General features: G+C 50.3%; 1 long non-coding RNA gene across 2 annotated transcripts; it reads left to right on the top strand.

The window, feature by feature from the left end:
- The first annotated feature begins 36721 nt into the window (after positions 1 to 36721).
- On the top strand, positions 36722 to 65739 carry LOC114109667 (uncharacterized). 2 transcript variants are annotated; one of them, XR_006057229.2, is made up of 3 exons: positions 36722 to 36804; positions 56672 to 56770; positions 60270 to 65739. It is a non-coding gene; the product is annotated as an uncharacterized LOC114109667 (long non-coding RNA). The 2 variants fall into 2 exon arrangements; XR_006057230.2 differs by lacking the exons at positions 56672 to 56770; positions 60270 to 65739 and adding exons at positions 43562 to 43651; positions 49986 to 50583.
- The last annotated feature ends 5440 nt before the right edge of the window (positions 65740 to 71179 follow it).

Genomic DNA, 71179 nt, shown 5'->3' with positions numbered 1-71179 from the left:
CATTTTCAGTGTTCTTCAATTTTTTGTGTAATTTGTATTTCCATCTGGTATTCTTTTCTTCTGCCTGAAGGACTTCTTTTAGCAAATCTTGCAGTGTGGTCCTGTAGGGCGTGAATTCTTCATTTTCATTAGCTTTCAAAAGATACTTTCACTGGGTATTGAATTCTAGATTGACATTTAACTTCTTTCAGTATTTTGAAGATGCTGCTTCAAGTCTTGCTTGTCTTGTTTTTGACTTTTATCTGGTTGCTTTTAAACTTTTCTCTTTACCTTTGGTTTTGAGTAAATTTATTATGATTTGACTTATTTATTTGTGTTTCTTGTGCTTGGGGTTTGTTGACCTTCTTGAGTCTGTGGATTAGTATTTTAAATCATATTTTTAACATTTTAAGCCAGTATTTTTTTCAGATTTTTTTGGTCTCTCTCTATCCTGTCCTCTGGGGACTCCAATCATAGGTATAATAGGCAGCATGAAGTTGTCCTACAGCTCACTGATGCTTTTTTCATTTTTTAAATTATGATTTTGCTGAGTGTTTTGTTATAGGCTGTTTCTATCACTGTGTCTTAAAAAAATTTACTAATCTTCTCTAATGTCTATTCTGTATTAATCCTATCCATTGTATTTGTTAATTCTAACATTTGCTGCCAATTCTGGTTGGTTTTCATTGATTTTTTTCTCCTCATTATGGGTTATATTTTCCTGCTTCTTTGTACATCAGGTAATTTTTATTAGACACTAGGCATTAGGAATTTTAATTTACTGTGTTTTGGATATTTCTGTATTCCTATAAATATTCCTGAGCTTTGTTCTGGGTTTCAGTTAAGTTACTTGGAAAAAGTTCAATCCTGTCAGGTCTTAGTTTAAAGATTTGTCAGATAGAGCCATTGCAGTGTTTAATCTAGGGCTAAATATTCCCCACCTTTGAGGCAAGATCCTTCTGTGTACACCATATAATTTACATGAAATTATATTATGGGGTTTTCCTGTTCAGCTAGCTAGACCAGACACTACTCTTCGTTCTTTGAGAATATCTGGCAGTGTTTCTTTTTATCCTTTAGGAGGCTTTGGGCAGTGCTTTTGGTTTGATTGTGTCAACCTCCAACCTCTCCCTGGAAAATTCATATGTTGAAATTCTAGCCCCCAGAGGCGGTGGCATTAGTGGGTGGGGCATTTGGGAGGTGCCTAAGTCCTGAGGATGGAACTCTCCTGAAGGAAATTACTGTCATATAAGAGAGGTTCTAGAGAGCTTCCTAGCATCTCCCACCATGTGAGGATACAGTGAGAAGTCTGAGACCTGAAGAGGGCTCCCACCAGACCATCCTGGTGCCCAGCTCTCAGACTTCCAGTCTCCAGAACTATAGGAAATAAGCTGCTGTTACTTGCAAGCTTCCCAGTCTTTGGTATTTTGCTACAACCGTCTGACTAGACTAAGGTGGTTTCCTCACATGTCCGGGCTGATGAGCATTCTGTTGAATATTTGAGGGGGACTCTCATCAATTGTTCTTTCTCTGGCAGTCTGTCCCATGAACTCTGGCAACCTTGATCTCCTCAAACTCTAAATTTCCCAAATCAGGAAGTCCACTTGGCTCTGCCTGGCTTCAGCGTTCCTGTGCTGTGGCCTGGAAACTCTCTGCAGACACCAAACTGGTGGAATTGCAGAACTCGTCTCATTTGTTTCCCAGCTCTCTGGGATCATTATTCTTCATGGTTTGATGCCTGGTATCTTGAAGACCATTGTTTCCTGTAGCATTTTGCTCAGATATCTTTGCTGTTGCTTTAGGTGGGAAAGTAAAGTCAGTCCCCGTTTCTCCATCTTTGGAAGGGCATTTAATTTTTTCTTTTTTCTTTTCATTTCTGCTTTTACTGCATTGTGGTCAGAGATTTCTGTTTGTAACATTCCTACTATGGAACCTGCTCATGTTTCTTTTGTGATATAAAATATGACCAATTTCACTGTTTCCTGTCTGCTTGAGAAGAAAGGATATTTTTTATTAAAGGGTGCAGTGTTTAATGCATATTTATGATATCTAATTTATGATTCATGATAAAGTCTTCTCCATTCATAGTTATTTTTTGTTCATGTGCCCCTCTCATCCTGGTGGTATGTAAAGCTCTCTTATCAGTATTATTTCTATTTCTCCTTATATTGTTCTAATTTCTATTTTACAAAAAGATGGTTTTTTTTTTTTTTTTGGTAATCTTGGGCTTCCCTTGTAGCTCAGCTGATAAAGAATCCGCCTGCAATGCAGGAGACCTGAGTTTGATCCCTGGGTTTGGAAGATCCCTTGGAGAAATGAAAGGCTACCCACTCCAGTTTTCTGGCCTAGAGAATTCCATGGACCATGGGTCACAAAGAGTTGGATAGGACTGAGCAACTTTCACTTCACTTTTGGTAATCTGGTACATAGTCTGTATTTTATTGTATTTCAGATTGTGACTTTTTACTGTAAAATATTTTTCTTTGTCTTGTTTGATGTTTTTGGCCTAAATTCTGCATTACCTAGTATTAGGCTTGCTATCCTTGATTTGGAATTGTTCTATTTAGCTGGCATAAGCTTTCCCATCCTCTTTCATTGTTTTAGCCTTTGAATCACTTTGTTTTAAATGTTTCCCCTATATATGGAAGACTCCAAAGTTTTCCTTTGTAAGATATTTTGAAAATCTATTTCTTTTACTAAACAAGTTAATTTTCTTTACATTTTTTGATATGACTAATATATTGGGTGTAAATTCTTTACATTTTATATTATAATTAATCTATGATTATGTTATGTTTGCTTTTTTTCTTTCTCTGTATGCCTTATTTGTTCTTGAAAAAATTGCTTTGACATTTATAAAAGTGTACATTTTGCTTTGATAGTTACCTTTGCATTGACATCTTTAAAAATATCCTTAAAATTAAATTAAGATAAACGCTTACTTAACCTTTTACATCTGGATGTTGTTGTTCAGTTGCTAAATTGTGTCTTGACTCTTTGTGACTCCCTGAACTGAAGCATACCAGGTTTCTCTGTCCTTCACCATCTCCCGGAGTTTTCTCAAACTCATGTTCATTGAGTCAGTGGCGCCATCCAACCACCTCATCCTCTGTTGTCCCCTTCTCCCCTTGCCTTCAATCTTTCCCAGCATCAGAGTCTTTTCCAATGAGTCTGCTCTTCGCATCAGGAGGCCAAAGTATTGGAGCTTCAGCTTCAGCATCCGTCCTTTAGGACTGATTAGCTTAATCTCCTTGCTGTCCAAGGGACTCTCAAGAGTCTTCTCCAGCACCACAATTCGAAAACATCAATTCTCAGTGCTCAGCCTTCTTTTGGAGAAGGAAATGACAACCCACTCCAGTACTCTTGCCTAGAGAATCCCGAGGATGGAGGAGCCTGGTGGGCTGCTGTCTATGGGGTTGCACAGAGTCGGACATGACTGAGATGACTTAGCAGCAGCAGCAACCTTCTTTATGGTCCAGCTCTCACATTCATACATGACTACTGGAAAAATCATAGCTTTGACTCTACAGACCTTTGTCAGCAAAGTGATGTCTCTGCTTTTTAATGTACTGTCTAGGTTTGTCATAGCTTTTCATCCAAGGAGCAAGTGTCTTTTAATTTTGTGGCTGCAATCACTATCCATGGTGATTTTGGAGCCCAAGAAAAGAAAACCTGTCACTGTTTTCAAATTTTCTCTATCTATTTGCCATGAAGCTATGTGACCAGATGCCATGATCTTCGTTTTTTGAATGTTGAGTTTTAAGCCAACTTTTTCACTCTATCCAGATATGGATAGTCAGTATTTTTCACTATTATCTGGATAGTCAATTCAAAATGGTATCATTTGATTTCTAACTATTCCATATGCAACAATGATTTTACCCTACTTTCCTCTGCCTTCCTTCTTAGCTCAAATTTTAAGTTGCATTTTTCTACTTTATCAGAACATATGACATTTACAAAGTATTTTCCACCTTTGTTCATAATCCTTGTATAAATTTTAGATCGACATGCTTTAAATACACTTTGAATATACTACATCCTCCATCATTCTTTTGCCAGAAATGTTCCCCAGTTATCTCTTGGTTAGATAGATTTCATCCTCTAACGGGTCATCCAAGAAGGACTTATGTGCACAGATTCTTTCACTCTTTGCATATATAATTTACTTTTCTATAGCCTTGATAATTGAATGCTGATTTTGTTGTGCATAAAGTCCTTGGCTCACAATCTATTTCCTTTCTTTGTTACTTCAGAATAATGTTCCATTCTTGCCTTGCTTTGCAAGTAGCTCTTAGATATACTGATGCCAATCTAACATTTTCATACTCTTGTAGGTATTATGGGTATTGTGCCTGGAGTCCTTGGGTATGGTTTCTTTGTTTTTAAAATCTAATCATTTTTTAGGCTGTGTTTCTGAGTTGATCATTCTCAGTCAATTTTCCCAGGCATATGGTTGACTTAAACAAATATAGGCTTTCTTTTATTTGTATAAAGGATTCTTGAGTTTTGTTTTAAAAACATTGGCTCTTTTCTATTATTCCCTCCAACTTTCAGGGTCAGCAGTGTTCTTAAACATGAGAGAAGGGGTGGATATAGCAGAAAAGTGGAGGGACTGGATTTAGATAGGGACACGAATGGTCCATTTATGTTATGGGAAGGAAAACAGAAGGTGTGGACATGGATGTTGACAGTTGGCACCTAAAGAAGTGCTCTTCTTTTCTTTTTTGGCCATGTTCCCCAATGTGTGGGATCTTAGTTCTTTCCCCAGGGATGGAATCCAGGCTCTTGGCAGTGAAAGCATGGAGTTCTGATCTGCAGGCCACCAGGAAACTCCAGGAGGTTCTCTTATAATGGCTTTGGCATTCTCAGTGGTGAGAAGCAAGATCTAAGCTAATTTTTTAACTCCCTCACCTGAAAAAGGGTAGGGGAAGAGTGCATTTGCCAAATTTAAATTTGTGTCCTGAGTGGAAAGTCATTTACCAAAATCTGTGAGTGAATGATGTTCTAGAAGGAGCTCAGAGAACAATCAGCCCCCTGGCCCTTCTACCTCGGCAGAACAAGCAAAGCTACTTCCTTCGGGGATTTGTTCACATCCGGAGGGACTAAAATGGCATTGATGGGGGATTCGAACCAAGGGAGAGGTCAAACAGTCTAGAGGACTGTCCGTGGGAGGTGGGGGAGCCCTGTCCTGTATTGCTTTAGGAGCAGTGAGAGAAAGCACGAACTTCGAGTGAGTATAAGAAAGAACTTCAAGGACCAGGTGAGGCTGTTGTATAAAGTGGTGAATTCTCTTTCCCCGGGAGGGGGATGTGCATTAAGTAATTGAGTATCATGATATCAGAGATGCTGGGTTGGAGATTCCTGGGTCAGCAGAGGGATGATTAGACGGTCTCCATTGTAACTCCAAGTTGACCGTTCATTTTCTCTCTCTATCTGAATGCTCACTGTAAACAGCTCTTGTCCACTCTTATCTTCAACATATTTTCAGAACTTCTTAACTTTTTAACTTCTTCCATCTGAATTGCCTTGGACCAGTCCATGTTTTCTCCCTCCTGAATTATTTTATAACCTTCTAGATGATTCCTCTGCTTCCCTCTTGGCCCCCCACTCTCCTGCTGCTGCTGCTGCTGCTGCTAAGTTGCTTCAGTTGTGTCCGACTCTGCGCGACTCCAGAGATGGCAGCCCACCAGGCTCCACCGTCCCTGGGATTCTCCAGGCAAGAACACTGGAGTGGGTTGCCATTTCCTTCTCCTACCTCAATCTATTCTCAAAATAGAATAGTCAGTTGATCTTCTTAAATTATGTCACGCAGTGTCACTCCTCTGTGTCAAACTCCCTGCTCCCTAAAGTCCTTACAGTGACCTGCATGATCACATGTGATCTGTTTCCCCTCCCCCCCGCCCCACCAACCTCTGACCTCATCCTCAAGAGCGCCCCCGCCCCCTTGCCTTGTGTTCCCCACTTACCCAGGTCCCTTGGCTGTTCCTCAGACCTGCCAGCCTTGCTCTCTCTGCCTTCAAAAGACCCTGGCAATTTCTTCTTCCTGAAATACTTCTGCCTCAGATACTTAGAGAGCTCACTTTTTTCTTCTTTCTCCTTAGATTTCATTACCTATTCACAGAGGCACTGCCTGTGCACCCTTTATAAAAAATTACTTCCATCCTATTACTTTTTTTTTTTTTAACTGTTCACGGTAGTACTTATCTCCTATGATAAGTATGATACATTTAATTATTTGTTTATTCTCTGACTGCCTTGCCTGACAATGGCTTTGTCTGTTTCTTCACTGCTGAATTCTCGGTGTCTAGAAGGGGCCCTGCACAGAACCGGTGCCCGAGAAATATTTGTGAGAGGGATGAATAAGCGAATGGTTGTGATAGGGAGGCAGGACAATGTGGCAGTCAGCCAGGACTTGTCTCCTTCCTCCTGGAGGGAGGAGAAGGACCAGGGGTTTAATCACTTGATGGGGCTTTGAAAGCTTACTGTGATCCGGTTTCAGGAGAGATGCAGTGAACACATGGCAGCTCCTGTCTCTCACCGACTCCAACACCTGGGCAGAGTGTACCATACAGTCTCTGGAAAGTAAGTCTCTGAACATTAAGTACCAGCAATGGCTTGGGAGGTGGGCAGAACCGTATTCCAGGAACCACCGAACTAGGAACTAGGGATGAGTTGAGCCTGTTTGTTCCTTGGGCCTCCCCTGAGCAGAGCTCAGCACAGCCTGGAGCCTAGAAGTGAGCGCTTAGTACAAAGAGAGGGATGCAAGAGACCCCCTGCTCCCGGTTAGAGCAGTGCAAGCGGGGACTCCTACAGCTCAGAACATGGGGAGGGACTCCTGGCTTTTCCTTTCTTTTTCCTGCACCCTCTTGTCCCAGGCTCCAGGGAGTCTGTGGCCGGAGTGGGCGTGGCAGCTAATGTGTGTGTAACAGACAGGCAGGGGCCAGGCCTCTGAGGCAGGGAACCTTCCTTGCTCTGGCCTCCGGGTGTGCTTCCTTCTTGCTTTGGAGGCTGCACCCCCGTGTTGGGCACCTTAGGGCTCCTGACACCTACCACTCTTACCTGTCAGGTTTTAACCTGGATCAGTGGGCATGGGGGTTCACATGCTCTCGGGGACACAGCAGCTGTCACATCTGGGACAAGTTAAGAAGCCAGTAAATGAATATTCTGTAGCTGGGCTCTACCCTTCATCCCATTCAGGTCTTGACCTCCAAAGAGCCCAAACTCCTTATCCCTGGGTCAGCTGTGACTCCTGGGTATGGGGAGTGGGGCTGAGCTGGAGATCAGGGAAAGGGGAGCAGAGAGGAGTTCCAAGATCTGGTCTTCTGGAATATTCCAAAGGACACTTGGATGGGCCAAGCCAAGGCATCTGTGATGAAAGGTGGAAGCCCAGGACATGGGGCCACTGCTAGCCTTCCTTGGTTCTGAGGTTCCATGAAAAGGAAGGTTCTTAGCAATGCAGAAAGGGTTTTCTGAGTAGGGAGGGGGAAAGCTTGTGTTTCTTTATGCATGTGCTCTGCCAGTTAATCTTCACTAAGCCTGTGATGTAGGGTAGGACACCCATGTTCTAGATGAGCAAACTGAGGCACAACATGGTTTAACAAACCACTATGTCCAAGGTCACAGTCCTGGTAAGTGATGGTCAGAGGAAGCCCTCAATAAACACAGTTGCCTGTGTTGGAATTGACAGGGAACCCAGAAAACTCCTTAATTCCTAAAGTCCTAACACCTGGGTGGTGAACTTTAAGAAGGCAGAGGCCAGCAGTGCACGGAACGCTGGAGGTCAGAACAATTCACGTTCAGTGACTTGTTCAGTGGGCTTCCCAGGTAGTGCTATTGGTAAAGAACCTGCCTGGCAGTGCAGGAGATGTAAGAGACATGGGTTTGATCCCTGGGTCAGGAAGATCCCCTGGAGGAGGGCATGGCAACCCACTGCAGTATTCTTGCCTGGAGAATCTCACAGACAGAGGAACCTGGTGGGCTATGGTCCCTAGGGTCTCAAAGAGTCAAGACACAACTGAAGCAACTTAGCACACATGCACGACTTGCTAAGTACAAGTCCCTCTGCCCCTCACGATGAGAATGAAAACACAGGCACAGGCCCCCAGGGTCCTCACAGTTCTCCCTGAGGAACCATCTCCAGTTGACAGGACAGGTGCGCTTTTCAGGGATCCCTGCACCCCGTCCCCCCATCCCCTTGTGTCTGAGGAATGGCTGGCCTGGGCAAGGATAGACTGGTCAGAGGACTGCATGGTGCAAGGTGGCACTCAACTGGGATTTGTGGCACTGTTTGAGGGCCCCAGACCCGCACGCCTCACTTATCAGAGAAAGTGACTGAGGCCTTCGAAGGGGAAGAGATTTGCTTTGAGTCTAACCTGGTGTCAGTTAAGACTGGCTGTTGTTTCTAGGGAAGAGGAGCCCTGAGGAAGCAATAAGAAAAGGGCAGATGGGCACGGTGGGTGGGGTGGTGGCCCACTCCCCGAGACCCACTGGCCTAATATCATCTGACAGGCCCCAGAGAGCTCCTGATACACTCCAGAGCACACGTCACTGGTGCAGGGCCCCGATTCTCCATTGATCACACCCCCAGGTAACGTCAGCATCACCTCCACATTCATCTGTCACCTGGGGGTCACTCTGTCACCTAGTCATTCTCAGCACAATCGCCAAGCAACCACGTGGGTGAAAACACTGCCCACATCTCACCCCCAGCATTGCCTGGTACCCGGTGCTGGTGGGGAGCCCCTTCTTTTGTGTTAACAGACCTCCTCCACAAAATGTAATGGCATTGCTTCGAGTGGTTGAGGTTCTCCGGAGAGAGTTAGGGGGAAGGCTGCCCCCTCCATCCTGTCTGATCTCAGACCTGCCTTCTCAAGACCCCTTGCCTGGCCTGGCTATATTTAGAAGCTCAGCCCGGTATCTAGAGTGACTGGACCACCCCAGCCCCTGTCCCTTCCGAGGACTCTGGAGCAGCAGATTCCTCCCCGCTTTTAATCAAGTCTTACATGTCTCCAGGCAACCGACACAAAAGGCCTGGGCCAGGTGGTAGAGATGCTTGGGCTTCAAGACGGAGGTTCTCTTTTCTGTTCTGCATCCTTCCAGGCTGGGTGGTTATGGATCTGTCTGCAGACGCGTTCTGTCTCTTAGCATGGGCTGCCAGAAGCTGGTCCTACCACTTCTGGCTGATGCTACACGGCAGAGCACTGTCTCACACACACGGCCGTCTGTGGGCTGCTCCTGGTGCAGAGGCCTCCCTGTGCACGCTCTAGTCCACAGCAGTGTGTGCCCAAGAGGGCCAGGCCGAGCCCATCTGGGCGCAGGGCACACTGCAGTGAAGTAGAGGGCAAGATTGCTGTGCCCATGGACTTTACATCTTAGTGGCAGAAACAGTACCCCAAGAGCTGAGACCATGTCAGGTAGTGGGGCGTGCTGAAGGAGATAAAGCAGATGGGTCTGCAGTGAGCGAAGGGTGCACGGAGTGGCCGTGGCGGCTACTTCAGATCGCGCCAGGCTCAGCCTGTCCCAGGAGACGTGGAAGTCTGAAGGTCAAGCATTTTGGGTGGAGGGAAGACCAGACAGAAGCCCTACGTGAGAACTGACATGGTGTTTGTAGCTAGAGAACAGTAGCAGAGCTGGGTGAGAAGGGATGGTAAGATCTGAGGCCAGAGATGTCAGCAGGGTTCAAGGAGTCAGACCTTATTCTCTGCAGTCACATCCCCTGGGCCCCATTCCCCACTGGGCCGCTTACCAGCTGTGTGACTTTGAGCAAGTTATTTAACAACTCTGGGTTTGAAGGAGCAGTAAGGATAGAACAACAAAGGTCCATCTAGTCAAAGCTATGGTTTTTCCAGTAGTCATGTATGGATGTGAGAGTTGGACTGTAAAGAAAGCTGAGCACCGAAGAATTGATGCTTTTGAGCTGTGGTGTTGGAGTCCCTTGGCCTGCAAGGAAATTGAGCCAGTCCATCCTAAAGGAAATCAGTCCTGAATATTCATTGGAAGGACTGATGCTGAAGCTGAAACTCCACTACTTTGGCCACCTGCTGCAAAGAACTGACTCATTTGAAAAGACCCTGATGCTGGGAAAAATTGAAAGAAGGGGAAGAGGATGAGATGGTTGGATGGCATCACCGACTCAATGGACATGAATTTGAGTAAACTGCAGGAGTTGGTGATGGACAGGGAGGCCTGGTAGTCCATAGGGTAGCAAAGAGTCAGACACGATAGAGTGACTGAATTGAACTGAAAGATAGAACCTCCTTCTGAGTTGTTGCGATAGTAAGTTAATATATGTAAAGGCCTTAGAACGCCACCTGGCACGTAATAGGGGCTATTTGCAAATGCGTCACCTATTCTTTTTTAATAAGTGCTTGCTCTTATAATAAGCCTTAATGTTATTACACAAACAAGCTTAGATTTTAAGAAGTGTGTATGTTTATCTGCTGGTGCAAGTCCTGGGCTGGAAATTAGGAGAGAATTTCATCTTACTCCTTGTTCCATCTTCAAGTCAGTGGGCAATATCAATAACCTCAGATATGCAGATGACATCACCCTTATGGCAGAAAGTGAAGAGGAACTAAAAAGCCTCTTGATGAAAGTGAAAGTGGAGAGCGAAAAAGTTGGCTTGAAGCTCAACATTCAGAAAAGAAGATCATGGCATCTGGTCCCATCATTTCATGGGAAATAGATGGGGAAATAGTGGAAACAGTGTCAAGACTTTATTTTTCTTGGCTCCAAAATCACTGCAGATGGTGTTTGCAGCCATGAAGTTAAAAGATGCTTACTCCTTGGAAGAAAAGTTATGACCAACCTAGATAGCATATTGAAAAGCAGAGATGTTACTTTGCCAACAAAGGTCCATCTAGTCAAGGCTATGGTTTTTCCAGTGGTCATGTATGGATGTGAGAGTTGGACTGTGAAGAAAGCTGAGCGCCAAAGAATTGATGCTTTTGAACTGTGGTGCTGGAGAAGACTCTTGAGAGTCCCTTGGTCTGCAGGAGATCCAACCTGTCCATTCTGAAGGAGATCAGCCCTGGGATTTCTTTGGAGGGAATGATGCTGAAACTGAAACTCCAGTACTTTGGCCACCTCATGCGAAGAGTTGACTCATTGGAAAAGACTCTGATGCTGGGAGGGATTGGGGGCAGGAGGAGAAGGGGACGACAGAGGATGATATGGCTGGATGGCATCACTGACTTAATGGACGTGAGTCTGAGTGAACTCCAGGAGTTGGTGATGGACAGGGAGGCCTGGCATGCTGCAGTTCATGGGGTTGCAAAGAGTCGGACACGACTGAGTGACTGAACTGAACTGAACTAAGGGTTACCAGGACAGTCAGCTAAGGACCCCAGCTAAGGAGCTGACATGGGAGTTGGTTCTGAAGGGTTAGACCTTAACAAGAAGATAAGATTGTTTCCCAGGGAATAAATTTTAATTCCATCAAAGGACTGTCATTTACTCGTAGTTTAGTTGTGAAGTCATGTCTGACTCTGCGACCCCGTGGACTGTAGCCTGCTGGGCTCCTCTGACCATGGAATTCTCCAGGCAAAATTACTGGAGTGGGTAGCCATTTCCTTTTCCAGGGGATCTTCCCGACATAGGGATCGAACCCAAGTCTCCTACATTGCAGGTGGATTCTTTACCAGCTGAGTCACAGGCTTGCTCACCCTCAAAAGACACATCCATCACCTGGAGAAAAGGGAGGAGGCAGGCAGAGAAGTGAGGGGCAGGCTTGGGCCTCAAGGAAAGCAGATAGAAAGGCTACTTCCCAGCAGCCTTCTTTATCATTCTTGGCCTCACCATGCACGGTGAAGGTGGCTGGGGTAAGGCATGAAAGACCCAAGATCAAGTGGGCTCTGGGCTTGTGACAGGCCACTGCCCCATTTTTTCTTTTTCTTTTTTCTTTCATTTTTGTTTGGCTGCACTGCAGCTATATGCAGAATCTTAGTTCCCAGACCACGGATTGAATCTATGGCCCTTGCAGAGGAAGCACAGAGTCCTAAACACTGAATGTCCAGGGAAGCCCCTGCCTCATTTTGTTTGCCTGTCAAATGAGGGAGTTGGTTGATATGGTTAATACGCTCTTTTCTAGCTGCTCCCATCAAAACATTCATGGGAGTCTGAACCACTGGGGTGCTCAGCGGTATAAGAAGAGCATGCAGAGGTGGGGGACCTCTTTGAAGATGAGCCCTGGGTTGGGGTTTGGTTCCCTCTTTACCAGCTGGAGATGGAGCAGGAACTGGCGTATAGGGCCAGCTAGGAGCCCAGCCTGTGACCAGACCTCTCAGGTGTACAGCCAGTCATCAGAAATGCCTCCTCCCACAATCAGATGACCAGAGGCCCTGACAAGTCCTGCTTATTTACAGACACACATCCACACCCCTTCAGTGCACAGGCTTCTGAAAATGTCCAGGTAAGTCACATTTTTTTGTAAATCAAATGCTATTCAATGCGGTTTGGTTGCTTACTGTTTAAAGCAACCCTGTTGCAAATCCTCTCGTGAAGTAAATAGCTCTCCCTCCATAAATATCAGTGTTCATATTCAGGCTTTCAAAGTGTGGGAGCCCCATCTGTTCAAGTGAGTGTGTGTGTGTGTGCGTGTCCCCATGTGTGTCTTCGTGTATGTGTGCATCAGCATTCACTCTGGTGCATAAAAGAAGCCATGAATACAAATTGTTTCCTTTTCTTCCTGGCTTTGTTGCGATATGTTGCTGGAAAAAGACACACTGTTCTTAGCAAAGGGTAGTCCCCCGAGCAGCTCAGATCTCTATTTGAGCATTAGGCCTATCCTCCGTGGTGTCCGACTACAGCTCCCTAGGGGCATATCCCGAGGGAGCCCACCTCCGGGCGAGGCAGAGAGGGAAATTAATCATTTGGGAAAAATGAAAAAGTCGCCTCCGCCTGACAGGGGACAGGAAAGGAGAGGCAGATGTGGGAGAAGGAGGTGACTGGGAATCCTCCCGGAATTCGTCCACTAGATTGCATTCTACAATCAATTATTCATTCGAGGGCATCCAGGGAGCCCACTACCGTTTGCTTCCTGTTTGCAGGACCAGGGCAGTAGTCCTAACGGTTGTGTATTTCTATGCCCAGAAGAGCGGCCTGCCTTCCCCTGGTAAATTCAGGCCCCCTCCCTGGGTACCACCCCTTGTCTCACCACCCCCATGCTGATGAACTCCGTGTGGGGAAAGGTCCCTCTCATCACCCCCCAGCCTTCCACACACTAGGCAGGGGCCAGCTGAGGAGACGCTGGAAAGACTCATCGTTTATTTATGGTCCCTGGCCTCGTCCTGAAATAATTAGGGTTGGATATTTTCATATCATGCAGTTAATTGCCATCTGCACTGCTTAACAAGTCAGGGCACCGGGCAGCAATCTGGGGGCCCAGGAGGACATGGATGGACGGAGTCATGGTGTTGGCTGCCCCAGCTTGGGGACAGGGAGGGACAGAGGGAGCAGGCTATGGCTTGTGGGAGGTGCCAGGGCTCAGGTTCCTAGAAAGGGGTTAAGAATCTGCTTCTCCTCTGGGAGAAGGAAAGGGAGATGACACCCTGGCAGAAAGCTAGGTTCTCATCACAACAGCACCCCAGGATCCCCCAAGAACTGCCTTAAGAACATGCAGGTTTCAGGTCAGAGGCCCTGTGTTCCAGCCCTTCAGGTTCCCCAGGAGTGGGGTCTTCACTGGCATCCCTGAGTATGTGTGATTTGCTGAGAGAGTGCTCTCAGGAGAAGCTGTGAGGGAGTGAGGGGAACAGGAGGAGCAGAATCTGGGCCAAGAAGTCACTTCAGGTGAAGCTAAGCCAAAGCCTGACCACGGGGAGCTCTGGACCTGAATGACATGCAGAGCTGTCCCACCTTAAGACGAGACGCTGGCTTTCCATCCCTGCCCAGTGTCATCAGCCAAGGGCCATTCCCAGGAGAGGGGCATGTGGCAGAGGCCTGAACCTCCTAGCTGTCATCTCCCAGGGAAGAGGCTCCTGATGTCTACGGACAGTCCTCTGGACAAGGGCACAGTGTGAGTTATTAGCAGCCAACACCGCAGCAGCATGGGGCGGGTGCCTGGCGGGTGGAGATCTGGGTAGGGCACCAGAGACATTGGAACCCTCTTCTACGCTGAGACTTGAACCAGCCACTCTGAGGCCCAGGTCCCTCCCACGTGAAGAGGAGTAAACACTCCTCTGCTGTCTTGTAGAGCAGAAGTGTAGCTAACTGATGGAGTGCATGGAAGGCATCCTTTAGCTGTGATGTGCTCTATAAATGGCTGCTGGTGTTACTGCATTAACCCCATGTGGTTTAGGGAAGAGGACTCAAATTTAACTTGGTGTGTGGCTGGAGTGCACAGACCAACACTTGGCTCAATTCAGAGGCTTCTCTCATCCCCCTCTCCCCTGGCCTGGGCTCCCTCTGTCAAGCAAACCTCCTTTGGGGAAGGTATTATCCTTGGGGATAATTTACAGAGTGGAGAGGGTTAACTTCTGGTTCTCATTCATAGGTTCACAGATGCGTGTAAGGACCATTTTCAGACTTTCTTAGACCAGAGCAAGACAGCAGCATGAGGGCCAAGCAGACAGGCCCAAGGTTCCCCCGAAGTGACTGCAGGGTGACCTTTTCCCACTCCCAATCATTTGGAAGCAGACTGATGTGGAGGCTAGAGAGGGCTGAGCACTCGGGAGATGAGTTCAGGGAAGCGCTCCCCCTGCCCCGCTGAACCCCCTTCTTCCCTTCTCCTTATCCTGGGTCACAGGAAAAAGGGGGCCACCCACCAAAGGAGGCTCCTGTGGGACGAGCGAGTCTGCCTCTGTCAGGATGCAGCCGAGAAGGATGGGCAGTCACTGGGGGAGGCAGGGAAGGGGCGCTGGGGGACAGCCCGCCATTGTGACAGGTCTTGGGGGTCAGGGAGCTCCTGGGAGTCCAGTCAGGCCTGTGGGGTGAGGGTAGGGGGAGACTGGTCAGCAGAGCCCTCTGATGAGCCTGGGGCTGAGTGTGGCCTGCAGACAGCAAGCATGAACAGCATCAGGGTCAGAAAGGCTGACCTGCTGTCTGTCGGGCCTTCAGGAGAGAGAGAACAGTAACATTTTGGCATCCTTCCCAGCCCAGGAGGGCGACTATGTGCCTCGGCCCCTCCATCACCTCCCGCCCCTGCACTGGGCCCTGGTCCCTGGGGTGTCCTGTCTTGGTGCCCCTTTGTGGGGTCAGGTATTACCCGGCCACAGCCCCACCTGGCCTCGTAGGTGTGCCCCATCTCTCAAGGGTGGAGAGGATTGAAAAATCCAGAAAATGCCTGGGCTCGGGGAAAATGCATGTTGGTTACCATTAGTGGGAATGGGGGATTCTTTGGGGGGAAACATCCTGACTCTACCTTAACCAGGGCATCAGCATAGTGTGTGTGTGTGTGTGTGTGTGTGTGTGCACATGCGCTCCTGTGTGTGAATGCACACGCATGTGCTGGGGCCTAGGACACGCTCCCCCGTCCGGGAATAGATGTCTGCATGGAGCAGACAGGTCCAGACTCGGCAAGGACGAGTGACTGAAGAAGTCTCTGGCTTTGCTGCTGCTCTCCCCGCACAAGGCTGGGCTCCATGCACTGAGGTGGGGAGGAGAGGTGGGTCAGGCTGAGCCCCTGCCTCAGACTAGCAGATGAAATTTGCTCAGAGGAATAATGTGGGGGGTCAGGCCTAGGGGATGGGAGAAGGGAAGCTGTGCAAAATCCATGAGAGTTGTTGGGGAAGGCAGCCTGGAGGAGGTGGGATTTGAAAGAAGCGCAGAACTTGAGAGAGAAGGAAAGGAAAGGGAACAAACAGAGAGGGCAGTGGTGCCAGCTAAGTGCGGGGGCAGGAAGGAGAGGGGGAGCCCTGCTGGAGGAAAATCTTCCCAGAATCGTTGTTAATCATCAGTGCTAACGCTAACCGTGTACCTGCTGTGTTCCAGACACCATTCTCAGAGCTTTACATATTAGCTCATTTAATCTTCACAATTATCCTGTGAAGTAGAGAGATTTTTCCCATCTTAGGGAGGAAGAAACTGAGGCTCAGAGAGGCCAAGTAATGGAGACAAGGACACGTGGGGCTTCCCAGATGGCTCAGTGGTAAAGAGTCCACCTGTCAACGCAGGAGACATGGGTTCAATCCCTGGGTTGGGAAGATCCCCTGGACTAGGAATTGGCAACCCCCTCCAATATTCTTGCCTATAAAACCCCATAGACAGAGGAGCCTGGAGGGCTACACAGTCCATTAGGTCACAAAGAGTCGGATAAAACTGAGTATCCACGCACACACGACGACACTCCGCCAGTGAGTGGCAGCATCAGGATTTAAACTCAAGTGGCCTTGGTCTGGAGCCCCTCCTCCTAATTAATAAGTTTTTCTATACAATCTGGCACATACTTAGTGCTTACAATGTGCCAGGCACCATCTTGAGCCTTCTAGTCATGTTGTTGTTGAGCCCATCTTACAGATGAGAAAACTAAGACTCAGAAAGTTTCACATGCAGTCACTCAGGGTCACAGAGATCAGTGGAGTCTGCACTGAACCCTAGGCTGTCTGAGTCCATAGTGAGCCCACCATCCCTCTGCAAGGAGCTGGTGGGGAGGTGGTGTGGGTGAAAGCCTTGGACATGGCACTCGAGTGTGTAGGCTTGTCCCCCCGCCCCCAGCACACCAGGAGGGTGCACACAGCTGGGGCATTTGTCGAGGGGCCACTTGTTAGGAGTGGGTGGGAGATACAGCCTAATAACCCACACTTACTATGGGCATGGGAAGCCCTTTCTGGAAGCTCCACTCACTTGGTGGGTGGCACAAATTTTCTGGCTGGGCAAGTGAGCCCCTTCTGTCCCCTCAACTCAGGTCGCAATCACTGAGAGCCTTCCGAGGCTGGAGAGGGGTCAGGACCTGCCTCCTCCATGGCTCCTGGGGCCTAGTTTGCAGACAGATGCCAGGTAGCGGGGCCCGGCAGGCAGGTTAAAAATATCCCTGAGTGACAGTGAGGCCTTCAGTCTGACACTGATGTGGATTAAGCTGGAGGTGCAGCCTCAAGGTCATGGGCACGGCTATGGCATCCACTGCTCTGGGAGGGTCTCGTTGAGACTGGAGCCAAGGAGGCAACGGCGGGGAAGCAGAGACCTGAGCGCCCAGCTTTGGCCCAGCTCAGGCTCTCCTCCTGTGCGGACCGCATCCTTCACTCCTGCTCTTGCCTGCTTAGAGTTTTTCTCTAAGCCTCCCCCACTGCGTGCTTCCTCTGCCCTCCCTCCAGCCTGCTCTCAGCAGGTTCTCTTAGCCCAGTCTGGGCCAGGGGCCCTCAAACCACAAGGCCTTGGTTAAGGGATCAGGTTGTCAGGTGAGGGGATGAGCTATCAGGTGAGGGATAGGTTATCAAGTAAGGGGTTGGTGGGGGGATGGGTTGTAATGGGGGATGAGTTGTTGAGGGGATGTATTGTCAGGTGAGGGGGTGGATTATCAGGTGGGGGATGGGTTGGTGGGGGGATGAGTTGGTGGGGAGGTGTATTGTCAGGAGACGGGGATGGGTTATCAGCTAGAGGCAGTTCTGGCTTTCTGCCCACCTTCATCTCCAGCTGCACTGCTTCCCTAGCACCTTTCGTCCCCCAACCCTTTTTGAGTGTAGTTGGCCAGTGACTCTGTGTTGACCCAGCAAAGCTGTGCCCAGCTTCCCCAGGGCCAAGTCCACTCTGCTCATAAAAACAGTATTTAGAAACCTCGGGGTCTCACCACCAGTCAGGACGTAAAGGACGTAAATTTATTGAGAATGAGGCTCCGAGCAGCCACCTGATGTGTGCACAGCGGAAGCCCAGGCACTCTGAACTCTGACTCCAGCCCGGTGCCCTCTGGTACAGCCTGCCTTTGGATTTGGTTCCATATCAAAGGAGCTCCGAGGGACCTAGGTTGGGGTTAAGCGGACCTGGGCGTTGGAGGGGGGAGTGGATGGGGCTGGTGTCTGTGATAAGCATGTGATGTCCTGGAGAAGAAGCTGCAGGTGTTAGGAAAACCAGCATCAGAGGCCCTCGGAGTGGCCAGGAGGGACTGCCAGCTGGACTCACCTACCCAGCTGATGCGGATGCAGGGGAAAGAAAGATGGTGGCAATTCCAGCTAGAGCCTTTCAAAAACAACCCAGTACCGCCCTCATTCAGAGGCCAAGGGCCCTTCCCTCCTCCAGAGGGTTGAAAGGAACAGGAAAGCAAATCCAGACCACAGCTCACCGTGAGTCTGAGGACTGAGCCTGATCAGGCTGTGGAGACAGTCCCAGTACATCCCGGGGAGGAAATAGTGCCCAGTGAGCAGCCCCCTTCAAGAAGGGCGGCTGGAGAAGTGCGTGCACTGTCAGGAGCGTTTCCTGGGAACTTGCCCAGGCTGTGCTGGCCCTGCAGGACTCGCCTCCACCATCTCGCTGCTCCAGGGAGCTCAGAAGCAGGTCGGCTCAGAAGGAGGAGGCACTGCAGGGCTTTGGGTGGCTCAGAGGTGAGGAGCCAAGCCCCCGCCTGGCGTACCTGTGCCCAGAGGGGGAAGTGCCTGCGAGACTCACACCTGAGCACACCATTTCCCCGCGCCCAGCTGCAGCCTCCCCAGGGCCAGGCAGGCGAGGGATTCACGTGGCCGTGCAGGGCTCTGCTCCACTTCTGGCCTGGCTTGATAAGTGCTGGCGGGGCTTTTCCTTCCTTCCTTCCAGTTGAAGCTGGTTGCTGTCATGCACTCTGTTATCATCGGCTGACATTTAGGCCCCAGAGCTTTCTAAAGGCCGAAAGGACAAGGTAGGCGCCAGCTTGGGCTGTGAGGCGGTGGCCACTGAGGACATGGGCCTTTCCAGCAGCATGTGGGGCATTAGCCACTCTAGGGCTTCCTTCGAGAGAACGGGGAAGAGGCTTTCTTCACCGCTTGTGGAGACTTAGAGCTGCCCTGGTTTGGTCTGAAGGCAGAGGGGGGACGTGCTCCTCCCCGATTCATGCTCCATCCTCAACTCAGCCTGAATTCCACCACCGCAGCCACTTGTAAATCATGGGTGGCAAATCAGAGACTCATAGCCAGGTGCTTGGTTTGGTCAACATAGCATTTCGTGACTGTGAATTTGAATGCTGTGCTCTCTCCTTCTCTCTGGTTCCTATCACTCCCTGTTGTCCTACTTACTGCTCTAACCATGAACTTTACTTGCCCGCTACCTTGTGAATAATGCCATCTCCAAACTTCTTGTAAATGTAGGTGGCCCTGGGAAAGGTAGAACCTATTCATTCCTTGTGAGAATTCATTTTTCACAGTCATCTTCCAATAACCAGTTGACTAGGACCCTTGGGGGTCGGCAGTGAGCTGGGGTCATGTTGGAGCCTGGGACACTGGCCTGGACTAGAGCAGGTGGCAGAAGGGACAGGTGGGAGGTTCTTGAGCAAGTCTTCATGGGATGACTTCCAGCCACCATTTTTTAAGCACCCACCATGAGCCAGGGAAGGTGCTGAGTGCTTCAGAGACGTCATTTAAGCCAATTGTCCCCACATCACAGATGGGAAAAGTGAGATTCAGAAAGGAGGAGTCACAGTGGGTGGGAGGCCACCGGGGGTCTTGCTAGCTCTACTCGGCACTGTGTGCCGCCTCCCTTTCACTGATTCATCAAAGCTGGGTTCATGGAATGTGTCCCCCTCCCTAGGATCCAGGCCAGATACAGTCCAGGGCCCCGGCCAGTTCCCAGGCTGATGAGAGAGGCAGATGAACAAGTGGGCGTCTTCTAACTCTCAGCGGTGGGTGCCACAGGACTCCTGTACCACCGCCACCAACAAGACAACCTGCAGCCTTTCCCAGGGGCTCAGGGGCATCTGCCTGTCCCAGGGCTGTGCAGGTGGTAACTCCTCAATAGCACGACCAAGTAGGTACTGTCACCATCTCTTTTTTAGATAGTCAACTACCTGGGTCTCAGAGAGCTTACGTAATTTACACAGCAAGTACAGGCCAGGTTTCTTTCATGACATCACCTAACAGAAGTAGGAGCAGAAGCACAGAAGACTGGACAGCCGCCCAGAGCCCACCGGCTGCTCCCGACAGGCCCACTCATGCGAGACACTTAACAGAGACCTGGGGCAGGCAAGTGACCGGCCCAAGGTCACTCAGCACGCAGATCGTGGAGCTGGGTTTTCACCCCTGGTGTTCCGTCTCCGAGATTTTGTTCATCCCATTGTCTGCACTGGCTGGGAAGAACTCCATGGTGACAGGGAGGAGATGATGAGAAACGCCTCCTTAGAAATTCTCCGCTTCCAGGTGGAGGCTGCCATAATTCAGTTTATGAAGTGCTGGGCCTGCTGACCTTGGTCTGTTTGTTGCAGGGGCTTCCGCCAGCAGACTCTGTCCCCCGTTTGAGGTGTGCAGCCTGCCTCTGACTGAGCCGTCTGAGCTGCTCAGTCCCCAGGAGTGATTCCGTCTCATGGGTGAGAGCCTCCTACATCTGTACCTGTCGGGAGACAAATCCAGATGCACACTTCCTGTCTGGTTGGAGATGCATTGGACCCGATGAGGCCTGGGAACCTGCCTGCTGCTCCCGGATCCCTAAAGCTGAAACCACTAAGATAAAAGGAAGTGGGGAGTAATTCATGCCGGGAAGTTGCCTGCTGACGCATTGTGAAGGGTCTAGGGTAGACACGTGAAACAGTGGGCAGAGGACAGCTCCTACCACCTGCGTGATGGCTGGCAGGGTGAGAGTCTGCCTGGTGCAGGGCAAGGGGTCCCGTGCCCACCAAGCCCTGGTCCCTATCCAGCACAAGTGTCTTCCACCTCTGGAGCGTCCAGCGGGGAGTGCTCTTCTTTTACGGCCCTGCTCCATGCTGGGCGGGGAGGGAACACAGGCAGCTGGCGGACAGAAGTGGCCTGACAGCAGGTCGCCAGTGTGATGTGTGCACAGCCAGGCTGCCCTGCTCCGTGCCTGCTGGCCCGGTTCCCTGGGTAACTTTTTTTTTTTTTTTTACCAGTAAACACACCTAGGTGAGGGGCACCCCTGCAGCTCCCATCCATCCGCCCTTCTCCAGCTCGACTGGATAGCTCCCAGGCACGTGACCTACAGGTGGGAAGACATCAGGGGTACACTTCACCTGCTTCCCAGCAGGACTCTGCTGGATTCGGCTGCCTCGTCCTTTCTGGTTCCTCCAGCCCTGTCTAATCACAGGTGCTTTAGCAGTACCTTCCCACGGCTTCCATGACAACTGATGATGGGCTATGTCCATCCTGTCTCCGGGGCTGGACCTTGCTGAGTGCTAGAAGCATGTCTGCTGTACCCCTTTGGCTTTCCACACATGGAGTGCTGGAATAAATGTGGGGTATTAATTCAGTGAGTGGTCCCTCCGCTCAAGGCTCCTCCCCCTCTACTGCTGTACTTAGCCACCCCTCAGAGCCTCTAGGGGACTTTCCCCGTCATCCGCAGATCTTGTCCTGTTTGAAAATTTCCCCGTCTGGGAGTCCTGCTCTTGCAGTGAGAAACCAGGCTTTCCTCCCAGCCCCCATGACAGCTGAGGCACAGGGGTAGACCAGGACTCTGCCAAAGGGACTCCCTGGCAGGAGGCTTGGGCTTGAGACAGGTGTGCACGCGCGGGTGCCAGGCAGGGTCTGTTTCCTGGTCAGAGCCATGGTGGAGGCGTCTGGCTTCAGGGGGCCAGTGGTGGAGGTCCAGGACCCTGCACCCCAGCAGTGGGAGCCATGACACATTTGCCTAACCGAACAGCCATGGGGTCTTGGTGGGAGAAGAGCCGACGTGTGGGTTGGGCATCATTCCTGACGTCAGAGTCTGGCTCCCACAAAGGTCTGATGTCTTCTTCTGATTAAACTACCCAGAGTTGAGTTGCAAACACCCCGACTGACACTGCACTCCCTGGAGTAGGTCTGGAGTCTTGTCGATTGTGTGTGTGTTTTGTGTGTGTGTGTTTTGTGGGTGGGTGTCCACACGGGCATGCACAGCAGTGAGTGACATACAACTCCTGCCCGTAGGCTTACAAATTAAATTTATTTCCTCATTTGTGGCTGCTCTGGGTCTTCCTTGCTGTCCGCAGGCTTTTCTCTAGTGGCGGCGAGTGGGGGCCCCTCTCTAGTCGCAGCGCGCGTTTCTAATCGCGGTGGCTTTTCTTGTTGTGGAGCACGGGCTCCAGGGCACACTGGCTTCAGTAACTGTGGTGCACTGGCTTAGTGGCCCCTCAGCCTGTGGGATCTTCCTGGACCAGGGATCAAACCCGAGTCCCCTGTATTGGCAGGTGGATTTTCAACCACTGGACCCCCAGGGAGGTCCTAAACTTACAAACTAAGAAGTAGTGCTGGTGATGACGGTGAAGCTGTGTTGATGGGAAGGGGGCACAGTCTGAGCAGGAGGAGGCGGGTGACTGTGACCATGACTCAGCGGGACTCTGCAGGGCATCCTGGAGGACTGCCCCTCCGGAACCCCCAGAAATGCACGGGAGGAGGGGCGAGCGGGAAGGAGATGCCTCAGCGTCGGCACCCGCAGCAGCAGATGGGGCCTGAGGCTGCCCCCTTGAGCAGGACGCGGGCCCCCGCAGAAAACTCCTTTCCAGCTCCCAGGTCTGGACCCTGTGGCGGCTGCAGGGGTCCCTGCCACCCGCAGAGCTGCTGCCCCAAGTGCTCAGCCAGGCCTCTGTCCTCATCCGCGAGCCCAGCGGGCATGTGGGGCCCAGGACTCGGGGAACTTGGCTGCCGTTGCCCTCAGCATGCTCAACTCTGCGTGCCCTTGGCGGCCTCTCAGCGAAGCGCCATCATTGCCCATCGGGGGCTTTCATTGCCCACCCTGCTCTGAAAAGCAGCCTGGGGAGGCCCCGCCCTGCTCCTCCCCTCCTCACCTCACTGTCTGCCTGTGCCCCCTTACCTGCCTCCCTTGCAGGTCGCTCACAGCCCCCTTACTCCCTCCCAGCCCCCTTACTCCTTCCCCTTTCTTCCCTCTCCCCCTCCCCCTTCCCCCACCAGGCCACCTACTTTCTCTGCACCCTGGCCCCCAGCCCCGCCTCCCCTTTCCCGCCAGCCATTCTTTCCCAGGACCCCTGCTGGCCTCACTTCCCACCCGCCTCCCCTGTCTTCTAGCTCAGAAACTCCAGGCAGACAGGCACAGCAGGTGGTATTGGCGTCCCCTCTCCTTGCTGGAGATGCGTCACAGTTCTCAGGGGACAAATCAAATTCTCCCACGTGCTGGAAAAGCCAGCTGCCAAATGGACAGTTCAAGGGAAGGAGGAGAGGGCAACAGTGGACTCCAGGAAACCCACTCTCTCCTCCCAGACAGGGAGCAGGGGTTTCAGTGTGGAGGCCGGACGCACACGGGGAGAGGCGCCCGCTCTTGGCTCAGCATGTGTCTGCGGCCCTCTCTCTCTTCCTGTCTCTCCGTTCTCTGCTCCCGTCTCTGTCTCTGAGTCTCTCTTGGTCTCTTGCATCTCTGGCTCTGTGCAGTGCAGAGGGTGAGTTGGAGTAACTCCTCACCATTAACCACTGCTTCTGTGTGGGAAGACGTTATCTTAATTGAGTCTCAGCTTGTTCACAGCCACTCTGCTGCTATAAATAATGGATGTCCAAATGGACTGTAAACCAGAAGGACTCAACGATGCTGCATGATGGGATCGCCACCAGGCTCTGCCTTCTGCGAGGAGCTCAACCTCCCTCTACTACGACCATACATTATTAAATGTATGGTCCAAGCCTGCCACAGTCAAACACCCAGAGATTCCCAACGAGGAGTTGTGTTACTCTATGGACCGAGGTGGAACTGTGGAGAAGGGTTGGAAAACTGCCCCCCATCCGATTGTTCCCAGGTGAGGGCAACGAGTGTCCTGCAGAGAGAGATGGGTGGCGTGGGTCTTCAGCCCGTCCTGTTTATGACATCATCACTGACACTGACACTGACCCCCCGTCTGTCTCCTGTGGGCACCGGCAGATGGTCTTTTTGCCTGTGACTTTAATCCTGGGGTGTGAATCCTGTGACCGTCTGCTCACCAGGTCCCTGATGACTGCATCCTTCTCTGTGTCAGAGCAGGCTGCTGTTAGAAAGTCCAAAGCTATTTGCCACACTTGCCACACTTGTGCTATTTGCAGAGCCTCCCTATGTTTGTAGAGCCTGCCAACAATTGCAGGATGAGGGCTATTTGCAGACCGATGCTGTTGGCTTACTTCTGCCCCCGGGATTCACAGTCAGTGCCTCCGCTCCCACACAGAGGATCTCCCTCATCCCCAGATCCCAGCTCCAACTGTACGTCCCCTCTCTGACAGCTCTGCCTGCCCCTGCAGTCTTCAACTCTGACCCATGGACAACTCACGCCAAAGGTATTCCCCCACCCACTCTTCCTCTAGGTCACAGCTATGCTCAGAAACTCCTCTGATAATGGTCTTCAAAACAAACTTCAGACCTTGAGATTTCTAGGGTGGAGGAGTTGAGGGTACCCTGGGAGAGGCCACTGTGTTGTTCAGCAGTGCCTGGTGGGTGCTTATTCGCAGTGCCCGGGGGCTGGCTTTTAAAGCTCAGGGCAAACACAAGGTATTAATGAATCTCAGTGTCTGCTTTCTTCTAACACATTCTTGTTGGTTTTGTTTTGGATGCCTGTGGGGTGGATGATGGGAAGCAAGCTGTGGTTGTTTAGTGGTTTTTAACTTTAATAGCTTTGGTAATGTAGCTAAAGCCTGTTCAACTTATGTTGCTATTGGTACCCAAACGCTTCAGGCAAATCATGCCCTGGTCTTCGGGTTATCTCCTGGAAGCACACTGGTCACTGGGATATTTGAGGTCCTCGGAGGCTCAGAGGATGGCCCCTCTGTGCCCAGAGTTGGAGAGATCACTTTGTTCAGTTATGGCTGAGCTGAGCCTCCTGATGGGATAACCTTCACTTGGTTCCTCTCAATGCCCATGGGTTCACTGGTCACAGACAGATCCTGAAATTGCCACCACGCTGATGAATGATGCCACTAATAACAGCACCCATACAAGCTGTGCAGGGACAGCATTATCACAAACACGACTGCACTGGATGCCCAGTGAACAGGAGAGAACCATGAACTTCAGGACGTGCGGTGACTTCTCCAAAGGGCAGACCTCATGTCTGCGGCCTCCACACTCAGTGCTGGGGGCTCTGTTTAACCTGCTTCCAAGGAGGACTGCAGCTCCCTCAGGGCTCTCTGTGAATGCCCCGAGGTTATTTTCAGACCGTTGATGCGGATGTGTGTGCAATTCCTCCTGGGGCGAGGGTCTTTCGCCTTCAGGAGGGGTTCGAGGGGTGCAGGAGTATGAGGACCACATCTTGTCTCCCACGGCCAGCCCCCTGAACCAGGCCTTCCCTGGGGCTCATTCATTCACTTGGTAAGTATCTATCGAGCACCATGAGGTTCAGGCACTGTTTTCGGCGCTAGGGAAACAGGTGAGCGGGGTAGACAAGGTCGCTGCCCTCAGGGAGGCTTTGTTCTAGTTGAGGAAGAGACAGGCAAGTGAGTCAAAATAAAATAAGAGGGGACTGCTTGGTTGTGAGAAGTGACGTGAGGGAATAAAGAGGATGACGGGACACTGAGAGACAGGTGGGAGGTGGGGAAGGTCCCCCTGTGCAGATGACATGAGAGAGAACCTCCCTCCTCCGCCAGACTGGGAGCTCCCTGAGGGCAGGTGCCGCGTCTCCGCTGTCAGACTTGGAGACCCAGCAGGCAAGGAACCATAAGCCCTCTCCTGGGTCTAGTATGTGCCCTGGAGGGAAGGTATATTCAGCCCCTCTGTTGCCTTGAAATATTGAGGAGTCTAAAAAGTTCTTTAATTTGGGGAGGTGGGGGGGTCCTTCACTCAGGTATTTAACAAATACCTTTCCACTCCTGGCCTCTGCAGCCTCACAACCCTGATCTTTCCTGCCCTTTCCGAAAGGGTTCCATCCCTTTTCAGTCCTGCAATTTCTTCCCCCGCGTCACAGTCTAAGAATAAAGACTGTGGGCGAAAACAGGACAGGTTTCCATGCCCTCTGCCCTCCCACCTCCTCTGCCCCTCGGCTCCGCCCACCTCCTCTGCCCCTCGGCTCCGCACCCCCTCCGCCCACCCATGAGCACCCGGCTTTAGAAAGCTCCAGCCACCTGGCCCATTTTCCCCTTCACAGCTGAGCATGTAACCAAAACTGGCTGTTGTAATGGCAAACTAAACGGTGCCCTAATACCCAGATCCATCTTCCCGTAAAATAACTCATTATTCAGGCTCCAATTGCAGGGGATGGAATTAAGACAAGAACAGTTAAAGGAGGAACTGGAGAGCCAGGTAGCATTCAGGAAATGTGGGGGAAGGGCCGGCGAGGAAGATGTTGAGGGGGCGCGGCTGGGCCTGCAGGGAGGGCTTTGTGGAAAGGAGCCTCAAGTCATTCCCCTCTTCTCCTTGAGAGGAAGCGGGGTGCCACCTTTGCAGTTAAAAAAAAAAAAAAAGACAGAGGACTACTTTCCCGGTGGTCCAGTGGTTAAGACCTCGCACTTCCACTGTCAGGAGCCCGAGTTCAATCCCTGTTCCAGGATGATCCCACAGGCCGCAGAGCAACTATGCCCAGGCACCACAACCACTGAGCTCGGGCACCTAGAGCCCACACGCCACAACTAGAGAAAGCCTACACCCAGCAATCCAGACCGGGTGCGGCCAGACAAGCACAAGCCAGGGCAAGCCAGCACCAGGCTGCAGGGTTCCGACAGGGGTCATTTTGTTGTCAGTGCTGAGGCCAGAAGAGGTGACTCTGAGCAGAGAGTGAGCCCCAGAGACAAGGGCCCGGGCCACGACTCCTGGAATGAGGCTGAGGCTCAGAGAAGGGCCTGGGATGTCTGAAGATCACTCCAGGGAGAACAATGAAAACAGCCTTCAGGCACATGGGAGCCAGTGGAGGAGAGAATGTGGGTGGAGGAGAGGGACCCTGGCCCACATGAGCGGTGGGGACAGAGCCCAGTCTGGGGACCCACACTAAGGGTCAGCCTTCCTCCCCACTGCATCTGTTCTTACGTTGCTGGGGCCGGGGCCAGAGCTCAGGAGGGGCTCCAGAGAAAGAGAGGTGGCGGTGCTGGAGCAGCTCTTCCCTCCTGACATGATTCACTCATTCGTTATTAAACGCTCCATGTAGTTCCGCTGTGTGTCCGCCAGTCTGCCTCAGAAGATGGTCTAGGGAAAAGGACACTGGGCGGAGAGTTGGGAAGCCCAGGGTCAATTGCTAGCTCTGGGACTAACTGGCCACGTGATCATGAAACTCGCCAGGTACCATTCTAAGTACTGTTTTATTAACAGTCACCGTCCGCATATCGAAGAACCATACAGGAGCATATGATAATTTGAAAAGTGAGCAAATGTTAACCATGTCAAGGTCTCTCTTGCAGGGGATCTTAATCGGCAATTCATGGACAATAGTACTAGCCACCCCTTACTCTGGGCCCTTACTGACTAACTCAATCTTCACTATAACCTTATGAGGCAGATGTAAACTAACCTCCTTTTCTAGGTGAAGGAGCTGAGGTTCAGAGAGGTTAAACAATTGTCCCAAGTTCATGAGGTCACTAAGTGGTACAGCCAGGATTCAAACCAGAACAGCCTGTTCTTCCAGCCTATGCTTTATGGTCAGCCTCTGCAGACAGACTCGGAAGCTCGGTATGGGAAAATAGAAACTGCCTTCCTCCAGGCAATTTCCTCCACCTCCAGGCAGGTGGAGGCAACTCACTTCCTACCAGGCAGCTTCATCCCAAGAAGGATCGATTCTTTCCCCTGCATCTGCTTTGTGAGATAATAAGGGGAAGACAGGTGTCTTATAAATAAATGCACCTCACAAGAGAAAAAGAAAAGAGCTTCGCCCAAACAGGCCCAGCCCATGGCAGAATCGGAAAGCATGTCAGTTTTTCTCTGATGTTTTCCAAGCGTCTCTAAGTGGTAGCAGAGGGGTAGGTGGAGTCTGTGACTGTGGACTAATGATTCATACTCCTTGAAACTCAGTCTTCTCATCTGCAAAGTGAGCAGATTGAATTGTATTCAGATACTCTTCATTCTGTGTCCCAGACTCCTTTTCCCTTCCACTGCCTCTCTCCTGTTCTTCAATCCTATCAGACATCACATCCACTGGTGTTGTATCAGAAACTGGTTCAGGCCCTGGGCCTGGCAGTTAAGCAGTTCCCATCACACATATCAAATGGCTGTATCTTCATGAATTAGGAATCAATTCAACTCTCTATATCTGAAAGATACAAAATAATAGTAGCTAAAATAAGACAGAAGCTTACTGCTGTTGCAAAAGAAATTCAAAGATGAACCAAGGACACAGATGGGGTGGATCTTCAGTGTCAGGGACCTGGGGTCCTTCCACTTTGGGTCCCTCTCTGGTGGCTCAGACAGTAAAGAGTAACCTGCAATGCAGGAGACCCGAGTTTGATCTGTGGGTCAGGAAGATCCCCTGGAGAAGGAAATAGCTCCCACTCCAGTGTTCTTGCCTGGAGAATTCCATGGACAGAGGAGCCTGGTGGGCTACAGTCCAAGGGGGTCTCAAAGAGCTGGACATGACTGAGTGACTAACACTAACTATACTTGGCGTGTGACTGCTAACTCATGGTCTAAAATGCCAGCTAGAGCCCCAGCCTTTGCATCCATATTCCAACTAGCAAGTAAGAGAAAAAAAATTAAGAAAATCATGCCTTCTTTTAAGGAAGGCTTCACAGAAGTCCCACACACCACTTCCACTTAGGTTTCATTGGCCAGAATCTAGTCATATGGACATAGCTGACTACAGGGAGGATGGCAATGTAGTTTTATATGTAAGCTGAGTTTCAAGCTCTGTGCTCAGCTAAGGGATTTGTTGCTATGAAAGAGGGGACAAATAGATATTTTGTAGACACTAAGCTGTCTTTGCCATTTTCTCGACTTTAAATGTGTTGATACCCAGGTTGATTGAAATTATCATTGGGAGGTATATCAAGAAGGCGGGTCCTATAAGCATCTAAGGCCAGGATCTCAGAGTTCTAGACTTACCTAGACTGGGGGAAGTTGAAGATGTCGTCAGTGGCACGAGTGAGGAACTTCAAGGGTGTGACGTGGCAGCCACGCTGCCTGCCCAGGACCTTGTAAGTTCCTGTGACCTGGGCCTGAGGCAGGTTCAGATCTCAGGGACTAAGTTACCCAGCTGCGGTGTTTGGGAGCCAGGCTGCTCCTTACACCAGGCACAGGGTCTGGGAGAGAGGGGGCGTGAACCAATGGAAAATGTCAGGTGCTTGGACCAAGGACAGAAATGTCTGGACCCCTCATCAGGAACAGAAGCTGACTCATGGCCTCGGGGTGGGTCCCCAGAGAAGGCAGAGCTGGGCCTTCTTGAGGAATGGGAGGAGGGGCCTCTTGGAAGCTGGCTAATAGCAAGCCCCCCACTCCTTGCAATGAAAATGGTATTCTAAACAGAATAAAGCTTGGGAGGCAAAACAAAGCTATTCCACTGAATAAATGTTCTGCATTAAAGCAGCCGGAATAGCGATGAATTAAACATCAGGTCTGAATGAAGGGAAAATGCCGTGATTTATAATTGCTTCAGGCAGGAGGCAGCCTGGGAGGGAGGCTGAGGCTCCACCAGGGACCAGGTTTCCCCACAGAGCTGCGGAAGCACAGAGAGGAGATGTGGGCTGTCTTTGGGGTGGGGAGACTGGGGTGGAGTCTTCTAGAAAAGCAGGCGGCCTGGGGAGATGAAAGGAACACATTCAGCCAGCCAGCAGGCCCAGCTGCGGCTTAGCTCTGTATGACCTTGGCTAAGTCACTTGATGCCTCTGACCTCCTTGGCCCACTTATCTGATGGAGAAAATGACATCTGTCTCATCTCACTTGGTCCTTGGGAGGATGAAGGAAGATAATGGATGATGGAGCGTTCTGCGAATGTAGTGTGCGGTCACTACTGCTTGGTCCCAGCGTCTCTGGCTTCCCTTAGGCGATCAGTATTTGGGGCGGCAGAAGGCGGAAAGGGATAGAACAAGACGCATTGGCCACTGCTGGGAAACGCCGCTCAGGAGGTGCCTGTCAGAACAGCTCTGTGGTGTCAGACCAGCTCCTCTTCCTACAGGCAGTGGCATGTGGTGGCTGAGATCCTAGGGGCCAGGCGTGGCCTCCCAGCTCCCCCACATGTTAGTGTGTGAGCTCAGGCAAGTTAGGAAGCTTCTCTGCACCTCCATTCCTTCCACTGGAAGATCAGTACGGTCACGGCACCTCACTGCAGTGTCCTTGTGAGGGTTACGTGAGTTAATACAAGTAAAACACTCACAGCGCTGCCTGGCACATAGACACATCCCTGTAATTGCTAGCTCTTATTAAGTTTCTAATACTGAGCACATCAGCTAAACATCTAGAAAAGAAGCCACGGGCTGGCTTCACAGGCTCCAGAAGGCTGCCGAAACTGTGCCACTCATACTGTGCTCTGCACAGGGGTCCTCTGGGATCTTGTTAAAATGCAGATTCTGAATCGGCAGGTCTCTGGTGGGGCCCAGGATTCTGCATTTCTAACCAGCTCCCAGGTGATGCTGGGACCACACATTGAGCAGCAAGAGGCAAAGGGATGCTCAGTAGTTAGTTAATCCCCATGGCGCCCACCTGCTCCAGGCCGACGTAGGGCTATTTCAGGAGGCTGCTGGGTCAGCAGGACTGCACTGCTGCATTCTGCCCCAACCGCCCCCTCTCCCTCCACCCCCACCCTCCACCCCCACCCGGGAGCTGCCTTCCTGAAAGATGGAATCATCAACCTACAAGAGGGATGAGTCTTGATTTTCAGCTGACAGGAGTTTATCAGCTCACACACACACACAAAACCACCCAAAAGTCTCAGGCAATCTGTCTTGCTGGGATATTCCTGATCTATTACAAACGACACAGAAATCCATTCCTAAAAATTCCCAGCAGCTGACGATGGTGCCAAGGCTGCTGGGAGAAAAGTGATGAGTGGGTGGGTGTAGCTGTGGGCAAGTCCCCACTGGACGCCTGGATCCTGGGGAGCTGGCAAGCCTGTCCCTTGTGGGCTGTGTACCCAGGGGCAACTGACCTGCCCTGAGCCTGGCTTCTGCAGCACTAAGTGGGGTCCCCCACCCCACCCACTGCTTTATAGAGCAGCATGCATGGGTATAAAAAATTGTCCAAGGTTGACCGTCAAGTGAAGAAAGCAAACTGCAGAAAAACTTAATTCTATTAAAAACATACAATAACATACATTTGCAAACCCATGGGAAAGTCTACAGGAAAATAGACCCCAGGTAGTAGTTATTTTGGGGAGGGAGAGATGAGATTAGGAGGGCCTTTTTCACTGTCAATATTATGGGTTTCTATATTGTTTGATTTTTAAAATAGCATGCATTACTTTGTAATCTGAAAAGCTCCATTTAGGCCTTCCCTGTTGGCTCAGAGGTAGAGTCCACCCACCAGTGCAGAAGACACAGGTTGGATCTCTGGGTTGGGAAGATCCCACACACAGTGGAGCAGCTAAGCCCGTGCACCCAACTATGGAGTCTGTGCTATAGATCCTGGGAACACAACTACTGAGGCCTCACACCACAACTATTGAAACCCGCGCCCTAGAGCCCGTGTTCAGCAACAAGGGAAGGCACTGCAGTAAGAAGCCCCTGCCCCGCAGCTAGAGAGTGGCCCCCACTTGCCACAACTGGAGAAAATCTCTCGCAGCAATGAAGACCCAGCATAACTAACAAAACAGTTTACAGTTTCTGGTCTTACATTTAAATCTTTAATCCATTTTGAGTTTATTTTTGTGCATGGTGTTGGAAAGTATTCTAGTTTCATTTGTTTACATGTGGCTGATGAGTTTTCAAACTCTTAGAGGAAAACCTAGGCAGAACATTCCGACATAAATCATAGCAAGATCCTGTATGACCCACCTCCCATAGTAATGGAAACAAAAGCAAAAATAAACAAATGGGACCTAATTAAACTTAAAAGCTTTTGCACAACGGAGGAAACTCTAAGCAAGGTGAAAAGGAAGCTTTCAGAATGGGAGAAAGTAATAGGAAATGAAATGACTGACAAAAAATTAATCTCCAAAATATACAAGCAGCTCATGCAGCATACCAGAAAAATGAACAACCCAATCAAAAAGTGAGCAAAAGAAATAAACAGACCCAGAGGGATGTTGTGGGGAGGGAGGTGAGAGGGGGGGTTCATGTTTGGGATCGCATGTACACCCGTGGTGGATTCATGTCAATGTATGGCAAAACCAATACAGTATTATAAAGTAAAATAAAGTAAAAAAAAAAAAGAATACATATAAATGGCTAATAAACACATGAAAAGATGCTCAACATCACTCATTATTAGAGAAATGCAAATCAAAACCACAATGAGGTGTCATCTCACACCAGTCAGAATTGCCACTGTCAAAAAGTCTACAAACAATAAATGCTGGAGAGGGTGTGGAGAAAAGGGAATCCTCTTACACTGTTGGTGGGAATACAAACTGGTACAGCCACTGTGGAGAACAGTGTGGAGATTCCTTAAAAAACTGGAAACAGAACTGCCTTATGACCCAGCAATCCCACTGCTGAGCATACACACTGAGGAAACCAGAATTGAAAGAGACGCATGTACCCCAGTGTTCATTGCAGCACTGTTTACAAGAGCAAGGACGTGGGAGCAACCTGGATGTCCATCAGCAGATGAATGGATCAGGAAGTCATGGTACATATACGCAATGGAGTATTACTCAGCTATAAGAAGGAATGGATTTGAGTCAGTTCTAATGAGGTGGATGAAACTGGAGCCTATTATAAGAGTGAAGTAAGTCAGAAAGAGAAACACCAATGCTGTATATTAACGGAAATATATGGAATTTAGAAAGATGGCACAATGATACCATATGCAAGGCAGCAAAAGAGACACAGATGTAAAGAACAGACTTTTGGATGCTGCGGGAGAAGGCAAGGGTGGGATGATTTGAGAGAATAACATTAAGATGTGTATATTACCATATGTAAAATAGATGACCTGGGCAAGTTCAATGCATGAAGCAGGACACTCAAAGCTGGTGAGCTGGGAAAACCCAGAGGAATGGAGTGGGGAGGGAGTTGGGAGGGGTTCAGGATGAGGGGGACATGCATCTGTGGCTGATTCATGTTGATGTTTGGCAAAAACCACCACAATATTGTAAAGTAATTATCCTTCAATTAAGATGAATAAATTAACTTAAAAAAAAAACAGTTTGTAGAACCATTTACCATAAAAACCTCCATTAAAAAAAAATCTGCTTACAGATGACCAGCCTTGTAGGCCAGTGTGGAGAGAGAACCTTTGGCGCTGTCCCTTCTCCTGACCAGCACAGACCACAGACCCTGGGGTCAGAGAGCCTGGATGAGAGTTTTGCCTTGTCCCTCACTAGCCGTCAAACAAGAGCAGGTTCCTCCATCTCAGGGAGCCCTGGCTTCCTCATCAGCAAACCGAAAATGATAATAACATCTAAACCAGGAGGTCAGCATCCTGAGGACCTGAGGACAGAGTGGTACCCACCTCCCACAGGAGGGAGGAAGAGGAGAAGTGGGGAGGGTCGGTCTACGAGAGAGTCTGGGTACCCCACTGAGCTCTTGGTGTAACAATTGGGGTTTCCTCTGACTGACAAGGAAAGGAGCGGAGCCTGCTGCCCGGACTCTGGCATAGCTCTGATTACCCCCCATTCCAGGATGAAAACTGTCAGCCTCCGAGCCTCTGCTCATGCGGTTCCCACTGCCTGGGATGCCCTTTCCTCCACCTCCTACTTCCTGCTCACCTTTCAAGACTTGGCTCCTTCAGGAATCTTCCCTGAGCCCCCTGCCACAGTTGGGGAGTGGTGGTCCCTCTCGTGTGTTGTTTCAATGGGCACATTTCTCTAACTCTCTAGGCTCACCGCTCTGCATAGGAATTACTTGTTGCCTTGTTTTCCATTTAGGACTGAGAATTGGGCAAGTGTGGGTCTCATTCACTTTTTAATCCCTGGCATCTGGCACAGTGCCGGGCACGCATTTTTGTCTATCTTTCAGCTTTTTACACCTTTTGATTTAAGCTCCTTAGATTACCCTGCGATTTCCTAAGTGTGCCAATATGAACCCTCCTGTGCTATAAGGAAGGGGGGAAAGGAGAGGGTGGGATTTCTAGGGTGGTGGTGATGGCGTGCTGCCCTCTAGTGGCCAGGTGCAGGGGTGGCTGCAGCATTCAGGTGGGAGAAAGAGGGTAGGGGTCAGGTGGGATTGAGGAGACCGATAAGACCAACAACTGTCCCTAGATGCAGGTCAGCTGGTGGGAGTGTGCTATATCAGCCTTTTGGGTCTCCATAGACCCAAGTAGGGAGAAAGCAATGGCACCCCACTCCAGTACTCTTGCCTGGAAAATCCCATGGATGGAGGAGCCTGGTGGGCTGCAGTCCATGGGGTTGCTGAGAGTTGGACATGACTGAGCGACTTCACTTTCACTTTTCACTTTCATGCGTTGCAGAAGGAAATGGCAACCAGCTCCAGTGTTCTGGCCTGGAGAATCCCAGGGACGGGGGAGGCTGGTGGGCTGCCGTCTATGGGGTCACACAGAGTCGGACACGACTGAAGCGACTTAGCAGACCCAAGTAGGTGCCGTGGTTTGGCTTAAAATCACCAGATAATCAATAGGAAGCCCAGAGACTGCCCCCTTGTGGAGAGAAAGAAAGAGGCCAGCCACCTGGCCGTGCCTCAGGGCAGTGCCCAGAGTGGAGCAAAGATCCTACAGTTGAGGTGTATCTCTGGTCCAGGGATTTCGCGTCTCCTGCCCAGACCTTGACGTAGGCCAGTGAAGAACAGATGTCCTTCAGCTAGGGGGACTGGATCCATTTTCTCTTGCAGGGAAATCATATTTGATGGCCCCCGGCTCTACCCAGCACCCTTCCAGTCCTGACATCCAGGGATCCATGAGCCTTCCTTAGTTCTCCATGACCCCTTCTCCAAAGCCTGTCCCAGGGCTACAGTTAGAACGTGTCATCTGCTCCAGCAGACGTTAAGACATTTCCTAGGGATATAACCATACAGGATAAAACTGAGGGGGAACGTGTCAAACATCAAATTACTCACACAATGCTTGTCTTCAGGTCATGTGAGGAGTTTCCAAACCCACAGAAGTCATCTTGTCCAACCCCTTGCCCCAGACTCACATAAACCAGAGCAGGCAGACACTGGTCAGGGTCTTCTCCTTTCTTGTCATGTGACACCCACCGGTGGCATTATCAGACCTCTTTCTTCTTCCGACACCTCTAGGGCCTCACATTTCCCAGTCGCCCTTTATGCCCAGCCCTTTATGGGACCAGGGAGGGGCCCACTGAGGTGTCCTGAGAAGAGGGACAGCCAAGGCAGGTGCTGACGTCACCAGAGGCCCAACCGCCTCCTTCAGCCTGTCACTCCCTTTAAACAGAGGTTCACTGTCTGGAGTCTAACTTGGGTCCTTCTTGCTGCTATAGGAACCCAGATCCCCTCATTCTGTCTCTCTGAGTTACAGAGGTGCTCATTAGCCCCTGCCTGCCTCCCCCAGCCCCGTTTAACTCCCACCCACCCCCTCGGCTTTTTCTACAAGTTCTATTTTTTTTCCCAACTTTTCATCATTTCTCCTATTGGCTCTGGCTCCCCTCCAAAATCTCCAAATCCTTCTTAAATGTGACAGCTAAAATAAGACGCCGGGAGAAGGCCAAGTGCAGTGGGATGATCGCACCACGTCTTGCATGTGCGGCTTCCTCCCTCCTGGGCCCTGTCCCAGTGGTGGAGGCTGGCCCCTCCCTGAGAATATTATCAGGCTTACGGTCCCTACGACGCTGGGTCCCCTTAGGTCTTCTCCTCGCCTCCTTCTGGACCAGGGGGGTTTGTGCTTAACTTCTGAAAGCCTTGCCTTGTATTTCACCTGTCCTAAGTGGATCATTTTTCTAATCCATCAAGCTTCTCCTGAGCTACATTCTGCCTTCCTTGGATTGAGTGTTTTCCTTCTAGTGCTCCGGTAAATGCCAAGTTCTAGTTCCGGTCTTGCTTTTATTTATTTTTTTATTCACTCATCGATTTAGTCAACAGCTACTTTCCCCCTTGGTGTCAGCCACTCTGCTAGCTTAGGGATAATTTCATGGTACTGAAGCAGTTCCTGGCCTCCGTGGAGATCACAGTCTCGGCAAGGACCACAGAAATGCAACCAGGGCCGCCCTGGTGGATACAGAAGCGCATAAGAGGGGAGCTGATACGGCGGGAGGACCTATTATAGCATACAGCGACTATATTGAGGTGACGTCAAGTATGCCGTGGTTAAAAAAAATATGAAAACCCTTCAAAATCTCAGTATCTTTTTTAAAATTAATTTTTATTGGAGTCCAGTTGAGTTAGTTTCGACTGTACAGCAAAATGAATCAGCCATACATATACACATATTCCCTCCCTTTGGGACTTCCTTCCCGGTGGGGGTCACCACAGAGCTTTGCGTAAGTAGAGTTCCCTGTATTATCCAGCATGTTCTCAGTACTCACAAATCGCAGTATCTTAATGCAATAAAGATTTTTCTCACACACACATTCCACTATAGATTGTGTGATCCTCTGGACGGGAATCAAGGCTGCTTCTGTCTTGCGGCGTCGTGTTCAATACTCCCCAGCTTCCGGGTGACTGCGGCAGAGAAACGAGAGCGCAGAACGTCACACCGGCTTCCAAACGCCTTGGATTGGAAGAGACGCGGGCGGCTCCTGCTCACGCGCCCTTGGCTGGTTCTGGTCACGTGGGCCCTGCTTGGGCGCAGGGGAGGCTGGGAGATGCCGCCTCGCCCGGGGCTCAGAGGAGGAGACGGCTTGGTGAGCGGATGGCCGTGACTCTCCTGCAGGGAGTTACGTGGCCAGAGCCTAGAACGAGAAGCTCGGTGAGTCCTCCATCACCACAGTCAACCCTTTCTCCTCCACTGTCTGCCTTCAAGGCAGTTCTTGGTTCTAAAGAAGCGGGCCAGGGCCAGAGGCCTGCTATGTCCGGTCCAGGGAAAGGCCCGCGATGGGGGGTCCCAGCCTTGCGGCGCTCAACAGAGGCCTAGGTCCAACCCCAGCTAGCCGTGGGGTTTTGGCTCAGTGGCCCGGCAGCAGGTGCAGGGTGGTCTGGCGATCCCGTTGGGTTGGTCTTGGGCCAGTTAGCCTCAGTCCTTGCCCCGGTTTTCCATCTGCCTTCTTCAGACTCCCTGTCAGCGGGGTTTCATGTCCCAGGCTGGGAGCACAGGGTCTGGAAAGATGCCGCAGGGTCTGGGCCCCTCTCTCCCTGCCAGGGGTCAGCTCCAGCCTAGCTCTGGCTCTAGCCGTGGCCTCGCTCTCGTCCCAGCTGTCCTGGTGGCTCCAGCTTCCAGGCTCTGCCAACACGCACCCTCTCCTTTCTCCCCCCACTCATCCCTCCCCGCCTCAGAGCTGACCATGGCTCCTGAATGCTGCTAATTTCTAAGTTGGGCTTCCCAGGTGGCTCGATGGTAAAGGATACACCTGCCAATGCAGGAGAAATAAGAGATATAGGTTTGACCCCTGGATTGGGAAGATCCCCTGGAGGAGGGCACGGCAACCCACTCCAGTATTCTTGCCTGGAGAATTCCATGGACAGAGGAGCCTGGCGGGCTGCAGTGCATGGGGTGGCAAGAGTCCCCCACGGCTGAGCAACTAAACAACCACAACGATTTCTAAGTTGCTTTCCTGCCCTTTTTGACTCCTCCAGTGACTCTGTGACGAAGCCCCAGCATTACATTCCCTCCACTGTGTACTTGAATTGATTTCTGATTTCCTATTTAGATTCTGCCTGATATACCAACTACTTGGCAGAACCCTGGTTAGGGTGGTGGGAGGGGGTGGGCAGGAGTGAGTGTCAAGTGAGGTATATAATGCAGGAAAAATAGAAATCAGGTACAAATGATGGGCCTGTCCCCTCTTTGTCGCCTCCAACGCAGACTTTCCCCGCCCCACCCCTCTAGACTGGTCTTTGGCCGTGGAAGATGGGGGAGGGGGGTAAACATGCGTTAAAACAAGATCCGGCTGCCGCCCACCTGTGCTGGTGCTCAAGGGAAAGAATAAATAGGCAGAGCCGAGCCCTCTGAATTAAAACAGAATTTTCTAGGCACCCCCCTCCCCCAAAGCCCTGTGCTGGGAAAGCTCGTGGGGGAGACGTTTGGGCGCAGGCAGGACCTTGCTGCATGGCATAAATCACCCCAAGAAGGCGACCAGCTTCTCAGCCGATGGGCTGGACTAACTCTGCCATCCATCCTGGCCTGGCTCACGGCGGCCCTGGGCCGGCAGGCAGCAGACAGCCCAGGTTCTCTGTATGCAGAAGAACAGCTCTGAGGCGGGGAAATAAATAAAATCAGAAACCATAAATAAACCCACTGGCCTTACCGGAGGTGAACAAGCAGCCCTCTGGGGAGCTGGGCGCTGGTTCCAAGGAGGTGATTAAATTCCAAACCAACCCAGCACCGCCCCCCGGAAAGGCAGGGCAAGGACTTGGGTGCTGTGGGAGAGGATAAGAACACACAGTACTTCTAAAAAACCGAAGGATTTTAGAGTGAGAATCTGAACTTTAAAATTGCAGGGAGCCTTCCTGGTGGTTCTCAGCCCCAGCCGCACAGTGGGATCACCTGGAGGGCATTTGTAGAGAAAAGAGAGAGCCAGGCCAGGCTCCTCCCCTCTCTCACTGCAGAAGACCTGACTCAGGCTGGATGGGGCCTGAGCTGCTCAGAGGAAGAGCTCCTGTTAAGGACCTCCAGTCTATCAGCTTCAGGCTCCACTGAGAACTTGGGGGCTCTGAGAGGGGCCAAGGGTTCCTCCACTCCAGTCGAATCATACAGCTCTTTTCCCCATGCATGGAGGAAATGAAGTTAAGGTAGAGAATGTTCTGTATTTAAAAGTTACCCCCTCCCCATAAACGTTTCCACTCCTTCTGGCACCTACTGCTGCTTGCCTGCCAGTAGCCAGTGAGAGACCACTATGAACAGGGACTCTCAGAGGCCATAGGTCACATCTACTTTGATGACGTGGTTTTTTTTTTTTTGGAGGGGGTAGGGGCGGTAAGCCATTGTGCTTAAGCTTATGTTTCTGTATTGTGTTTCTAGCAGAAATTTAATTAAAGATAGCTTTTCTATGCAATGTATGCTCTGGATAACAAAATCAGGTAGCAGTTCCCTCAAATCTTCTTTAGAAGAAAGTGGGTTAGATGTGAATAAATATGACTCCATCTTTTGACCATCCTCAGGGTATCCATAACTTAAGTGGTACAGCCCTCCTAGAGGTCAGGACACATCCCAGAATTAGTCCAGCAGGGAGTGAGTGTCAGCCCCACTGCTAATTAAACAGGTGACCTTGAATAAGGTAACTGACATCCCTGTGCCTTAGTTTCCCCACATGGTGGAACAGGGCTAATAAAAAGTACCCACTTCATGTGGTTGTTCTGAGGACTAAATAAGTCTGTGTATTTAAAAGTCTTTCAGCAGCACCTGGCGCTTAGTAATGCTATTAGCTAGATACATTTTAGGACTCAGCGGGGGTGTGGGATAGCAGAGTTAGTATCTTTAGAGAGGATGCTTTAGTCAAAGAGTTGGTCCTTTATCCGTTCTTTCTTTCTTTCTTTTTTTAATTTTTTTAACTTTTTTGAGAACAGTTTTAGGTTCACAGCACAGCTGAAGGGAAGGTTCAGAGATTTATCACATACTCCCACGTGTGCAGAGCCTCCCCATTATCAAGATCACCCACCAGAGAGGTGCCTTTGTTGCAGCTGATGAACTTTTACTGACACATTGTTATCACCTAAAGTCCATAGTTGGCCTTGGGGCTCACTCTTTGTGTTGCACATTCTATGGATTTGGACAAATGTCTGATATAATGGCATGTATCCATCGTTACAGTAGCATACAGAACATTTTCGCTGCCCTAAAAATCCTCTGTGCTCCACCTGTTCATCCCTTCCCTCCTCTCTAGCCCCTGGAAACCACTGATCTTTTTATTGTCTCCATAGTTTTGCCTTTTCCAGAATGTCATAAAGTTGGAAACATACAGTAGGTAGCTTTTTCAGATTGCCTTCTTTCACTTAATAATATGCATCTAAGTTTCCTCCTTTTCATGGCTTGATAGCTCATATCTTTTTAGCACTGAATAGTATTTCCTTGTCTAGATGTACCCGTTTACTTATCCATTCACCTACTGAAGGGCATCAATTACGAGTAAAGCTGCTATAAACATTCATGTGCAGACTTTTATGTGGACATAAGTTTTCAGTTCCTGTGAGTAAATACCAAGGAGCATGATTGCTGGATTGTATGATTGGAGTATGTTTAGTTTTGCAAGAAACTACCAATCTGCTTTTCAAAGAGACTGTACCATTTTGCACCCCCACCAGCAATGAACGAGAGTTTCTGTTTCTCCACATCCGTGCCTGAATTTGGTGGTGTCAGTGTTCCAGATTTTGACCATTCAAATACATGTGCAGTAGTAGTTTCTTGCTGTTTTAATTTGCATTTTCCTGACGGTATGAGGTGGAGCGTATTTATTTTTTATTGAAGTATAGTTGACTTACAGTGTACCAATCTCTGCTGTACAGCAAAGTGACTCAGTAATACATGTATACATGTTCTTTTTTAATACTCTTTTTCATTATGGGTTATCACGGGCTATTGAATATACTATGCTATGAATTAGGACCGTGTTGTTTGTCCATTCTAAATGTAACAGTTCGCATCTTCAACCCCAGACTCGCAATCCATCCATCTCCTCCCCAACCTTGGCCACCAGCCGTCTGTTCTCTGTTTCTGTGAGTCTGTTTCTGGATTATAGATCGGTTCACTTGTGCTGCATTTTAGATTCCACATGTAAGGGGCATATGGTATTTGTCTTTCTGACTTTCTTCACTTGATGCGATCATCTCTAACTGCATCCTTGTTGCTGCAGATGGCATTATTCTGTTCTTTTCACTGCTGAGTAATAGTCCACTGCATGTGTCTACCGTGTCTTCCGTATCCATTCATTTGCTGATGGACATTTAGGCTGTTTCCATCTCTTGGCTATTGTGAATAGTGTCTCTATGAACTTAGGGGTGTGTGTATCTTTTTGAATTGGAGTTTTGTCTGAGTATATTCCCAGGAAGGGGATTACTGGATCATATGGTAATTCTATTTTTAGTCTTCTGAGGTACCTCCATACTGTCTTCCATAGTGGCTGCCCCAACTTATATCCCATCAACAGTGTAGGAGGATGAGGTGGAACATGTTTTTATATACTTATTTGCCATCTGAATATCTTTTTTGATGAGGCATCTGTTAAGGTCTTTGGCCCAATTTTTAGTTGGGTTCTTTGCTAATTTTTGAGTTTTTAGAGTTCTTTGTTCATGTTGGAAGCAGTTTTATTTTTTATCAGATGTCTTTTATAATTATTTTCTCCCAGTCTATGACTTGTATTTTCATTCTCTTGACATAATTTTTTAATCACATAGAAACACACGAATCATTCTCCTTTTAAAACTGCAAACAATGTAACAGTATATAGAGTGCCTCTTGGGACCCACTCCTCCACGCCACTTCTTCCTCCACGCCACTTCTTCCTCCACGCCACTTGTTGGGGGAGAGAGACCCACTGCTCTCCAAGCAGCTTGAGTACTGCTAAGATTTTTCTGGAGATCCACAGGTAATTAAGACACAGATCCTGCTCTCTAGGGACTAACAGTCTGGGAAGAGATCAGAGAGGAAAGAAAAGGAAACGGTAGAGAGTGGTGACTGGAAAAAAGGCATCTAAGAGGAAGATGCAGATGTAGTGTTTCCAGCATTGCCTGTGAGGAAGGTGCCCGGTAAGGAGCTAGACCAGTGATTCTCCATGTGTGGGCCTCCAGCCAGCAGCAGCAGCATCACGTGGAAGCTTGTTAGAAAGGAGAGTCTGAGGCCCATCCAGACCTTCTCTAGACAAATAGCCTATGATAGCGTTTCTGTGTGGAATCTAAAAAAATGGTATAAATGAACTTATCTACAAAATAGAAATAGAGTCACAGATGTAGAAAACAAACGTGTTTCAGTTCAGTTCAGTCACTCAGTCGTGTCCTACTCTTTGCGATCCCATGAACTGGAGCACACCAGGCGTTCCTGTCCATCACCAACTCCCGGAGCCTACCCAAACTCATGTTCACTGAGTCGATGATGCCATCCAACCATCTCATCCTCTGTCATCCCCTTCTCCTCCTACCCTCAATCTTTCCCAGCATTAGGGTCTTTTCAAATGAGTCAGCTCTTTGCATCAGGTGGCCGAAATATTTCAGCTTCAACATCAATTGAAGTTTGAAATTGGAGTTTCAGCTTCAACATCAGTCCTTCCAATGAACACCCAGGACTGATCTCTTTTAGGATGGACTGTTTGGATATCCTTGCAGTCCAATGGACTCTCAAGAATCTTCTCCAACACCACAGTTCAAAAGCATCAATTCTTCGGCACTTAGTTTTCTTTATGGTCCAACACTCACATTCATGCATGACCACTGGAAAAACCATAGCCTTGACTAGACAGACTGTTGTTGACAAAGTAATGTCTCTGCTTTTTAATATGCCATCCAGGTTGGTCATAACTTTCCTTCCAAGGAGTAGGTGTCTTTTAATTCCATGGCTGCATTTACCAGGTGGGACAGTCGTGGCGGGGGGGTGATAAATTGGGAGATTGGAATTGATATACACACTACTGTATATAAAATAAATGACTAATAAGGACCTACTGTGTAGCACAGGTAACTCTACTCAATACTCTATATGGGAGAAGAATCTGAAAAAGTGTGGCTATATGTTTAGGCTTAACTGACTCACTTTGCTGTACACCTGAAACTAAACGCAACATTGCAAATCAGCTATACTCCAGTAAAAATGTAAAAAAAGCAGCAGCAGCTCTGGGGTGGGGCACAGCTACCTTGAGTTTCCCAGCCCTCCAGGGGACTCTGATGTACCTAAAGGTTGAGAGTCACTGCCCTAGACAATCTAACTTGAGCTCTTTCTCTGAGACTCCCTCTTCTCCCTCCTGTAAACCCAGAAGGGCTACAGACAAATTGGGCACAGCCCAGGAAGATGCTGCTGTGGCCTTGAGCTCACTACAGGGTCGGTGAGTGGAGGGGCCAAGGGCACAGAGCTGCCCCCTGGGGGGCAGGCAGGGGTGGAGAGGAGCCACTTTACCGTTTGGCTCTGACCTTTTCCTGGGTGAACTCTCACTACACACTGCATAGCAGATCCCTCCAGAGGACTCAGCAAAGTGCACCCACCATTCCTAATGAATGAGCCCATGTCCTGTGCGAGGCAGGTGGAGATGGGACAGATGAGCGCTGGTAATGGAGTTAAAGTCAAGTTCATTTGTTTGCAGGAAGTCAGGAGTCCCTACGTACAGAGCAGGGAAGGTGGCATTTTTCCTTGGTTGTGAGTCATGTTGTGTGTGGCCCAGGCTCCGTGCCTGCCTATGTATATTTTCCTGTAGAGGTTCTTGGGAGGGAAAGAGGAACACGCATGCCTTGTCTGAGAGCCTGAGACCCTGACTGAGCAGAGTCAGGGCTGGGACCTTCACAGGACCTAGTTCTGGCTTCACCCCCAGCCTCTCGTGGGGCAGGGAGCTCTGTGAGTTTCTCAGTATGACCCAGCGATTTCTCCTTTCAAGATTCACGTACTCCTGGACTCTCACGTGTTATCACAAAACCTGAGCCATGACCGGAGAAGCTGAACCGAAGGTTTCCCGAATGACTTGAAGGTATATAATCACGGCAGCACATGCAGGCCAAGCCCACGTAGAGCACGGTCAGGGCTGGGCTGGACTTGCAAGGCCCTGGGCGCCAGCCTCAGCCAGGCTCCAGGGAGGAGGGTCTAAGGGCTCGGACCCCCGCAGCTCCTTCCTGGGAGAGTCCAGGTTTCAGGGGAGGGCATGCCATTCCTCTCTGGGGAAGTTACCCTGCCTTTGCCAAAAATCTTTGGATGAACACTTAGGATAAAATCCACACGGTGCCACCCACAGGCCCACGAGGACCCCGCCCCACCTGGGTGTCTGGTCTGTCCACTGCCAGCCCATCCTAAGCTCCTCGGCTGTTCCCAGACCACCCTGTCTCCACCTTTGAACTCTGACGTACGGAGGGTAAACGTGACCTCCTTCGGGAGCCTTCCCTGGGGGTCGGGAAGACTTTCTTCATTCTTCCGCGTCCTCGCGGTATCATTGTTTCGCCATTTCTCCCACAGGACTCCACACAGCCTTTGGCAATGACTGGCTGCGAGCCTGACTCCCACGGCAGGCTGTGGGCTCCTGGCAGGAGAGGGGTGTTTCCCTGCACATCTTTGTCTCCCCTCGGCTCACACACCAGGGCACCCCTGGGAGATGCCGAATGAACAAGGGACCAAAGAGGCTCAGCCTCCAGGAAGCCCCGTGGAGCTCGGGAGACCGTGGATTCCCCAGGGATCTGGCCCCTCCAAGAGCAGCCACGTTCTTCCCCTAGCAGGGCCCGCTGCCGTCGCCAGAATGCGTTTTCTCCCAGAATATGAAAGCAGAAACTGCAGGGAAGGAAGAGTGTAGAAGCCGCTCGGTGACTTTTCTTATTGTCTCTAAGCCAAGCACCCCGGTGGGGTCAGAGCCCACTCCCTACTCCTCCCACCCGCCAGATGGCTCCCTGAAACAGGCTGGGCTGATTTTACGGCCAGAAGGAGGCTGTGGGGATGGCACACTCCTGTCTCGGGCACTTTCATACCCTGGCATCTTGACGGATCAGCCTCCTTCCCAGAGAACGAGGTCTCGGAACCCAGAGCCAGGACCGTCTTCAGGTGTGGGTGGAGGGGCATGTTGGCTGCCGTCTGATGAGGGAGGGTGTCTCTCAGGAGGTGGCAGCGCCTCTTTTATGCCTTAAATACACCCTTGCCCAGTGACAGCCGCGCAGCTCAAAGGCCCACCAGGAGCTCTTCTCTCTTAGGGGCTGGGTTTACACCCCAGGATCCAAGTGTCCCTCTGAGGGGTAATAGCTCAGCCATTAGCACTGTATCTTCAGGGGTAGTTCCTTTACCAGATGATGAGAACTGCCTTAACCCACCATGGCTGCCGTAACAAAACACCACAGACTGGGTGGCACGAGTGTCAGGAATCTGTTTCTCACAGTTCTGAAAGCTAGAAGTTCAAGACCCGGGTGCCAGGCTGTTGGGCTCTGATGAGGGCCCTCTTCTAGGCTTGCAGACAGCCTCCTCCTCACTGTGTGCTCACCAGGCGGGAAGAGCTCTTACCATCTCTCTTTGCTGTGAAGACACTGCCCCCGTCTCAAGAGCTCCAACCCTTGTGACCTGATTATCTCCAAAGGCCCTATGTACAGATCCCGTCCCATCAGGGCTTCAGCAGATGAATTGGTCGGAACACAGATATTCAATCCATAACATTTCAGTCCTGCTCCCCCACCAAATGTGTGTCCTCTTATAAGAAAATTCATTCATTCCCTTCCAACAGCCCCCAAGCCTTAGCTAATTCCAGCATCAAGTCTAAAGTCTCACCTAAATATCAGATGTGGGTGAGACTTGGGTAGGGTTCATCCTGAGGCAACGTTCTTCTCCAGCTGTGAACCTGTGAATCCACAAGTGATGTGCTTAAAAGCAAAGGTTACGCATTTCCATTCCAAAATGGAGAAACAGAAAAGGGAAAAGAAATAACAAACCCCAAGCAAGTCAAAACTTGGCAAGGGGAACGCCGCTAGACCTTCAGCCTCAAGGATAGTCCTTTTTGGTTCAGTGCCCTGCTTTCCAGACCCACTGGGCCGGGGGTCCCTCCTCTGCAGCTCTGCCGAGTGGGGGCCATAGCCCCAAGACTCTGACCCCAAGGTTCCACAGGTTGTCCCGAACCCGCAAGGCAGTCCTGGCCCCTAGACTTCAGCGGGGGGCTGTCTGGCCTGTTGAAACTTAGAGGGTGGTTCTGATGACCTCTGAATTGCCTTTGGGGTCCATCTTTCCTTTTCCTGGAGAATAGTGCATGCTCAGAGTCAAACAGCTCCATGAGCCAGCCCTGTTGGCTCATCAAAGAAGTTCAGCAGTTTTCCTTCTTTTCATCTTGTTTTTCCTGTCCCCTGTAGTTCAAATGGGCAGTGTCATTGTATACAGTAAACCCTCTACATATGCAGGTTCCAGCCAGCCACAGGTCAAAAAAGTTATTTAAAAAAGTTCCAAAACAGAGCAACAGCAATAGCAAAAAGCATTCCAGGAAGTTCCAAAAAACAACAGTTGAACTTGCCACATGCAGGTAATTTTTTACATAGCATTTACATGGTATTTACAGCTATTTATATAGCTTTTACATCGTATTAGGTATTACAGGTAATCTAGAGATGATTTAAAGTGTATGGGAGGATGTGCATACATTATATGCAAATACAGTGTCATTTTATATGAGGAATTTGAACATCCTTGGATTTTGTTAAAGTGAAGTTCCTGGAACCTGCCCCCTCCCTGCCACCAGTGGATACTGAGGCATGACTCTAATCCCATCTCCATTTCTGGCTTCTGCTGAGATGTCTGATTAAGTCCTGGAGTTGTATCCATGATCTCCTAATCAAATGGTTGTTCAGGCACACCCTTAATCTTCATTTCAGGTCAAGGCATCTCATTTTTGTAATACAGTTCAGTCGCTCAGTCATGTCCAACTCTGTGACCCCATGAATCGCAGCACGTCAGGCCTCCCTGTCCATCGCCAACTCCCGGAGTTTACTCAGACTCACATCCATTGAGTCGGTGATGCCATCCAGCCATCTCATCCTCTGTCATCCCCTTCTCCTCCTGCCCCTAGTCCCTCCCAGCATCAGAGTCTTTTCCAGTGAGTCAACTCTTAGGCTGAAAATTTTCCAGATTGTCCAGTTCGGGCTTCTTTTTGCTTAACAACTGCTTCAATTCACCTCTTTTCCTTTGTGTTTTCCTATAGGCAGTCAGGAGGAACCAGACCACTCCTTCAGTGCTTTACTTAGAGATCTGAGTAGCTAAGTGTCTAATTTCATCCCTCGGAGGTTTATCTTCCACAAAACACTGGAGACAAGTCAGCCAAGTTCTTGGCCGCATTAAAACAGGGGTCATGCCTTTCCTCTGGTTTCCATTAACATGTTCCTCTTTTCTGTCTGAGGCCTCACCAGAATCCCCCCTTAACATACATATTTCTAGAAGGCATCTTAAAACTTTATCGATTCTCTATCGATTACCCAGTTCCTAAGTCAGTGCCACATTTTTAGGTATTTGTGTCAGCGGCACCCTGCTTCTTGGTACCAGTATGTGCCTTACTCAGCTTGGGCTGCCATAACAAAATACCACAGGCTGAGTGGTTTAGACACATTTCGTGGGAGGCTGGAAGTCCCGAGATCAGGGTGCCAGCTTGGTTGGCTCCTGGTGAGGGCGCTTCTCTCAGCTTGCAGGTGGCTGCCTTCTTGCTGCGTCCTCACATGGCACAGAGAGAGCCAAGTGCCTCCTCCTCTTCCTGCTGTGCTACTGTGCTCAGCTTATCTGACTCTTTTTCAACCCCATGGACTGTAGCCCACCAGGCTCCTCTGTCCATGGAATTCTCCAGGCAAGAATACTGGAGTGGGTTGCCATTCCCACTCTAGGGGATCTTCCTGATCCAGGGATCAAACTCAGGTCTTAGTCTCCTGCATTGCAGACGGTTTCTTTACTGTGAGAGCCACCAGGGAAGTCCCCCTCTTCTTCTTATGAGGGCACTAATCCTATCATGAGTCTATCTTCCCCTGCCTCCACCAGTGACCTCATCTAAACCTAATTCTCTCCTGAAGCCTCAAACCCATGAATTTTTGTGGGTAGGGGTGAGTTTAGGAATCACAATTCAGTCCATAGAAAGAATAATGCCCTGCAAGAATAAAGGAGGTAACCTAAGTGTCCTGGCTAGAAAAATAAGGCAAACCTCATATATTCTCATAGGGCCTCATATCCTGCAGGCAGGGATATATATGTGTGGTTGCTCAGGCTGTACACTGCACAGTCCTACTGTTTACCAGTCACATTAGAGACTTTGAAAACTTATACGACAATTTTTGCAACAGATGGCAATTATATATCTTATTCTAAGAAAATCAGTATTTTATGATAAATTTCCATGTAACAACCTCTTGAGGAAGAGTTCTTTCCACACAAAAGGTACTGTATAAACTAGAATAATTTTTCTGCAACATCTCTCTCCCCTTTTTTTTTTTAAATTGGGGGATAATTGCTTTAGAGGGCTTCCTTGGTGGCTCAGATGGTAAAGAACCCACCTGCAGTGTGGGAGACCTGGATTCGATACCTGGGTTTATCAGTCACATTAGAGACTTTGTGGCTTTGAAAACTTAATACGATAATTTTTACAACAGATGGCAATTAAATCTTATTCTCAGAAAATCAGTATTTTTTGATGAGTTTCCATGTGAGGTAGTACCGCCTCCTGAGGAAGGGCTCTTTCCACAGGAAAGGCACTGCGTAAACTAGATCAGTCCTCCTGCAGCGTCTCTCTGTTGTTAATTGGAGGGTAATTGCTTTAGAGGGCTTCCCTGGTGGCTCAGATTGTCAGGAATCCACCTGCAGTGTGGGAGACCTGGGTTCGACACCTGTGTTAGAAAGATCCCCTGGAGAAGGACATGGCTGCCCACTCTGGTGTTCTTGCCTGGAGAATCCCCATGGACAGAGGAGCCTGGTGGGCTACAGTCCCTGGGATTGCAGAGTTGGACACAACTGAGTGGCTAAGCACACAATTGCTTTACAATATTGTGATGTTTTTTGCCATACACCAGCATCAGCCGTAAGTACACATATGTCTCCCCCATCCTGAACCCCCCTCCCACCTCGCTCCCCATCCTATCTGTCAAGCTAAGTCTGTGAGTGGGTGTTTGGGGTTCATTTTGCTGTGAGGAAGTTGACATGGGCAAGATCAAAGTCATCTAGTGGGAAAGTAAGGAATTAGCCAACCTGCAAAGCAAGTCCAAAACAGAGACCTTTCCCCAGTGTCTGGCCCCTGTAAACATGGTCCTGTGTCTGGTTCCAGAACCTTCTATGAAGATGTTTTTCTATTGATGGTCCTCCTCCAGAGCAAGTGTGGAGGACTGATCTCCCCACATCCTGCCTCTTCAGGCATGCCTCCTCAGCTCCTCCAGGGAGCTCCAGCCCCTCCTGGCCACACAAGAGCCACCTGGCTCAGGAGAATGGGGTGCGAGAACTGGCATCCTCAACCCCAGATCACCCTGATGGTTGATCCCAGGAAAGTTGGGGGCCCCTTTGGAACTTCTGGGTTTACTTGGTTGGAATTTGGGAACTGGGTAAGAGGAGGGAGGATCCCCCGAATGGTCTCCTGAGTGAGGTCTCATTAAATCACCTGTAGGGAGATAAACTGAAAAACGAATCCAGTAGGAAGCCTAGATGGGGAAATGCCAGGTTCTCTCTTTAATGAATGAATGAATTAAAGAACAAGTGCCATTTGAAGGGCTTGGAACTTCAATCAGACCTGATGATGAGTAGTTGCTTTTTACATTGAGGTATGGCGTGCATACAGTAGAGCACACAGATGTGTAGTGTACGGCTTGATGCCTTCTTATTTGTGACTACACCCATATAACCCATTTTCTAGCACATCCTCAGTCTTCTGGTGCCCCTTTCCAGTCTACCCCATCCCACAGGGTAACCACTGTTAGATCTCTGTCACCAAAACCGGCTTTGCTGCTTCTTAACTTCTTTAACTTCTATCAATGCACGCACACAGTATGTTCTGTGTGTGTGTCTGGCTTCTAACAAAATATCTGTTGTGTACAAGTGTTCATGTTCTGTGCTAGGGAGTATTCCACATGCGAATCTGCCACAGATTTTGTGTCCATTCTGTTGCTGATTGATATTGGCTTGTTTCTAGTTTGGGGCCCCTAACTCGGGGTCACTTGAAAAGAACGGGGGATTTATTGTCTCAGGTGACCAAATAACCAGGAAGGCTGGCAAAGAAGCTGGCTCCAGGAATACTTGGATACAGCAGCTCTGTGTTTTTCCCGCCCTCTCCTCTGCTTCCCAGCTTTTCTTTGCCTAAACTCTAATCTCACTGACCTTTTTTCTTCTCATTGTAGGTGGAAGGTGGGGAGTTGTTGAGGAGTTGATCAACAACCAGCCCCGGACTCACCTCCATCTGGAAATTCTGTGACCAGGAAAGGCCTCTCTCTCCTGAGATTTTGTCTGAAAATCCCCAGGGAGGGTTCTAAGACAATAAATCCCCCATTTTTTCAGGTGACCCTGAGTTAGGTTTCTGTCATTTGCTCCTGTGACAGTTCTGACAAATATACCACATATGAACCTTAGATTCAGACCAAAGGCCCTTGAGGGACTCCCCTAATCTTTCTCAGGCTCATCTACTTGGTGGTTCTCTTTGCACCAAAACATCACAAGTATATTCTTTGAAGCCAGGGTCAGTGTGCACTTGCTAAGCGCACACCTGGTGTGCCCCAGCCCTGGGGTGAGCCCTGGTGCATGGAGGCAAGTGGATAGCCTGGCCCCTGACCTTGAACTCTGCACTGCCTCACACAATTTCTCATAATTGCTTTCTGAATTATGCTCCTTTCCTTGGCATGATATTGACAAACTGAAGATTTGATAGATTCTCTCCAGGTCATCTATTTTAAGGTATCACCAGTTAATACAGGAAATAAATGGTGTTCATTTTTTAAGTGATTGAACTCTAGCCACATTTTATTTTCAGCAACGTGTCCAGAGACTTGAGTCGCTGCCCTGTCCTGAGCTGGGGGTGGACTCCTTGGCCCCAGGAAGACCAGCCCTGTTTGCTGCCTTCCTAGGTGGTCCCTGACAGCCCAACATTGTGTTGCCAGGAGCAACATGTGTGTAGTGAGAGGGTGAGACACCTTGACTCTGAAGCTATGACTGAAGTGGTTGGTGGGAGAAGAGTTCTGTCCATTTGCTCCCCAGTGCCTGTGGGACACCCTGATGGTCCATTACACCAGCTGCCTGACACGCTCCCTGCAAGGGTGACGCCTGACGCTGGCTGCGACAGGCTGCATCATTTGGCCACGATTCTCCCCTCTCCCTACATTCACACCCTTAGTTGTATGTTCTCAGCTGGGAGAGTGGTACCCATCCCTTGACTCTCAACTTGTCATGTATCTGGCTTTGTCCAGTGAAATCCAAGGGTGAGACACCTCTGAGGCTTGCATAAAATGCTCTCTTGAAAACACAGCTAGGCCAGCCTGGAACAGAGCCACATGGAACAGAACAGGCAGCCCAGTCCTCCTAGCTAAGACCAGTCTTTGTCAGGCAATACACAGCCCAGCTCCAGACATGTGAGTTAAACCCAACTGAGGCCAGAAGAACCACCCAGCTGAGCCCAGACTGGCTCACGGACTGTTTAAATGTTATGGTTTAAAGCCACTAGGTTCAGGAGTAGCAACATACAGCTCACACATCTGCTCTAAAGCAGATATTGTCACACCAGCCGCATGCAGATTAACCAGGTGGATAAAAATGCTGAACCACTGAATGATCCACTGAGTTAAGATATTTGAAGTGAAAACAATATTTTGAGAATTGCTTTTTAGGGCCTATAGTCACTGAAGTAAACGGTAACCACTTGTTATCAGGTAGAGGAATGTACTTCAAGGAAAGATAAAATTGAATTGTAATTAACTCAACTGATACGTCAGGGAGAACTGCCAAGTCGTTTAGAAAACAATTTTAGTTGTTACATGAAATATTTTTCTTGCAATGGATACTGATCCAGTTTTGTTTTGTTTTGTTTTCATAAAAATGTGTGTCTTTCCTTTGTTGTTTTAACCCTAACTCCTCCATTTCTAGTGGCCTCTTCTCCTCCAGGGGTACACAGTGCCTTAAGCATATCTTGGGGATCTTGGGTAAGAAAAGAATTAGGAAAACTAACTCAGATTAAAACGTGGCAAATCTTTGCACACTGGGGCACTGGAATGAGAGTGGAAGTTGGAGTAGACTTTTCTTCTGAATGCTTCTACTCATGGGCGGGGGAATGGCTAAAACAGATGCGGCATGTATACACAATGGAGTACTACTCAGACGTTATAAGGAACAAGAGTGGGTCACTTGCAGAGATGTGGATGGGCCTAGAGACTGTCATACAGAATAAAGTGAATCAGAGAGAGAGACACAAATATAGTCTATTAACACATATGCTTGGAATCTAGAAAAATGGTACAGATGAACCTATGTGCCAAACAAAAGGAGACACAGGCATAGAAAACAAGTGTATGGACACCAAGCGGGGAGCGGGGCCGTGGGATGGGTGGGGAGAGTGGGCTAGATGTGTACACAGGGCTGTGCACGGAGCAGAGGGCTGGTGAACCCTGCGGTGTGATGCGGGGAACTCTGCTCGATGCTCTGTGGCGGCCCAGAAGGGAGAGGATATTTGTGCGCACGCAGCTGATGCACTTCGCTGTACTGCAGAAAGGAGCACGACGTTGTGGAGCAACTGTGCCCCAGTTAGAAAGCACTCCTGCCATTAGAGGAGAAGTGGGCCTCGGGGCCTGGAAAGAGCCAGTTGTGGTCATGGTAGCATGTCCTTGAAGGTTCGTGTTTAATCTAATACAGACACACCTCGGAGACCCTGTGGGTTTGGTTCCAGATCACGGCCATAAAGCAAGTCACACACACTTTTTTGTTTTTGGTTTTTCAGTGCATAAAAGTTATGCTTACACTATAGTGTCGCCTACTAAGCATGCAGTAGTATGTCTAAGAAAGCAATATGCATACCTTAATTTGAAAATACTTTATTGTTAAAATATGCTGCCCATCACCGAAGCCTTCAGCAAGTCATGATCTTTCTGCTGGTGGAGGCTTGAAATATTGAGAGAATTACCAGCATGTGACACGCAGACACAGAGTGAGCAAGTGTAGTTAGAAAATGGCACTGATAGTCTTGCAGGAGGCAGGACCGCCGCACGCCTACAAGTTGTTAAAAAAAAAAAAAAACGGTATCTGAGAAGCACGAAAAAGTGGAGTGCAATAAGACAAGATAGACCTGTAAATTTTTGTGAAATTTGCCAGTGATTCCAGATTGGTGGTACCCCAGGAGCCTTGCAGAAGCCAAATCTTTTCTGGAAAGCACACTTTTTTTTATTGAAGTATAGTTGTTTTGGGTGTTCATTGGAAGGACTGATGTTGAAGCTGAAACTCCACTGCTTTGGCCACCTGATGCAAAGAGCTGACTCATTGGAAAAGACTCTGATGCTGGGAAAGATTGAGGGCAGGAGGAGAAGGGGACGACAGAGGATGAGATGACTGGATGGCATCACCGCCTCGATGGACATGGGTTTGAGTGGACTCCGGGAGTTGGTGATGGACAGGGAGGCCTGGCGGGCTGCGGTTCACGGGGTCACAAATAGTCGGACACGACTGAGCGACTGAACTGAACTGATAGTTGTTTTACAGTGTCATGTTAATTTCTGCTGAACAGCAAAGTCATTCAGTTAAAAGTGTATAAACATCCTTCTTCATATTGTTTTCTGTAATGGTTTATCACTGGGTGTTGAATGTATTACTAGTTCCCTGTGCTATGCACTAAGACCTTGTTCATCCATCCTCTAGATAACAGTTTGCATCTGCTAATCCCAGCCTCCCACCCTATCCCTCCCCCAGCCGCCTCTGTTCTCTGTGTCCATGAGGCTGTTTCTGTTTTGTAGACAGGTTCATTTGGGTCATATTTTAGATCCCGTATATAAGTGATATCATATGGTATTTGTCTGTCTTGTTCTGACTTAGTTCATTTAGTGTGATACTCTCTAGTTGCCTCCATGTTGCTGCACATGGCATTATTTCGTTCTTTTTGCGGCTGAGTAATATCCCGTCACGTGTATATGCACCGCCTCTTCTTTGTCCATTTGTCTGCTAAAGTACATTTGGGCTGTTTCTTTATCTTGGCTGCTGTGAACAGCGCTGCTGGGAACACAGAGGTGCACGCATCTTTTTGAATTGTAGTTTTGTCTGGATGTCTGGCCAGGAGTGACATTGTTGGAACTTATGGTAATTCTATGTTTAATTTTCTGAGGAACCTCCATACTGTTTTCCACAGTGGCTGCACCAGCTTACCAGTAGTTAGCAAGGTTCCCTTTTCCCCACCCCCTCCCTAGCTTTTGTTATTTGTAGGCTTTTTAATAATGGCCATTCTGACTGGTGTGGAGAACACACTTTAAATGCAGATGTTAAAGATTCTCACAGATAAAAATTGCAAAGAACATGAGCTCACAATTTAAAACCACCAAACACACAAGGAAACAAGCCACCATGAGCAAGAGTTATTAGAAACAACAAATTGAAGGATCAGATTCCCCCAAATGGGAACTATTGTAATCATGATGCCAAGTACAAAAGTAGGAAGCTTAGCAGGTTTGAAGAACGAAAGGATTGAAAATATGGTGTGAAGCAAAGAACAGCTACCAAAACTGACCAGTTTGCAAAAGAACTAAATACAGCTTCCATAAATGAAATGTAAAACTCAAAAGAAGGGGCACACGGCAGAGTGAGGCATTGCGGCAGTGAGAATTTGTGATCTAGAAAGCAGATGGGAATTGACCCCACTGCCTAGGAGACTTAGTCTTTGTTGTGAGGAGGATGGGTCTCAGTTCCTGGGAGGAAGAGTGGTGTCTGGACCCAGCCTGATGGTGCCCTGTTCCCTGAGTGAGATGAGCAGAGGGAAGAGCATCAGCCTGCACTTTCTCTGTTAGGGAGGGCAGGAGTCATGGAGACAGAAGAACAGGGGGATGTCTGCTCTGATAGAACACAGTACATCAGGGAGGACCACCCAGAGTCGCAAAATGCTTCAGAAGACAGTCACAGCAGGTGTTCTGGTTGTCTGGTACTGTAGCAAACCACCCGAAAATTTAGGGACTTGAAACAGCAATACCATTGATTTAGCTCAGGACTCAACTACTTGGGCAGGGCTGCATGGGGAAGTTGGCCTCTACTTCCCATAGCGTCTACTAAGCTACTCAAATGGGGGCTAATAGCTAGCTTTCAGAGTGCCCGCGCCCCGGCCACGGGCTGGCTAGTTGGTGCTGACTGTCAGCTAGGAGACATGGGTCTCTCCGACTGTTATGTGGCTTTGCTCACACCTTGGTGGCTGAGTCCCCGCAGAGAAGGCAGATGTGCATGGTATTTTTGTTACCTTCTAAAGCCATACAGTGTCACTTCAGCTACACTGTATTCACTGAGGCCGTCACAAAGGCCTGCCCTGGTTCAAGGAGTGGGGGGAGTGGGGAGGTTCTCCAGCAGCACGTGGAATGGGAGGTGCCGTTGGCGGCATCTTCGGGAAATGCAGTCTGCCGCAGGTGAGGCCAACCCAGGACCAGGCGATGGTTGGAGACCTAGGCAGCTGACCCAGCCCGCTGCCATCGTTGGACTGGGATCTGGTGGCAGGCTTGCAGCCCTGAAGCAGGTCGTAGACACAAGCAGGGCCAAACCTGGGAGGTTACTAGCAGATGGCATAACATAGTGGTTAAGAGTGCCAATTCTAAAGCCTGTGTCTGAGCCCTGGCTTCACCAACTAGGAGTTTATAATCTTGGGCAAGGAACCCAACCTCTCTTCGCCTCAGTTTCCCCATCGGTTTCAGGGAGAATGACACTACTTAGCTGACAGGTATGTTGTGAGACTTCAGTAAGTTTATGCAGTTAAAGAGCTTAGAACAGTACCTGGTGCCCAGGAAGTGCTATCTAAGGATAAACTAATACTGTTAATAGGCTGCTTCCCAGAAAAGCACTAAGAACAAGGAACCAAACAGCCAAATGGTGTGTATCGGCGCTCCGAAGTGAGGCAAACTTCCAGTAATTACAGGACCACCGGTACTGAGAAGGATGCTGCTGGCGGGAGGAGGGGCCTGTGGTGGATCCTTGGTGCCGAGAGGGAGGTGTCCTGGAGCGGAGAGAATGGTCTCTCAGCCCTGGTCTGGAGGTCTTGCTGGGCTCAGAGGTAATGCCAAGTTCAAACAGTATAAAATTCTCTGCAATGTTGTTCGAGCAGTAAAAAGTCAGGAGTCCTGAGGCTACTTAGAAATAGAACAACTGTTTTCTCTTTAATGAGCTGCCATACGCGATGTTTAATTAAAACTGCAGGAGCATGCAGGAACGTGGACCCAAGGATCGTGGAGGGCTATGGCTGCAGGCCTTTGTTTGTCAGGGCTGGTGAGGGGGCGACCCTCAGGGCTAGGCACAGCCACACCACTACCCCCAGCTCCTTCCATGCAGGCCCCGTGGCTGCCTTCAGGTTCCTCATGGGCCCTCATGATTATTTTCACCCTCATCATCCCAGGGAAGAGTCATGCTCTACCTGCTTCAAATATCCGTGGGGCAAACAGAGCAGATTCCATCTCTAAGCCTCAGTTTCCCCACCTAGAAAGTGGTGAGGATAAATGAGTCCTCCTCACGAGCCTGTCACTAGATCAAGCAAGGTACATGCAAAAATGCTGGGCACGTGTCCACTCCCACCCTGTGGGCGTCCCTGGTCAGAGCAATTGAGATGGATCTTCATGATTTCAAGGTTACGGGTGTGAATCCCAAGCCATGTCCCGGTGAGGTGCTCCTTGATTAGGGGGTTCCGAAGTCAAGGAAGTTTGGAGCGCTGTGTCGCCCATATGCTCCTCCCCACTGGCAGTTTGTAGCGCCTGTGCGTATTGTCCAGGTTCTGAGAAGTCCTGGTGTAAGCAGTCCTGCCATGTGTCATGTTTTCTAAAATTTCTCACCATGGAAACACTGTTTCATACAAATTTTTCTTTACTGTTTTGCCCATTAGCATCACGGAGCACAGTCTCTAGGAAACACCGGGATGGCAGAAATCACGTGTGGAAAATCCTTAATTTCTCTCAAGTCATTTCTCATCTGAAAAATGAAGGTAATTAACACCCACCTTGCAGGTTGCTATGAAGATTAGAGGCAGTGTACACAGAACTCCTAGCCCAGGGCCAGGCACACAATGGATGAGCAATGAGTTGAAGCCACTCTGGCTTGGGCCACAGGCACAGGGAATGATACTGAGGGATGCAGATACTAAAGGCGGGAACTGAAGCAGGGCCAGACCAGCACAGGCTGGCTGGAGCTGAGCCTAGGGGTCCAATGGGGGAATTGTTCCTAGCAATGAGGGGTACAGCTAGGTTTGCAGGAGCGGGGTATGCGGGCTTGCTTGGGGCTCAGGGGACTACTGGGTGGGTTAGTGAATCATTGGTTAATGCCTTCATTCCCCAAATTTTTATTGAGCACCTATTGCATATATACCAGGCACTCTTAGCCAGAGAGGATACATCAGTTAACAAAACAAAGTTCCTGCCCTCCTGGAGCTCAAGCTGTCAACCAGTAAGCAGACTAATAATATTTTAGGTGATGATAACTGCTACAAAAAATAAGGCAACGTGGAGGGGTAGAAAGATGGATGGGTCTTATTTTAAGGTGGTCAGAGAAATCTCTGTGAGGAGGTGATATGGGAAGAAAGTGGAAAGAAGCAAGTGATTTCAAACTCACTGACTCATCATCGTCTCTGTGGTCCTCAGTAACATCATCATGCCGAGTTCCCCACCCATCTTCTTATCTTCATTGGTTGGTTGCAGTTCAGTTCAGTCGCCCAGTCGTGTCTGACTCTTTGCGACCCCAGCAAAGAGGTCTGCAGCATGCCAGGCCTCTCTGTCCATCAACTCCTGGAGCTTGCTCAAACTCATGTCCGTCGAGTCGGTGATGCCATCCAACCATCTCATCCTCTGTCATCCCCTTCTCCTCCTGCCTTCAGTCTTTCCCAGCATCAGGGTCTTTTCCAATGAGTCAGTTCTTCACATCAGGTGGCCAAAGTATTAGAGTTACAGCTTCAGCTTGAGTCCTTCCAATGAATATTCAGGACTGATCACCTTTAGGATGGACTGATTTGCTCTCCTTGCAGTCCAAGGGACTCTCAAGAGTCCTCTCCAACACCACAGTTCAAAAGCATCAATTCTTCCGTGCTCTCAGTACCTCTCAGATTGTTTGCCTCCTCAGGGTGCAGTTCCAATAATGTCCACAAGGTGGAGTAGTGACACTAACCCGCTCCAGGGACTGTGAATTCGTAGATGAATCCAGAAGGTGTGGGCTCAGTTGCTCAGTCGCATCTGACTCTTTGCCATCCCATGAATAGTCTGCCAAGCTCCTCTGTTCATGGGATTTTTCCAGCAACAGTACTGGAGTGGGTTGCCATTTCCTCCTCCAGGGGATATTCCTGACCCAGGGATTGAACCCACATCTCCTGTATTAGCAGGCAGAGCCCTCCCCCGCCAAAGGATCCAGTCAAGGTTGAGAGTAGTCTCAACTATAGGGCTGCCTGCAGCCATGGGAAGTCCACATAATTGGGTTGTAAGCTTGACCGAAGGGCTTCCCAGGTGGCGCAGAGGTAAAGAATCCACCTGCCAATGGAGGAGACACAGGAGACAGTTTCGATCCCTGGGTTGGGAATATCTTCTGAAAGAGGAAACAACCCACTGCAGGATTCTTGCCTGGGAAATCCCTTGGACAGAGGATCCTGGCAGGCGACAGTCCATGGGGTCGCAAAGAGTCGAACACAGCTGAGCACATACACTCTGTCCGCGGTGCTAAACGTGACTCACGGTGTGGTGGGGGTCTCTGGCGATCTGCCCCCTAGTGACTAGAGGCTTTGGGGAGGGAAAGGAAAGCCCGCAGGAACTTGGAGGGCAGCTGAGTGAGGGCGGGGGGTGAGAGGCCCTCCGTCACCAGCTCCAGGGAGTCCCGGGGCTGGGGTTGGCACGGCCACCAGGGGAGCAGTTCTAGCTGGGACTTTATCTTCGCGGTGAGGCGCAGCAGTGGGGGATTTAAGGCTCCATCTGCCTCTTGCTGTGAGGAAGGCAGGGGAGGACGCAGGAAGTTGGCTCTGAAAGCTGAGCCCTGTGTTCAGCACAGCCAGTCTGGAGAGAGTGTAACAACCTATCTGTGTGGTTTGTGCCCATTTAGCTGCTCTTACTAAATCCATCTTCGTGTTGGGAGAGGGCAGCTGTGAGCTAGCTGGCTGCCACCCCGGTTTATGGGGAGAAGGGGACTCGCTTAGACCCCAACCCTGCTCATCATCCCTTGGGCAGTAGCTGCTGGACCATCTCAGGGGGTAAAACTGCCATGACCCCCTGTTTGGAGTCTTCTCTCAGTGCCCACTGAAAGCGGCAAGCTGGCACGCTTCTCTGGGTGGTCCTCTGCCAGGACCTGCCCCTTCCTCTCCAGCAGAGGGGCTCACTGTGTTCCCAGGTGTATTCCAGCGAGGCAGAATTGCAGGATTTCCAGTGTCCCTAGCACTTTGCTCTCAATAGCATGCGAACAGACATGCACGGCTCTCTCCAAGGACTCCCGGGTGGGGAGAGCAGCATCTTCTCCGCAAGGTTCTTTGCTTTTCTCTGGGAGAAGAAAATCCATTTCCTATGACCCCGGGATTTCACTAACCTGTATATGTGAAGCTGAGGGCTCTGGGTGTATCTTCACCTGTGCCCTGACTCTCTCCATCTGCAAATGGGGCAAATAATACTTACCTGGTAGGGTCATCTGGTCAACACAGGATAATGTGTCTAACAGCAGCTGGCACCCCATCAGAGTTCAATAAACTGTGTGTGTTTTATGTCTAAATAGCCCAAAACAGGGAGAAGGAAATAGCAACACAGTCCAGTGCTCTTGCCTGGAGAATCCCACGGACAGAGAAGCCTGACGGGCCACAGACCATGGCGTTGCAGAATCAGACACGACTGATACAGCTGAGCACACACAGCCTGAAACAGTTCTTTATGATATTAAGGGCCAACCATGCATTCTTATCCGAGATCTTATTTATTCCACAGAAAAATCCTATTTGGTGCATTCCTCCTTTTCTTTCTTATTAATTTTTTTTCTGCAGGAAATATTTGCAAACATTCTCATTGCAGCAGAGTAGAGCACTGCTTCAATATCTGAAGTAGAGTACAAGTATCTTTGCTGACCACCTGCTTCATGGACCCCCCTACCCCTCAACCCCAGCCACCCCACACACAACATTCATTAGAGGTGACTTCTGCGCAAGCTTAGCGTTTGCCTTTCCAGATTTTATACACGTGTGTTTATAGGGTAATCCATGGAGATGCAAAATTCAGATCCTTGTCAGCATTAGGTGAACATTCCTGTTAGAATCAGCTTCCGGAGAAGGTGCAGACCAGCTGTTTCTCCCAGGCGGTGTTTAGTTCCCTGTCAACACTCATCAGAGTGCTCAGAGCACACGAGCTTTAGTAAAGCAGGCCTTCAGAGCGGTTGGCAGCGCTCTGTAGATAATTGCCATTGAGGTCTAGAGAGTCACAGAGGTGAATGCGTGGGGTCCACTTTCTACTAAATGACCTTGGCCTCTGTTTCAGGCTCTCATCGGGATATAGCTGCCGATTCCCAGGACGTGACTCTTCCGGGCATTTTCTGCCAAACCGAGGAGCCAAGGACAGAGGCCATGCCTGGCTGCGCTGGGGCGGGTCAGACCTTGGGTCTGGGTTTTTGCCGTCTTCCGTGCTGCACACAGGCTTTCTCTAGTTGCAGAGCACGGGCTTCTCGTGCAGCGGCTCCTCCTGCTGTGGAGCACTGGCTCTAGGCACACGGCCTTAGTCGCTGGTGGTGTGTGGAATCCTCCCGGACCAGGGATTGAGCCCACATCGCCTGCATTGGCAGGCAGATTCTCAACCTCTGGACCTGCAGAGAAGTCTGGGTCTGGGTTTTGAGGTCTGTTTGGGCAGGGAGGACAGTGTGCCATGGACACTAGGGAGCCTTAAGGCCGGAACTGGGCCCCCACTTTCCCCAGCTGTCCCGGGGCTGGGAGCACAGTGCTTCCTGGGCAGGCCTGCAGGGCGCTCCTCATGGGCTACCCATCCACTCCTCATGAGGCCAGCTGTAAGGCGAGTACAGTAGCCCGCCAGTACCAGTAGTACCCCGCTTCATAGACAAACTTCTAGAGAAGCAAAGGGTTAAGAACACACAGACTGGGAACCAGTCAGCATTGGAACAGGGTTGCTGGATTGAAACCCCAGTGTCGACAGGAAGGCTTGTTCTGTTTCCTTTCACTTGTTTATTCCTTCATTTTTTTTGTGCACAGGGAGTACGTGAGTACATTCTGATTATACATAAGATAAAAATGAAGCTCTTTCAAACCCCTGGCAGCCCCCTTCCCCATTGGTAACCACCATTATTTTTCAAGTGTGTCCTTCCAGACCTTTTTTCTACACACACGCACACAGCTGCTACTTTAAAAATAGAGATTGCCGTATGCAAGTATTTCTATGGCCTTTTCTTCTTCAGTGTGTTTCTTTCCAGATTCGCGTATTTAGACCTATTTCCTCTTTTTAAAGGGCTGTACCGTGTTCTGCAGTGTGGCTGTATTGTAATTCCACTTCAGCTCTGTTAATATTCAGTTTAGTCTCTGTAAAATGTAGATAGTAACAGTACCTGCCGCACAGGATTATTGCAAGACTATATGAGGTAATACATGCGTGTGGCTTAGAATCAATCCGGGAACATACGTGCGTGTACAGACACGCGTAATCTCTCACGAGCTTTACCAGCATTACTGTCATTGATCTCGACAGGCATTAACGTTATTCCCAGTCTCTTGTTATGAAGAATGCTACAGTGAAGATTTTGTGTTTGAGTTTGCCTATGGAGTATTTTTCTGAAATGCTGGCTGAGGAGCCTGGAGGGTGGCGGGAGAGAGGGTGGGGGATTTCTCCCCTGGTTCAGCCCCATGTCCCTGGCATTTGCTTTCTCTGAGACCACGGCTCCCACAGGGCAGCCCCTCTGCATGCTCTACCTCTTGGGGGACTTGAATCCCTTTAGCCTTGAGTGGTGACAGCCTCTGGGGGCCTCCCCATCCCTTGCTTATTCCCTTAGCCCTGTTCACCCCCCATAAGCCAGTCCTTTATGTGAAAAGTGAAAGTGTTAGTTGCTCAGTCATGTCCGACTCCTTGTGACCCTAAGGACTATAGCCCGCCAGGCTCCTCTGTCCATGGGATTCTCCAGGCACGAATACTGCAGTGGGTTGCCATGCCCTCCTCCAGGGGGTCTTCCTGACCCAGAGATCGAAGTCCCGTCTCTTACATCTCCTGCGTTGGTAGGCAGGTTCCTTACCTCTTGCACCACCTGGCCTTAGCTTCATTTGAACCCTCTGGGGGTGAGCTCTGTGTCTTGTCTGGGCTCTGACACACCAGCCTTTTGCTTGCTATGAACCACCTGTTGATCTTCCTTGACCATTTTCATAGCATTACCGTTATGATTATTTATAAAAACTCTTCAAATAGTGTAAACATCAGAATTTAATTAAATGTGATAGCTCATCTCTAAAGATTCTAATGTGACGCATGCTCGTAGTCAATATTCCTCAGTAAAGAAGAGCATAAAATGATAAGGCGAGAGTCTGATGTCCCCAGAGTGAGAGGCCTTCCAGTGGGCTCTGTGAACACACACTGAGTGGATGCTGACCCAGAAGGGAAGGTGTGAGGGCATGAGGGCGACCTCCGCATCCCACCCGTCTCTAGGAGGCCATTCTGTGGCTAGCACCGTTCTGGTTCCAGCCCGGGGTAAACACTGCCCCTGCAGCCACTCTCCACACCGGGGCCTGGGAGCAGCCCCCAGCGCAGCCCTTCTCCAGACAGGCTCCCAGCTAATCACCTCGACTTTGACCTGCTGTCCTCATCTGGCCCCACATTTGTCAGCTGCAAGGGAAGGAGTCTCTTCCTCCCTGCTGCTCTCCAAGTCCTGGTGAGTGTGGGTAGTGGTCCTTCTGCTCTGGATTCCCCTGATCTGACTCAGTGTCACCCTTGCTCTCCACTGAGACCTCTGGTCCCTCCTGTCCTGCAGGTGTTGGAAACTCTCCCTTTGGACCGTCTTTGCTGCTGTTTCAATAGGAAGGGGTAAGAGATATGCTTGTCCTGTGCAGAAAGCCTGCGATGACTTGTATCTCAGGAAACAACTATAGTTCCCGGGGAGGTGGTTTGATGGGCAGCCCATGTCTCCTCCAGCCTTGATCGACCCCTAGCCCTTCCTGCTAGCCCTCCCCTGACACATGGGCCCACGCCCACCCTGCCTGCCCTCCATCTCTCCTGTACCTGCAGGTTAGATTCTCTGCCTCCTGCCAAAAAGCAGTTAAGCTCAGAGGTCAGCACCAGACTGTCCACCACGTCACCTCCCTCTGAGGGCCCTGGCCAATACCCGGCTGGCATTCTGACTTCCCCACCTCGAGCACCCAGTTTGAGGTCCTTCCCAGGCCCTCTCATCCTCTCTGCTGGAGCCCAGCGCCCACCCCTCTCCCCCTGAGACCCCTCCTGCCCCAGTTCCCTGACTCTGCAGACTGCAGCCCACCACCTGGTTTAATAAATGAAGCTTTTATCTTTTGTCTGTGGCTGCTTTCAAGACACAAAGACAGAGTTAAGTCTTTGACAGAGATCACAGGGCTCCCCATGTAACTGACAGTATTTTGTGTGGCCCTTCGCAGACCAAGTTTGCCCACCCCTGCGCCTACTGCTGCCAGAAAGGGAGGTCGTTGGTGACCTCCTGCCCTTCACCTTGCAACGTGGTCAGTGGCTCCTCCAGGAGGAAGCATAGGTGACTCTTGTCCCTTCCCCCTGGTGGTTGCAGTGACCTGCAGCCTTGCACAGGTTCCACGGTTACCTGGCCTCGGGGCAGGGAGTGCACCCCATGGCTGCAGGCCAGCACACAACCTGGGTCACCAGGCTGATGGAGGAAGGCAGGAACCCCTCCACCCTTATGCTTCGAGAGGTGAGAAGTATCACCTGGAGGGGGCGCTGGTGTGCAGGGAAAGCAACGCAGGTCTGTTTCGGAAGGGCACTTGCCAGCTGTGCCCTGGTTCCTAGGGTATGGGCTGGATGTGGAGTGAGCAAGGCAAGGGGCGGTGGAGGTTTCTGGAAGCTGTGGCTCCAGCAATTTGGGGAACGTGGAGCTCATTTCAGGAGCTCTGGGAATGCCACTCCCACGAGGGGTCAGAGCATCACAAGACTGGCCTGAACCTAATCCCTGCCACCCTCAGCCACCCACAGGGCTTCCCCAAGCTGCCGCCTTCACCGCTGCCCTGCTCTGGCCCCCCGCATAACCAGGAGGCAGTGCTTTGGAAATTTCTAGTTCTACCACCTGCTGCTGCTCTTTGAAGGTCAGCTTTGCCTGCCATGTGGCTGAATCCCATCGGCTGGTCACCTGACCCCATCTTGCTGGACCATCCTGCATCCTCTGACATGTTCTTAAGTTCTCTTAGATCTTTTAAACTCTCTCTCCTCTTGGCTTCCGTGACCTCACACTTGTCCTCTGCTTCCTGCTCCTTTTCGCCCTCCTTGGCTGGAGCTTCCATCTTGGCCCTCCCCTAGACACTACATGCAGGTCTGGGACCCACTGGGACCCATCTTATTTGGTCTCAGTTGTAGAACCCCTGCCCTGGCTTCTCCACTGAGCTCCAGACCCTGATTCAGAGCCAGCTACTTGACATCACTGCTCGGATCCTCAAGGGCATCTCCACCTTAGCCTGTCCCAGAGCAGAAGTCCTGATTTCCCCACCCGAGACCTGGTCCTCTCCTGTTCATCCAGTCTCTACATGGCAGCACCTGCCACACATTGCTCAAACCCCCCTGAGTTCAGTTCAGTCACTCAGTTGTGTCCAACCCTCTGTGACCCCGTGGACTGCAGCCTGTCAGGCTTTCCTGTCCGTCCCCAACTCCCAGAGCTTGCTCAAACTCGTGTCCATCGAGTCAGTGATGCCATCCATCATCTCATCCTCTGTCATCCCCTTCTCCTCCTGCCCTCAATCTTTCCCAGCATCAGGGTCTGAAAATAAGTCAGTTTTTTGTGTCAGGTGGCCAAAGTATTGGCATTTCAGCTTCAGCATCAGTCCTTCTCCTTTAGGATGGACTGGTTTTTATCTCTATTCCAGACTTTCCCCTGTCCCCTCACCTCTACATGAATAATACATTCTGTTGGTTCCAGTCCAGGACACTACCTGTAACTATCCTCGCACCTACATCGCCACGGCCCCTGCACGTCCACAAGCCCCTCGTTGCTGGTGCCTGTGGTTGCGATAGCCTCCTAATGAGCTGCCCTAGTCTTTTATGCACCCAGGGCTGTTTCTTATTTTATATGTGAATCATGTCAATCCTCCTCCTGCTAAACTATCAAAGGTGACTCATCCCACTGAAGATAGTGCTGCTGCTTATCATGGTTCATGAATTTTGTGGCCACACCCAGCTCTGCCGGCATTGTCTGTGCCTCTGTGCTCCAGCTACACTGGCCTGTGGTCCTGCTATAGGACATCACACTTGTCCCCTCCACGCCTAGGATGCTCTCCTGGCTCATCCCTTGGCTGGGTCCTTCTAGTCATCCCTGTCTTAGGTCGAAAAGCATCTTCTCAGTAAGGTCTTCCATGTTCATCAATTCCAGCTGACCACTCCACTCACCCACTGCCAGTTTGCTACCGTATCGCGCTTGTCGTTTTCCAAGCAATCTCCCCTCCTCAAAATGGCATCGTTCATTAATGTGTCAAGAGGAAGAAGTGAGGTTCTGGAGCCCAACTACCTGGGTGCAAGTCTCAGCTCTGCCATTTCTAGCTGTGTGACCTCAGAAAACCTAGATGGTGTGCCTGTGCCTCGGTTTCCACATCTGTGAAATGGGGACGATCTAAACCCTGCCCCAAGCCAAATCCCGTGCATCACCTGTTTTTTATTCACCCACAAGTTAAGGAGGGTTTTACATTTTTAAATGGTTGGAAAAAGTCAAAAGGATATGTGACTACATGAAATTTAAAATTTTAGTGACTATAAATTAAATTTTATTGGAACGCAGCTACCCGCATACCACTGCCTCCTTATTACCGTAGCAGAATGGAGACATTGCGAGACTGCAGGGTCCATGAAGCCTGAAATAGTGAAGCCTGAAGTATCTACTGTTGGTTCTTAACAGCAAATGTTTGCTGACCTTTTGGATAAATGCCATCTAGGCTTGATATAAATGATTTATTACATGTTGTGCTTGATATCTATCTATATATATATAGATTAGCTGTAGATGTTAGGTAGATATGTAGATAGGCGGGTAGATGGATGGAGGGACAGATGGATGGAGAGAGAGGCGCAGCTCAACAACATGAAGGTGCCCACTGTTGTTTAATATCGGCCTTCCCTGTGCCAGCCTGTGCTGTAGAACTTTCTGCCACGGTGGAAACACTCTGTCCACACCGTGTGGTGCAGCCGCCGCCAGTCACGTGTGCCTACGGAGCATTTGATACGTGGCTCGGGTGACTAAGGAACTGAATTTTCAATTATAGCTAATTATAATTAATCTCAATTTTAATTTAAAATGCCACCCGAGACTGGTGGCTACCAGATTGGACAGCCCGGCGGTAAAGCAAAGCCCATGAGAAAATGTGGGCCTGACATACGGCAAGGCCTCCATAAACACGGGCTGCCCCCCTCCTCTCATCCTCCAGCCTCTGTCCTCCGTCTCCTCTCTCTCCTCCCCCGGCCCTATGCTTCTCCTTTGCTCTTGGTCCGATTTTCTCTCCTTAGGGCACGTCCTGTCTCTCCCCATAGTATCCTCCCGTCGCTACCCGGCAGGCCCCTCCTGCAGGGCAGGGCCCGCTGGCATCCACGCCTCACCCTCAGCTGACTTCGTTGTGGCTGTAAATCAGCTCTGATAATTTTCCATCTGGTCTGGGCTCTTCGTAGAAGAGAAGGAGCCAGGCCAGGCGGATCCTGGCTGGAGGCGGGGAGGGTAACTGGGCCCCTTGATGCGGCAGCCAGGGATGAGCCATCATTTCTGAGGCTGGTGCCGCGCTCACAGGCACCCGTGCCAGGAGCCAGCGCCAGGCCCGAGCAGGGCTGCCAATCACAGAGGAGCCAGGGGCCCAGACGCAGGTGCCGGGGCTGACAGCAGATGGATGGTCTGGAGGCAGGGACGAGGGGTCTGCCGGGCAGCATCCCTAGAGCGTTCTGTTCCTAGTCAAGGGCCTTGTTACTGTCACTGCAGCTGCGGGGCCCTTGTTAGCGGCAAGAAAGGGCATCGGGGAAGCCTTGTTCAAGAGTGAATTTCCTGTCCAGTGACAGCCCATGCTAGGCCGCGTCCTCACACAGAGCCCATCGGCCACAGGGCACATGGCCCCCTCCTGGGAGGCTGGAACAAGCAGGAGGGGCCTGGGTCCCAGCAGGAGGGTGCCAGGTTAGGGAGGGGACACTGGGGCCTGGGCTCAAAGAACATCGCAATCATTTTTCATTAAGGTGTGAACAAGCAAGTAAGGGCTGAACCGCCCAAGTGGTTTTTGGAACAAGCCAGTTCACGGCTCAGGAAACCTGCCCTCCACACTCGTCTAGGCCTCTGAGAACTAGCTGTGTGCTGCTGGACAAGTCACTTGCCTTCATCTGGAAAACAAAGGGGTTGGACTAGATGGACATTTCCTACCCGAATGCAGGGAGAGTCTTGAGCAGTGTGTGGGGGGCTTGTTGGTTGTCGCAGTGACAAGGAGGTGGGATGGGCCGGGGTTGTCCGCCTCCCGCAAAGAGCAATTATTCCACCCAAGAGAAGTCATTCCACCAGAATGCTGGTAGCGCCCACTTGGACGGCCCTCAGCTGGGAGATCCGCCTGCCTGTGGGAGCCTCTGCTGGCGCTCCACCCACTCGCCCCAGCATTGACTACTTTTGCCTCTCCCGGGTTAACTCTCAGCTGGCAGCACCTGCATTTCTTGGCCAGATGACTTTCCCTGGCAGCTGGGTTCTGTTCTGCCTGCTCACCTGGCAGCCAGAACACTGGGAGTTAATGGGCCCTGGGATCAGCCCTCGCCAGTAACAGGGTTAGGGTTTTAGGTGTATATATCTTGGGTGGGTAACTGAACTGCATTCCACTCAGTCTCCCAGAGGACGCCCGTGGAATCAGCTTTCGTCACCCACAGTGGGACCTCGGATGGTACCATGGGCTTCTTCCCTTCCTTGTCTTATCTCCCAAGTCCCTTATTCTTACTTGAATTCTTGCCTTGGGGTTGGCTTGGGAGTATCTAGTCAAAGACTTTCCTGCTAAGCTATCCAGGGAGACGGGAAGATGAGTGCCCCCGCCCACCTGGAGTTTGGAGGGAGTCTGAATAAGTGCTTGGGACTTGAACTTAACTAGGAGGAGGTGGCTGGGTCAAGAGTGCAGATGGCAGGTGCCCCACGCTGCCCAGGGCCCTGGTGTCCTGGCAGACACAGGGACAGCGTGGGGACCCGGATCCCGTTTCTCTCCTCAGCACCCGCCCTTAGGTGCATCGCTGGGTGAGATCACCGACTGGCCAGGAGAGGGGAGCAGACGCATCAGAACACATCCATCACCGACTGGCCAGGAGAGGGGAGCAGACGCGTCGAACCACATCCTGCTCGCCGTGGCCAGTGCTCAGCCACTGAAGGAGTAAGATGACGGCCACTTCCTCTCTCCCAGGGGCGTCTTTTTTCAAAGGGAGATAAAAGTAGAGGAAGGAAAAAAACAGGAGCAACCCATGGTGATTTTCCATCTCTTCTCTGACCAGCCTCAATGAAAAAAAAAAAAAAGTCCAACATGTGGCCTAAATGGTCCCAAAGACCAGAGCCACTCAGGTCTAGCCGTGAGTTACAAATAACAAAGGACGTAGGTAGTGGGATGGAATGGGCCTGCTGCGCCACAAAGAAAAGGAAAGGGGGCCATGTCTGGGTGGCAGAAAGCACTGGTTGACTGCCCCAGCCCTCAATCCAACCCCCTCCCCTTCCACCCAAGAGTACTAAGTGACACCCCTTCTAGCCAATCAATGTGTGCCGAGGGGACCATGGGGACAGCTCTTGCTGACCTAATAGAGATGCTGCCCCTCTCCTTTCCACCATGCTTCCACTTTCTTCCTGCTGGAAATGCAAATGTGATGGCTGGAACTGCAGCAATCATCCTGAGCTCATAAAGGAAAGACTAAGAAAACCTCATGTGAAGAGTCGACTCCTTGGAAAAGACTCTGATGCTGGGAGGGACTGGGGACAGGAGGAGAAGGGGACGACCGAGGATGAGATGGCTGGGTGGCATCACCAACTCGGTGGACATGAGTTTGGGTAAACTCCAGGAGTTAGTGATGGACAGGGAGGCCTGGCGTGCTGCGATTCATGGGGTCGCAAAGAGTCGGACACGACTGAGCGACTGAACTGACCTGAACTGAAGAAAATCTCAGACTTTGGTGCTGACATCCTGAACTTGTAGCCTGTTCTTATTATGGGAGGAAAAATGAACTTCCTTCTGTTTTGGACATTGAAGTCGGGTTTCCTGATCGCTGCTGCCCCACACATTCCTGACTGAGGCAGCTGGCCATGCTGTCTCACCCTTTCGAGGCTTCGTCATGTGTCAAGCCCCACATGCACCCAGCCTCTCGTTCCAGCTCTCTGTCGTGGCTGCTGTCGTGGGAGCCAGCTCCCCACAGCACCCTCCGACAACACCTGTCTGCTCAGTTCCAGCCCTCTCCCCACCTCAGCAGTGGACACCTCGAACCTGCCCAGCCACGCAGATGTACAAACAACCTTGAAAAGTGAAAAGGTCTCAGTACTTCTGTGGCGTGACCCAGCCATCGCTCAGTGATGGTCAGGAACTGAAGGATAAGCCGTGCCCTCCCACCCACCCCCACGCTGCCCATGAGCAGACATTTTAGGAGCACACAGAGGCCCCCAGTTTGATGGTAGAGTATTCAAATCAGCTTATTCACCTTGCTATTCTGTTCTTCCCAGACCTCTACTTCTGTTCTTTCCCTTACCCCTAGACCCTGTTTCAGACTTTGCGCTGGGGGTTAGGGGAACCCAGGCCTAAGACATTTTAGATCACTGCATCGGTCAGCATCCCCACCCTCTCTGGACCTCAGCTTTCTCTGCACAGTGGGCAGACCAGGGACCGCATGCTCTCCGGGGTCCCTCCCTCTGTGCACCCCTGTGCCCTGTCCTTGTCCCGCCACATCACCGTGTCAGCCCCAACTGAAGGCGCCCCAGGCGTGGGGCCCACGACTTCCTCAGCCTGTCTCTGGGGGACCCAGGCCGGCATCACATGGACAGTGAGTGGAGGAGGGAAGAGAACAGCAAGAAGAAAGTGTTAATTATAAAACGAAGCAAGCCAGAAAGAAATAAGAAACAAACCCTCAGGCTGGAAGCTCAGTCATGTGAAGGGAGAGAGGATGGAGGTTGCCTGCTGGGTGCTGAGCCCATTAAATGGGAATGAGCTGAGGTGGTGAGTGCCAGCGGGGGGCAGGGGTCAGACACACAGCTGGTGCTAATTAGCTGCAAGTGGCTTTGGTCACAGGTCACAGAGCAGAAAAACAGTCCTGCCAGGGCATTGCTGAGTCAGCTGGGGGCCAGGGGAGAGAGGGCAGAAGACTGCTGACAGGCTGGCAGATGGGCTGGAGGCATGGAGGCTGGGATCCACGGCCAGCCCTGAGCTGTCCGATCCTTTCAAAACCCCCTGGCTTCCCAGGTCCACTCCTGTGGGAGGCTCTGAGGCAGTGCAAGAAGCTCCCACACCCCCCGAGTGCCCACCTGCACCAGGTTCCACAGTAAAGGGCATGCAGTCTGCGACCTCACAGAGGTCAGTGTGGAAGGCCCTTCTAGATGAGGCCGCACGGGCTGAGGGAGCGCTTCCAGAAAGGTTTCCAGGAAGACATGTCGTGTTTGTTCAGATCTAGAAGTCATCTAGAAAAGTAAGGTGGGGAAGGGGCAAAGCATGCCCAGCAGAGGGACCGGCAGGTACGAAGTCCAGGAGGCAAGAGAGAGCAGGGCAGTTTCAGGAGCTCCCAGCCCTCCCGAGATAGCTGGGGAGTTTGAGATCAACATGTACACACTGCTACATTTACAGTGAAAAACCAACAAGGACCTGCTGTGTAGCACAGGGAACTCTGCTCAGGGTTATGCGGCAGCCTGGATGGGAGGGAGGTATCCTGTATGTTTCAAGCTATGGGCAACATTTGTCACTTGTAGCAAAAGCACTGGAGTACAAAGGTTAAAGAAACAGATCCAACATGGAGTAGGTTTTGTCCCTATTATATTAGGAGTACCTACTTGGCGCTCAGGTGCCTGCAACCAGCAAGCACCAGCTATCCTTGGTCAAGAGGGGATGGCGGTGACTGAGAATTTTCCTCCCTCTCATCGCCTGGTATCTAGCCCTGAGATATCTGTCCCAGGCCTCCTGAGATGTCTGCCCCAGGCCTCCTGAGATGACCAGGGAGTCAAGCACCAGATGCTCACCCCAGGGGCCAGGACAGCAGTGCAAACTTGACTTTGC

The sequence above is a fragment of the Ovis aries genome, chromosome 20 (assembly GCF_016772045.2).
Source record: "Ovis aries strain OAR_USU_Benz2616 breed Rambouillet chromosome 20, ARS-UI_Ramb_v3.0, whole genome shotgun sequence".
Classification (NCBI taxonomy): Eukaryota; Metazoa; Chordata; class Mammalia; order Artiodactyla; family Bovidae; genus Ovis; species Ovis aries.
Note: the sequence above shows the minus strand (reverse complement) of the source record. Positions and strands in the feature narration are given on the sequence as shown.